General features: G+C 49.8%; 2 protein-coding genes across 2 annotated transcripts in view; both read left to right on the forward strand.

Annotated features, from left to right (window-relative positions):
• LOC123373708 (atypical kinase COQ8A, mitochondrial-like) overlaps positions 1-1,948 on the forward strand; it is a 16,281-nt gene extending 14,333 nt beyond the window's left edge. The window contains exon 16 of the mRNA XM_045022790.1: positions 380-1,948. Coding sequence (XP_044878725.1) covers positions 380-658 — 279 coding nt within the window. The 3' untranslated portion in view covers positions 659-1,948. The remainder of the gene's footprint in view (positions 1-379) is intronic.
• Positions 1,949-23,667: 21,719 nt separating this feature from the next.
• Positions 23,668-60,655, forward strand: EHD1 (EH domain containing 1). The gene is made up of 6 exons (XM_045024180.1): positions 23,668-23,798; positions 26,059-26,473; positions 31,470-31,567; positions 51,139-51,551; positions 56,483-56,647; positions 57,861-60,655. Exons 1-6 carry the CDS (start codon positions 23,738-23,740, stop codon positions 58,383-58,385), a joined length of 1,677 nt encoding a protein of 558 aa, XP_044880115.1. The 5' UTR covers positions 23,668-23,737; the 3' UTR covers positions 58,386-60,655.
• Positions 60,656-61,261: the final 606 nt, after the last annotated feature.

Here is a 61,261-nt window from a genome sequence, read left to right on the forward strand (position 1 = left end):
GCCCCCCGCCGCCGAAGACCCCAGGCCCCCGGAATCCTCTGGGCGGCCCTGGTCCTGCCAACCTCCCCATACCTCTGACCCTCAGCTCCCTCTGTCTCCCCTGCTACCTGACCCCACCCTATGTCTCCCAGGCCCTGCTCACTGCCTCAGTCCCTCTATGCCCCCCACCCTGTACTGTAACCCCCTCCATGCCCGCCTCAGTCCCGTCCACCATGTTTCCCTCCAGTCCCTGCCCACCCGCTCAGCCCTCTCTGTGCCCCTCAGGTCCTCTCACACTACTATGGCCCCTCATGTCCCCCAAGCTCCCAGCCTACCCCCCCATGCCCCTCCTGCCCCCAGGCATGCTGCCCTGGGCCTGTCCTATGCTCCTCTCCCCCAGGCAATGAAGGATGCCCATGTAGACGCCGTGATGATCCTGGGCGAGGCCTTTGCTTCTGATGGCCCCTTCGACTTTGGGGCCCAGAACACGACGCACCGGATCCACGCCCTCCTGCCCATCATGCTGCAACACCGCCTGACACCACCCCCCGAAGAAACCTACTCTCTCCACCGCAAGATGGCCGGTTCCTTCCTCATCTGTGCCCGGCTTGGTGCCCGCATCCCCTGCCGGCCCATCTTCCGCCAGGCCTACGCCCGCTACTGGGGCCGGGAGGGCTGAGACTGCAGAATGTGGGTGGCGTCCTGGTAGGGTGGGGGGCCCCAGCAGACATTTTGGGGTGTGGCACCCACAGGGGGGTCCTGGGAGCTTACGGATGCCATCGTGGAGAGTACATTGGGAGCCCCTGCGCCTTTGAATGATTGGAGTTTCAAGGAACCTTTCTGGGCTGGGCTAAAGGGATTTTTGAGGGAAACTTCATGAAATGATGGGAATTTCAAGGGAGCCCTCAGGTTCGTGACAGTTTCAAGGGGGCTCTCAGAGACTGGAGAATTTCAAAGGGGCCCTCATAGAAGGACGGGACTGGGAATTTCAAAGGACCCTTATGGGTAGGTTTCAGGTGAGTTTTGAGGGAACCCTCGTAGAATGAGAGGTGTTTCGAAGGAGCCCTCATGGAATGAGAGGAGTTTCAAGGGAGCCCCCAGGGATGTGAGAGTTTCAAGGGTCCTTTATTAGGAAGTCTTGTGTGAGTTTCAAGGGAGCTCTTACAGGATGATGAGATTTTTGAGGAAACCCTTAAGACAGGGAACGCCAAGCAGAGGGAGCCGGGAAGGGGGTGATTGGGTAATTGTCATGGACTTGAGGAAAGCTGTGGGGGTTCCCCTTTCCCACCCTGGTCATGCTGGTGAATTCTACACAGGTGAGCCCAAGGCCTGTTGCCCACTGTAACCCCTCCCCCCACCGTGAGCCTGCCCTCCATCCTCTGCACCCAACTGGGATCCCCCACCCAGAAACAGGCCCTGCGGCTCCATGGGGAACCCTCCACTTCCTGCTGGCATCAGAGGCGGAGCAAAGGAGTTGATGTCATGACACTCCCACAGCAGGGGAGAGACCACATCCGTCTCCCCATCTGCACGTATCTCCCCAGCCAGTGTAGCCCATTGCATTGTGGTGTATGCCTGTTTTCCCCTAGGGCCAGCACCCGGCATTACAGCCCATGCACACTACAGGGTGCGTGCACGTGTCCTCACCCAGAGCCTGCGCCAGGCATTACAGCCCATGCACTTTACTGTATGGATATCTTCCTCTAGGGGCAGCACCAGGCTGGGTGTTTGTGCATGTGTGCATTTCCAAGTAGGGGCTGAGACAGGCGTTGCAGCCCATGTACATTGCAGTGTGTGTATGTCTCCCCCTAGAGGCAGAGCCAGGCATTGTAGTCTAGGCACATTGCAGTGTGTGTGTCTCCCCCTAGGTGTAACTCTAGGTAATGCAGCACATGTGCATTGCAGTCTGGGTATCTTCCCAAAGAGGTAACTCTGAGGATTGTAATCCAAATGCAGCAACCAACATATCCCCAATAAAAAGAATGAAATGCTGAACGGGTGTGTTTCTGTGTGTGTGTGGCAAAGCCGTTGGGGGTGGGCAATGAATGGGACTTCACAATGGTGTCAAGAAAAGCTCCTGCCCAACAGCCCAGTGTGAGTGGCTCCCTGAACTGATTAAAGGCATGTCTCCCCCTGCAAAATGGGGAGGGGAAATTAGACCCGTGGATTCAAGGATGCACTTTGGCTATTACGGGGCCTTTTCTGATAGCCAAGTCTGGGAGATGCAGGTGGGGCAGGCTCTTCTGCTCTGCTTCCAATTGCTGCATGGGCCGAGCTATAGGTGGAGTGACCCCTGCTGGCCAAAGATTAATAGCAGAAGAGAGTCAATTCCAAGCACAGGGGAGACTTGTGCCCCAAAGGTGGGCAGTGGACCTATCCTAAGGGCAAAATGGGTTAGGCCGCAGCGGTTTTCAAAGTGTGGGTTGGGACCCCAAAGAGGGTTGCAATCCCATTTTAATGGGGTCACCAGGGCCGGGCCAGCGTTAGACTTGCTGGGGACATGAAGCCTGAGCTCTACCCCCACCCAGAGTTGTGGGGCTCTGTCTCCGCCCCCTCCCCCAGGGTCATGTAGTAATTTTGTTGCCAGAACCGCTGGGCTAGGATATGGAGCTGAGGGGCTATGTCTCTACGTTGCACTACTTGCAGTTAGCCTGTGGGGGGAGAGTGGCTCAGCCCCTTCCATTCATGTACCTTTGTTCCTGGTGGCAGGAGAAGGGGATGGAGCACTAGGGTACAAGGAATAAACTCCCAATCCCTCCCCTCAGCCACATGGGGAAGATCAAGGACAGGGCTCCTGCCATCTGACCACTAAGTGGCACCCTCATCCCTTTGGCTGATTCAGCCACCTTTGGGATGGGGTGCAGGGGCTGTTTATACCAGGAACTCTCCCCTGGTGCTGAGATGCAGCCACCTCTGGGGTGGGGTGGGGAATTGTTTAACAATGCTGCCCAATAGCTTAATGCAGAAGAATCCTGTATCTCACTGAAACAGCAGGGGGCATTTAGGGAGGGAGCATAGAGTGTCCCTGAATTAGTATTTGCCCCGGACACATGACATACAAGATCATTGATAATAATAGGAGATATACCTATCTCCTAGAACTGGAAAGGACCTTGAAAGGTCATCGAGTCCAGCCCCCTGCCTTCACTAGCAGGACCAAGTACTGTTTTTTGCCCCAGATCCCTAAGTGGCCCCCTCAAGGATTGAACTCACAACCCTGGGTTTAACAGGCCAATGCTCAAACCACTGAGAGGTGGCCAGAGCTGAATTTCACTTTGAGGCAGGGCCCTGGAGGGTTAAAGGACTGTATAGTTCCCACTATAGCCAAGGGCTCTGATCCCCAGGACTCTGGCTGCGAGGGTCTCCTCTTCCTAGGAAGTCCTGCGGGAGGCATTGGGAAGAAACCCTTTGTCTAGCAGAGACACCCCTCTCTTGGCCGAGCTGCGCTCACTCCAGCGACCTACATTTAAGAGCAAAATGCTGAGCGACGAACATAACTGACCATTTGGAAAGGAGGACACATGGAAAGTCAGGGCATCTATACATCCACACATCCATTGCTGTCCACTTCCCTCTCCATCCATCCCTGCACTCATCTATCTATCGGTCTGTATCCACACCAGCCGGCCAGACACATACCCTACAGCCAACCATCCCCTCCCCCCACCTACACCTCTCTCTCTCTCTCTCTCTGACTGTACACCTCTCTCTCTGACTGAGGTTCTTTCCAACACGCCCTGACTCTCAGTGCAGGGCTGAGGTTTGTGGCATAGGCCGGGATTCCTGGAAACTGATTCCCTTTGGGATGGGCTCATCACGCACTTTCCCCGCCCTGCCCCATTGTATCTCCAGGAAGTGGGGAGCTCACATGCACACACACACGCACACACTCCCCGCTCTGCCCTTGGCCCTGACACGCCACTCAAACCGAAAGTTCTCTCCCCTGCACCCCTGGGACCCGCCCTGCAGGCCAGTGAACTGCCTGGCTGCTTTCTGGAGATAAGGTGAGGGAAGGATCCCAGCCTGGGCCTCCCCACTGTCTGGGGCACATCCCAGAGACATGGTGGGGGCCCCAACTCCCCTGTGTAGGGTCAGAGCTGCAGGTGCCAGGGCAGGGGAGCCAAGAGTCAGTATCTGTGTAGTGCCCACACAGGGGTGTGTGAGTGCCCAGGGGTGTGTGAGCCCCTCTAGGGAGAGGAGGTTTGCACACATCCTGGGCTTGGGGAGGGGCTCTTCAATCATGATTCAGGGTGGTGGGATTTGGGTCCAGATGTTATTCTCAGAATGACTCCCAGCCCCCACCCACCTGTCCTAACCACTAGACCCCCACTCCCTTCCCAGAGCTGGGGATAGAACCCAGGAGTCCTAGTTCCTTCTGGGGTGTGTCCCTTGCCCCCTGAGCACGCCCCCGGCACAGGAGTGTTTATCTTTAACCTTTGCCAAGCACTATCTCTGAGCTTAATTGCCCCTCTAAGCATGGGAGGGGGAGGGAGCAGCACTTGCTTCCTTTGCCCGGTCTCTGACCCACCCCCAGATAAGAGGGTTGATGGGAATGGGGATATAACGATTAATCCTGGAGTTCTTACAGGGGTCAAAGCCAATGCAGGAGGAGGGCTGGGTGGGTTAGAGCTGGGGGCGCTGGGAGCCAGGACTCCTGGGCCCTATCCCAATGGTTCTCAAACTTCTGTCCTGGTGACCCCTTTCACACAGCAAGCCTCTGAGTGCGACCCCCCCACCCAAATTAAAAACACTTTTTTACATATTTAACACCATTATAAATGCTGAAGGCAAAGTGGGGTTTGGGGTAGAGGCTGACAGCTCGTGACCCCCAATGTAATAACCTCACGACCCCCTGGGGGGTCCCGACCCCCAGTATGAGAACTCCTGCTCTATCCCCAGCTCTGGGAGGGAAGGGGGGAATCTAGCAGGTGAAAGTGAGGGGGGCTGGGAGTCAGGTCACCTGGGTTCTCGCCCCAGCTCTGAGAGGGCAGTGGGGGCTGGGGTTAGAACCAAGAGGTCACGGACTGAGCTAATATTTTGACATTTAGCCCCCAGATGGGGTCCTACCAGGGCAGGCCAAATTTGGCCTTTGACTCCTCCAGGGCGGGCTGTTGGGACAGCCCCTCCTTGCTGTGGGGGAGGAGGGCTGGGCTGTGGCTGCCTGTACTTTGAATCCCGAGGTGCTTATCAAATATTTACAGCCAGGCTAATCATTAACTTCCTGGTGCTTTATGGGCCTGGCCTCCTGGTGAAAAGCTAGCCCAGCCCTGCCCGGCCCATCAGTCCCTCCAGCCCTGGCATGGTACGGGCGGGCGGGGGCGCAGCGAAGGGGAGACAGACAGACAGACAGACCCTAGGGAGATGCCCAGGTAAGACCCTTTCCAAGTTTTTTTTTCAATCCACCTGGTACCCTCCTCCATTTCTCTGAACCCAGCATTGATCTTTTAACCCCTTCGTTTCCAGGCAGGTTGATGTGCCTGCAGGGGCAGGGCAAGAGTCTCACCTGCCATGTTTTTTCCCTGACACGCTTGGAAGGACTCAGGGGCCATCTCCGTGGCACCCTGGAAGGTGCCCTTGAATGCTTTACCTGGCATGGAGATGCAGGCACCCATGGGCTGGGGCGCAGGGGCTGTTTACTACAGGGGTCTTTACTCAGCAGTGAGATGCACCTGCCTCTGCGGAGGGGTGTGGAGGTTGCTCATACAAGGATCCCTTGCCTGGCACTGAGATGCAGCCACCTCTAGGGTGGGGTACGGCTGCTGTTTAACAGCACACAGCAACACAACAATTTGGGATGGGCAGTGAAGGGGAATCTGGTCTCTCATTGACATGGCATGGGGGATAGAGGAAGGCCGGATGGAATCAGCCCAGCTGGGATGTGCCCATCACCAAGTCCTAGTGTAAAGTAGCTTGGGATCTCAACAAGCCACACAGGCTTCAGAGCGCTTGGCCTTCTGATGTCATTGCAACCCCCCAGTGCCACAGCAATAGGAAGGGACAGAGGCCCACGCTGGAGTCAGGACTCTCCTAGGTGTCTGAACAGGAAGTAGATATGGCTTTTCAGTCTGCTATTCTGAGAGTCAGGACTCCTGGGTTCTGTCCCTGAATTAGAGAGAAGAGGGGTCTAGGGGTTGTTGGGCATCAAGACTCCTTGGTTCCAGCCCTAGCCCTGGGAGGGGAGTGGGGTCTTGGGGTCAGAGCAGGCAGGCTGGGAGTCAGGACTCCTGGGCTCTATCCCCAGCTCTGGGAGGGGAATCTGGGGGGAATGGGGGGAGGGGGCTGCTGAATGTCAGGAATCCTGGGGTTTGCTGCCCCCTCTCTGCTGCCCCCATGTGAATTAATTTGTCTTATCAGAATCTCTGTGTTTCTTCCTCTATTTCCCTACCCAGCCTGGCCCATGTTCCTGTGTCCCCCTGTGTCCCCTCCCTGGCACTGGGTCCTGTCCCAACCGTCGCCCCAGGGTGCGGGATCCAGGCACAGTTTATGAAGGAGAAAGGTCTGATTTATTTCCTTGCTCCTGTCCACACTTCTGGCCCGGGGGGGGTTATTGGTTCATGGGGAATAAGACTAAACCACCCACCAACTGGGAGCTCCTCCCTAGAGATTGACTGGCATGGAAGCCCCCCACACCACTCCCTACAGCACAGCGCCCCCTAGTGCCGCACTTGGGCACTGACTGCGTGGGAGAGCGCCCCCACCCTGCTCCCTGCAGCACCAGGAGCTTTTTCTGTCTTGATCCCTGCTGAGATCCAATTAGGTCATTTGGGGCCTGGTACAATTAATAAAATCCTTAAATCTTTTTCAGAGTCCCCCCGTACATTTCCTTGAAACCCTGGATCTTTAGGCATCCAGCCCACAATCTGTCAGAGACCTTGGGTCCTACTGGATCAGAGTCCTTTTATTATGGCTCCTTATCAAGGAGCTGCCTTTAACAGCACTTGGCACCCCAGATGCCAAGGGGCGAAGTTCAGCTCCCGGCCTGGGTGCTGCAGGTAGTGCAGATCGTAAAGCAAGCAGGCTTCATTGCTTTATTGCCCCACACGCCTTATCACCCCAGCTTCCTTATTGCTGGGGAGCTGGGCTAACGATCCCGTGGATGGTGAACTTGTGACTCTGTGCCAGGTTCCGGGTGGCTCAGTAGGGGGATGTCTCCTCTCCCTGCCAATGCTCCAGTGCAGCACTAGGGGGCGCTTTGCAGCAGCGAACAGGATGAGAGGGGTCAGAGGGGGCGCTCTCCCCTTGCAGCCTGTACTGTGCTGCCCTCAATGTCCCAATGCCATGCTAGGGGTGGCTGTGCTGCAGTGAATGGGTTGGAGGGCCATTAGGGGGCACTCTCCCCTCTCAGTCAGTATTGATTTAACACAGTCTGGGCACATTGTCATTTGGGAAGCTCCATTCTGCATCCTTTATTCATTTTTCAGCAAATCTACTTCTCTTCCTGTCCTAAATGTATGTACAGCTGCATCTCAGCGCCGGGTGAGGGATCCCAGTAATCCGCCTTTGCATCCCACTGCAGACAGCTACATCTCAGCACCGCACAAGGGCTCCCTGAATAAACAATTTCCATTTAGCTGGTGTTACAGCTTCCACATTTCTGACCAGAAGTTTGAATCCACCAAAGAAAAGACTGTGAACCAGTCCCTGGGTTTGTACTGAGTCCAGTGCTTGCTGGGACAAGATTCTGGAGTACCGTGTAGGTACATATGTAGCGCAGACATGATCAAGGCTTGTGGCTGTGTATCTCACTAGCAAGTCACAATGTCTTGATTTAAATTACTCCTAGTAATTTAGCCCAGAGATGGCTGCATCTCAGTGCTGAGGAGCACTCTCTGGGATGCTTTGGGATGCTCTAGAAATATTCGTATGATTTATTATTAGGCTAATATCAGAAGGAGGGAGAAATAACCCAGGAAAGGAGAAAAGACAAAGCCGTATCTGCTCCTGTGTTTGTATGGCACGTCGCATGTCAGGGGCAATTCCTGGCTGGTCCCAAAGCACTTCCATGATAAACATGAAGATCAATCCATAAATAATACTAATAATTGGTACTGGTTTCCTTATTCCTTCAGGTGCCCAATTCAGGACCCCCTGTCCCTGGCAAGTGACAATCTCCTTCCCCACCTGAGTCCGGCACACAGCTATCACCTCCCACCAGCGATGGACTGTCCAAGCATCACCTGGAGAAATGCTTCCCCTCGAACTCGGATCCCGGAGTGCAGGAAGCCCCCATTGCACATGATCCACTGGGGCTGGAAGTGACCAACCCTGCAACACAAACCGCCTCCTGCCTAGTGGGAGACTGCCCCCTGCTGGAAGATGATGCCTATTGGATGTAACAGCAACTCCATGTGGAAGGTTTCATCCCTTTTCCAGTGGGGCTGCTGTTATTTTTGATAGGCTGTCAGGAGCATCGCATGGAGCAGGGGGCAGGAGGGAGGAACATCAGCTAGAGAGTGCTTGGGGTGGGGGGTAGGAGATGCTGGGTCGAGTCCCACCCCCACCCCCAGAGGGTGTATACTGGCTAGGGCCTCTAGGTACTACTGTAATACTCAGAAAAATGCACATACCATAATGGGGATCCTAAGCTCAGTTGGGGCCTCTGGGTGCTACCATAATACTATTAATAATGCACACATAATAGAACCCCAATCTCAATCAGGGCCTCTAGACACTACCATTCTACCACTAATAATATCACTCCAGAAGGAGACCCTGATGTGGGTTAGGTCCTCCTACTGTTACCATAATACTGCTAATAATGTGCATCTCACAATGGCATTGGGCCCTCTAGATACAACTTTTATACTACTACTAATGTGCACCCCCTAATGAGGCCCCGATCGCAGTTGGGGCCTCTAGGAGCTACCATAATATTACTAATAGTGGGCATGACATAATTTGTTCCCCCTCCAAATGGTACAGTAATACTGCTAATAATGCACAAGCTTTAATGAGGCCCAATCTCAGTAATACACTTAACACAAGCTGACAACAGCCAGTCCCATGCTGGGAATCAAGCTGGAGATTCAGAGAGCTTGGCCAGCTCTCCCTTGTCTGTTGTTCTAGACAGTGGGGCAGTGGGTGAGCAAAGACAGGAGGGGGGCTAGGGAGCCGGCTTTCCACCTGAAGCAGGGCTGGAAAGCGGCTCTGGGACACAGTGGCTTTAAGAGTGGATGGGGGCAGGGCAGATAGGGAGCAGCCCCCCAAGACCCAGTGCACAGGACTATGACCTATGAATTGACAGCCAGTCCTTCTGCCACCTCCTGGCTGTCAGTTCTGTAGGGCACAGGTATGTTCACCTCCATGACCTCGGCATGGTGATGGGCGGGTGTGCCGGGGAGCGAGGGGTTACGTGGGGCTGGGGTGGGGGAGATGGGGAAGACCTGAGAAAGGGAAATAAACTGGATTCCCAGCAAAGACGTGTGAGTCTCCTTATTGGCTCTACAATCTGTGAGGGAGGCTGGGGGGAGCTTTTCACCAGCATCTTCCGGGCACCACGGGGTTAATGGTATAGCAGGAGTCCCAGATACCAGACCCCTACCTCATTAGCTGCACACTCTGGGGGATGGGCAGGGGGAGCCAGGCTCTGAGACTCTGGGGGAACTCATAGGAACACAAGCATCAACCCCCATCCCAGGACCACAACTACTCACCCCAGCCTGGAACCCCTCCATCCTGAGGGCTGGTGCCAGGCTGAGGGGTGTGCCAGGAGCTATGGGTCAGGCCAGGCTTGGGGGGAGTGTGTGCCAGGAAGTACAGGTGAAGCCAGGCCTGGGAGGGGTGTGTGCTAGGAGGTCTGGGTCAGCCAAGGAAGGTAGGGGTGTGTGTGTGCACGTGTGCCAGGAGGTCTGGGTCAGGCCAGGCTGGGGGGGTGCCAGGAGGTATGGGTCAGGCTAGGCCTGGGGGGAAGGGTGTGCCAGGAGGTCTGGGTCAGGCTGGGGTATATGCCAGGAGGTTTGGATCATTCCAGGGGGAGAGGGGCAGGAGGTCTGGGTCAGACCAGGCTGGAAGGGGGTGTGTGCCAGGAGGTCTGGGTCAGGCCATGAGGTCTGGGTCAGGCCAGGCTGGGAGGGTATGTGTGCCAGGAGGTCTGGGTCAGGACATGAGGCCTGGGTCAGGCCAGGCTGGGAGGGGGTGTGTGCCAGGAGGTCTGGGTCAGGCTGGGGTGTGTGCCAGGAGGTTTGGATCATGCCAGGGGGGAGGGGCAGGAGGTCTGAGTCAGTCCAAGCTGGGGGTGTGTGCTAGCTACGGGTCAGGCCAGGCTGCTGCTTGGGGGGTTTCCAGTCCCCCCCGCCCCCAATCATGATAATCAGGTTCCCCCGCCAGTGAATAGAGTACACCAAGCCCTCCCTGCAGTAACCAACTGTCTCCACCAGGCGGCGCGCTAAACTCGCGTGTGTCCAAGGTCTCACAAGACGCTAGCAGCAGAGCTGAGGTTAGAAGAACCCAGGAGTCCTGACTCTCAGGTGCCCCTTCTCCCGCTCTGACTCACTAGGCCCCACTCCCCTCCCAGAGCTGGGAATAGAACCCAGGAATCCTGCTGTAAGCAGTGGGGAAGGCTCCCCCTCAGGTGACACAAAGGGGACATGTGGCCCCCACCCAGGCCGGAGTTTAGCTGGTGCTCCCTGGGGTAACGGGGTTCCCTGGCCAGCACCCCTCCCCCACGTGGTCAGTGGAGGCTGTCTGGGCTAGGCACGGGGAGGAGGATATGAGCTCATGGGGTGTTGGCTGCTCTCTCCTGCCAGCTGCTTTGCAGTGAGCTCAGCACTGGGCTATGACAGGCCATGGCCCCGGGGATGGGAGTGGGGAGGGGTTTCATATGATGGGAGGAAGGGGTTGGGGCTGGGGCTGCAGCTGCTCAGAGGCTAATACACGTGGCTTCCTCCTTTGGACTCCAGCCTTGCTAGGGAGTGGGGCCTAGTGGGATAGAGCTGTGGCTCTCAACCTTTCCAGGCTACTGTACCCCTTTCGGGAGTCTGATTTCTCTTGCGTACCCCAAGTTTCACCTGACTGAAAAACTACTTGCCTACAAACTCAGACGAAATACAAAAGTGTCCCAGCGCAGTTACTGAGAAATTGCTCACTCTCATTTGTACCATATAATTCTAAAATAAATCCATTGGGAATATAAATATTGTACTTACCTTTCAGTGTGTAGTATATAGAGCAGTATAAACAAGTCAGTGTCTGTATGAAATGTTAGTTTGCACTGACTTTGCCAGTGATTTTTGTGTAGCCTGTTGTAAAACTAGCAGGGGTGGCTCTAGGTATTTTGCCGCCCCAAGCACGGCCGGCAGGCTGCTTTCGGCGGCTTGCCTGCGGGAGGTCCCCGGTCCTGCGGATTCGGCGGCACGCCTGCGGGAGGTCCGCCGAAGCCGCGGGACCAGTGGACCCTCCACAGGCAAGCTGCCAATGGCAACCTGCCTGCCGCCCTCGCGGCGACTGGCAGAGCGCCCCCCAGGGCTTGCGGCCCCAGGCACGCGCTTGGCGTGCTGGTGCCTGGAGCCGCCCTTGAAAACTAGGCAAATATCTAGGTGAGTTGATGTACTCCACAGAAGACTTCTGTGTACCCCAGGGGTATACATACCCCTGGTTGAGAATCACTGGGTTAGAGCAGGGGGCTAGTAATCAGGATTCTTGGGTTCTATTGCCAGCTCTGGAAGAGGAGTGTGGTCTAATGGTTAGAGGGGGGGGGCGCTGAGAATCAGAGCTCCTGGGTTCTGTCCTCAGCTCTGGCAGAGGAGTGTAGTCTAATAGTTTGGGGAGGAGGGGGGAGGCTGTGAGTTAGAAACTAGGATTGCCAACTCTCCAGAAATTAAAGATTATGTCATGTGATGAAACCTCCAGGAATACATCCAACCAAAATTGGCAACTCTAGTCAGGATTCCAGGGTTCTCTTGCTAGGCTCATATGAGTATGACCATGAGACGTACTGGATGAGTAAATATATTTGTGTAAGTGTTTGCAGGACCAGGGAGGATTTGATCTAGCAGAACATATGGGAGTATCTAGAGGCCCTGACCAAAATCAGGGCCCCCATCAGGCCAGGCACCACACAGCCAAGATTGGGGCCCCTTGTGCCAGGCACTGTCCAGAAACACAATCTCTGCCATGAAGAGCTCACAGTCAGGGCTGCCTCCAGTTTTTTTGCTGCCCCAAGCGGCAAAGAGGGTGGGGGAGAAAAAGCTGATCGGTGGCAGTTCAATCGCGCCGCTTCATTCTTTGGCAGCAATTCGGCCACAGCTCAAAGAGGAAGAGAGGGTCTTGCCACCGAAGATCTGGACATGCCGCCCCTTTCCATTGGCTGCTTCCTTCGCTGGTGCCTGGAGCTGGCCCTGGTCACAGTCTAAGCAGACCAAGGCAGGATTATTCCACCCCATTTTACCTCTGGGGAAATGGAGGCACAGTGTCTGACCCAAGGTCACACAGGCAGTTTTTAGCAGAGATGAGACTAGAACCTAGCTTGTCTAGCTCCCCATCAAACACCATAACCACAAGCTCATCCTTTAATAGCCTGGGCATAGGGCTAATTGTTCCCACCTACTGTCCTCTGCCGGTGCTGACCATGGGATGAGAGCTGTCCTGAGACATCATCTGGAGCCAGGATTTTATGGAGGAAGCAGCCATTCTGCGGGGCAAACATCCCAGCCTTGTTTACAAGGTGTGACCAGCCAGATGGGCTAGGGAGAGGGGGCAGTAGAAGCAGGAGCAGAGCCAGTGAAACAGCTGAGAAGGAGTAGGTGTTGCAGTGGAGAAGGCTCTTGCACCTTGCTCTGTGCTAATACCCCCCTCAAACCCTTCTGCATTCACTGTAGTGTCCCTGTGCCCCAGGGCCCTTGATCTCCCTCTCCTCGCATATCAATACTTTCCACTTTCTCCATCGACTGCGGCGCAAGAGCCCCCTTCTATGGAGCTACAGCGCTCCATGCTGGGGGAGAAGGGCATGCAAGAGCTTCTTTCACTGCAGCCCCCACCCTCAATTTCTCTGGGATCTGGATTATTTAACTCCGAGAGGAGCTGTGAGTTTGGGGTTCTGCCAGCATCATGATAAGGGTTAGGGCTGGGTCCCTCCCGTTCCCAGAGAGGAAGCATATTAGCATGTTACATGAGCAGGGGAACATTTGCTGTCAGGGCCGCCCAGAGGGGGGGGCAAGAGGGGCAATTTGCCCCAGGCCCCGAGCCCCACAGGGGCCCCCACGAGAGTTTTTCGGGGCCCCTGGAGCGGGGTCCCTCACTCGCTCCGGGGGGCCCGGAAAACTCTTGCGGGGCCGGGCCCAGGAGCTTCTTCGCTCCCGGTCTTCGCCGGCGGGGGGTCCTTCTGCTCCAGGGCGGAAGGACCCCCCGCTGGTGAATTACCGCCGAAGACGGAGCGGGACCCGCCGCCGAAGTTCAGCTTGGTCTTCGGCGGTAATTCGGCGGCGGGGGGCCCTTCCCTTCCGGGACCCGCCGCCGAAGTGCCCCGCAGACCCGCGGCGGGGGCCCCCCTCCGCCGAATTACCGCCGAAGACCGGGCTGCACTTCGGCGGCGGGTCCCACTTCGGCGGTAATTCGGCGGCGGCAGGGTCCCCGCCACGGGTCTTTGGGGCACTTCGGCGGCGGGTCCCGGAATGGAAGGGCCCCCCGCTGCTGAAGACCCCGGGCCCCCGGAATCCTCTGGGCGGCCCTGTTTGCTGTTCGGGCAGGGAAGTTTCCTGGTTTTCAGAGCTTGTTAGGGAGTCTAAACTCCTGAGTTCTGCCCTCAGCTCTGGGAGAGGAAGCGTCAGAGCTCCTGAGCTCTATTCCCAGGTCATGGAGAACACTGCTCACCCCCTGCTGAGTGCATATGGCCTGCAGGATTCTGAGCAGATGTTGAGCAAATGTTGTAGGGGTCGGGACTCTGCCTAAGACCCTATGAATCTCTGAATCTCACTCCATGGCCATTTTCTAATTAGATGGAGTCTTCTGTCTCCCTCCGAGCTGGTACTTTCCCCTACAGGTGGGGACATTAACCCCAAAGTCAAAGCCAAATCCTAACACACTTGTTCCATGCTGCCTCCCTTCAGTTGGACACAGGGTCATCCTTCACTTCCTGTCTTAAACTGATGCTGCATGCAGCAGCCCCTGTCCCCCACCCCAGAGGCTGCTGCATCTCAGCATTAGGGGAGGGGCCTCTGTGTAAACAGCCCCCCACATTCCACCCCAAAGGTGGCTGCATCTCCTCACCAGGTGAGGGAATCCCTGGATACTCACCGTGGCCCACCCCCATGGCTGGGATCCCTTTATAAACAACGCCTACCCCACGCCAGGGGTGGATGTATCTCAGCCTCCACAAAGTTCGGCTGGATCCTTGAGGGGGCGGGAGAGGGGAATGACAGGGCATGAGAATTGCAAAAGCCTTTTGCAATCCCGGAGGGGTCAGTGAGAACCACAAACAGGGAGTGGTCAAGCCTGAATTCTTCGGCTGGTTGGAATGTGAGCCAGGAGGGTGCATGGCTGGGCAGGGTTTGAGGAATCCTTGCCATGATTCTCTCCCTGCGAGTCCTTGCTTTTTACTGCCTGCTTCCCCGCTCCTTCCCCAGCTCTGCCATGAGCTACAGTTTTCCTTTGCTTGGGAGCCCGGACAGCAAACTTTTAATAGCGGAAAAAATGAGGCACTGGCCCCTTCAGGGGAATCCGCAGCCTCTCTCCTCCTGTTCTCCCTTATTTGGAAGGACAACTGGGCTGATTTTGTTCTGGTTTCTTGGCTTGGGTTCTCAGAGGCATTTTTAGCCATCGGTATTTAATCCCCACGCAGCCCAATGGCATCCCCCATTCCCACAGCCAGCTGGAAGGGTCCTCTGGGACAAAGGCTGGTGCAATGAGATCTCTTTGGAGTAGGGCTTTGCAAAGAGCATTGCTTGCAAAGCTAGCCCTTTAATGTGGTTAGAGACATGGATATGGCTGGGCTGGATCAGACCCATGGGCCCATCCAGCCCAGTATCCTGTCTCCAACATTAGCCATCATCAGACGCTTTGAGGGGAGGTGCAAGAAAACTCTCTAATGCACAAGCATGGAGCAGCTGGCCCCATGGGCCAGCAGTCAGGTCAATTCTCTTTCCATTCCAAGGGACAGTAATAAATGTAACCCCAGGGTGGGCAGTGGAGTGGGGAGCCCCAGCACAGGATTGTTCTATATAGCTATCCCTCACGCCTCCCAAGAAGGGCAGGGTGGTCTAGCGGGTAGGGCTGAGGTTTGGGACACCTGTTTTCTATTCCTGGCTCTGCTGTGCGACCTTGAGCAACATTCCTTTTCTCTTTTCTATCCCCTCCTGCTGGTATTGTAAACTCTTTGGGGCAGGGACGGTCTCTCACTCTGTTTGTGTGTGCAGTGCCTGGCACAGTCGGGGCCCCGATCCTGGTCAGGGTCTGTGCAGTGCCTGGCACAGTGGAGGCCCCAATCTCCGACAAGGTCTGTGCAGTGCCTGGCACAGTGGAGGCCCCAATCTCCGACAAGGTCTGTGCAGTGCCTGGCACAATGGAGGCACCAATCTTCATCAGGGTATGTGCAGTGCCTGGCCTGACACTACTCCAGTCTCAGCTGAGACTTCTAGTTACTACTGACAGGTTTCAGAGGAGCAGCCATGTTAGTCTGCATTCGCAAAAAGAACAGGAGTACGTGTGGCACCTTGGAGACTGGGGCTACGTCTTCACTACCCGCCGTATTCGGCGGGTAGCAATCGATTTCTCGGGGATCGATATATCACGTCTCATCTAGACGCGATATATCGATCCCCGAATGAGCTCCTGTCGACTCCGGAACTCCACCAACCCGAAAGGCGGTAGTGGAGTCGACGTGGGGAGCCGTGGACGTCGATCCCGCGCCGTGAGGACGGTAGGTAATTCGATCTAAGATACTTCGACTTCAGCTACGTTATTCACGTAGCTGAAGTTGCATATCTTAGATCGATTTCCCCCCCTATAGTGTAGACCAGCCCTAACAAATTTATTTGAGCATAAGCTTTCATGGGCTAAAACCCACTTCATTAGCTACATGCAGTGGAAAATACAGTAGGAAGATATATATATACACAGAGAACATGAAACAATGGGTGTTACCATACACACTATAAAGGGTATGTCCAGACTACCCGCCGTATCGGCGGGTAGCAATCGATTTTTCGGGGATCGATATATCGTGTCTCATCTAGACGCGATATATCAATCCCTGAACGTGCGCCCGTCGACTCCGGAACTCCACCGGAGCGAGCGGCGGTAGCGGAGTCGATGGGGGAGCCGCGGACATCGATCCCGCGCCGTGAGGACCCGAGGTAAATCCGTCTAAGATACTTCGATTTCAGCTACGCTATTCACGTAGCTGAAGTTGCGTATCTTAGATCGATACCCACCCCTAGTGTAGACCAGCCCAAAGAGAGTGATCAGTTAAGGTGACAAGTATCAGAGGGGTAGCCGTGTTAGTCTGGTTCTGTAGAAGCAGCAAAACGTCTGTTAGTCTATAAGGTGCCACAGGATTCTTTGCTGCTTCTACAGTTAAGGTGAGCTATTACCAGCAGGAGAGAAAAAAAACTTTTTGTAGTGGTAATTAAAATGGCCCATTTCCAGCAGTTGACAAGAAGGTGTGAGGAACTGTAGGGGGGAAAAATAAACATGGGGAAATAGTTTTATTTTGTGTAATGACCCATCCACTCCCAGTCTTTATTCAAGCCTAATTTAATGGTGTCCAATTTGCAAATTAATTCCAATTCAACAGTCTCTCATTGGAATCTGTTTTTGAAGTTTTTTTGTTGTAATATTGCGACTTTTAGGTCTGTAATCGAGTGACCAGGGAGATTGAAGTGTTCTCCAACTGGTTTTTTGAATATTATAATTCCTAACATCTGATTTGTGTCCATTTATTCTTTTACATAGAGACTGTCTGGTTTGGCCAATGTACATGGCAGAGGGGCATTGCTGGCACATGATGGCATATACCACATTGGTAGATGTGCAGGTGAACGAGCCTCTGATAATGTGGCTGATGTGATTACGTCCTATCATGGTGTCCCCTGAATAGATTTGTGGACAGAGTTGGCAACAGGCTTTGTTGCAAGGAAAGGTTCTTGGGTTAGTGCTTTTGTTGTGTGGTGTGTGGTTGCTGGTGAATATTTGCTTCAGGTTTGGGGGCTGTCTTTAAGCAAGGACTGGCCTGTCTCCCAAGATCTGTGAGAGTGATGGACAGTCCTTCAGGATAGGTTGTAGATCCTTGATGATGCGCTGGAGAGGTTTTAGTTGGGGGCTGAAGGTGACGGCTAGTGGCATTCTGTTACTTTCTTTGTTGGTCCTGTCCTGTAGTAGGTGACTTCTGGGTACCCTTCTGGCTCTGTCAATATGTTTCTTCACTTCAGCAGCTGGGTATTGTAGTTGTAAGCAGGGGCGGCTCTAGGATTTGCGCCGCCCCAAGCAGGGCGGCACGCCGCGGGGGGCGCTCTGGCGGTTGCTGGTCCCGCGGCTCCGGTGGACCTCCCGCAGACATGCCTGCGGAGGGTCCGCTGGTCCCGCGGCTCCGGTGGACCTCCCGCAGATGTGTCTGCGGAGGGTCCGCTGGTCCCGCGGCTCCGGTGGACCTCCCGCAGGCACGTCTGCGGGAGGTCCACCGGAGCCGCGGGACCAGCGGACCCTCCGCAGGCATGCCTGCGGGAGATCCACGGGAGCCACCTGCCACCCTCCCGTGGGACGCCGCCCCAAGCGTGCGCTTGGCGCGCTGGGGTCTAGAGCCGGCCCTGGTTGTAAGAATGCTTGATAGAAATCTTGTAAGTGTTTGTCTCTGTCTGAGGGGTTGGAGCAAATGCGATTGTATCGTAGAGCTTGGCTGTAGACAATGGATTGTGTGGTGTGGTCTGGATGAAAGCTGGAGGCATGGTAAGTATGAAAGTATGGTAAGAAAGTATGAAAGTATGGTAAGAAAGCTGGTAAGTATAGCGGTCAGTAGTTTCCGGTATAGGGTGCTGTTTATGTGACCATCACTTATTAGTACTGTAGTGTCCAGGAAGTGGATCTCTTGTGTGGACTGGTCCAGGCTGAGGTTGATGGTGGGGTGGAAATTGTTGAAATCATAGTGGAATTCCTCAAGGGCTTCTTGACAGCTCTGGGGTCCCCCCACCTGCCCATGCAGCTCAGAGTTTCCGGGTCCCCCCACTGTCCACGGAAGCTGGGAAACTGTGGGGGTCCCCACTGCCCATGGTGACTGAGACCTGTGGGGCCTCCCATCATCCGCAGAGCTCCAGGGCCCCGCCAGCTCACAGCTCCATCCCTGCCACCCCGGGGCTGAAGCAGAATATGTCACAGAGGTCTCTGGAAGTCACGGAATCTGTGACCTCTGTGATGTAATCTTAGCCTTATTGATAGGCCTCTTCAAAAGGCTCCATATCTCTCCATCTGGAATAGACTGGCCTTGTCAAGGTTTCTCTGGCTTTTCAACCCAGAACAACAAAATGGCTGTTAGGATGTAAAATGGGAACTAGGCTATAAAAATGGAAGTCATTTCACAAAGCAGACTTCACAATGTGATCTCCCCCTGTCAGTCAGGATGCCTGGGTTCAGTTCCTGGCTGTACCCCAGACACTTATTTTGGGCCAGGGTTTCAAGGGTTTCAAGCCCTGATCTTTATGGAAAATATGCAAAGCCCTACTCCACAGAGATGGCCAATTTTTTTGGTGCCTAAAGGGGAACCCATAATTGTGCCGTGCCTCAGTTTTCCCTCTCTGCAAAATGGGGATAATGGTACATCCCTATTTCACAGTGAGGAGTGCAAGGATAAGTACACTAACAATGGCAAGGTGGTTAGATGCTACAGTCACAGGGTCATGTAAGTACATAAGAACGGCCATACTGGGTCAGACCAATGGTCCATCTAGCCCCATATCCTGTGACAGTGGCCAGTACCAGATGCTTCAGAGGGAATGAACAGAATGGGCAATTACAGAGTGATCCATCCCCAGTCATTCAGTCCCAGCTTCTGGCAGTCAGAGACTTAGGGACACAGGGTTGCATCCCTGACCATCTTGGCTAAGTAGCCATTGAAGGACCTATCCTCCATGAGATCAGGGCCGGCTCCACACACCAGCTCAGCAAGCAGGTGCTTGGGGTGGCCAAGGGGAAGAGGCGGCACGTCGGGCTCTAAGGCGGCAATTCGGTGACGGGTCCCTCGGTCCCTTTCGGAGGGAAGGACCTGCCGCCGAATTGCCGCCGAAGAAGAAAGTGGCGCGGTGGAGCTGCCGCCGATCGTGATCGCAGCTTTTTTTTTATTTTTGCCGCTTGGAGTGGCAAAAACCCTGGAGCCGGCCCTGCGTGAGATTATCAAATACTTTTTATAATCCAGTTATAGTTGTGATCTTCACAACCTCCCCGGCAATAAGTTCCTCAGGTTGACTGTGCGTTGTGTGAAGAAATACTTCCTTTGGTTTCTTTTAAACCTGCTGCCTATTAATTTCATTGGGTGACTTCCTTATTCACTTTCTCCATATCATTCATGATTTTGTTGATCTCTCTCATATCCCCCTCTTAGTCGCCTCTTTTCCAAGCTGAACAGTCCTAGTCTTTTTATTCTCCCCTCGTACAGAAGCTGCTCCATCCCCTTAATCATTTTTGTTTCCCTTCTCTGTACTTTTTCCAATTCTAATGCAGCTTTTTTGGGATGTGGTGATCTGAACTGCATGCAGTATTCAAGGTGTGGGCATCCTATGGATTTATATAGTGACATTATGATATTTGCTGCCTTATTATGGTTCCTAACATTCCGTTAGCCTTTTTGACTGCTGCACATTGAACAGATCTTTTCAGAGAACTATCCACAATCACTCCCAGATCTTTCTTGAATGGTAACAGCTAATTTAGAGCCCATCATTTTGTATGTATAGTTGGGATTATGTTTTCCAATGTGCATTACTTTGCATTTATCAACACTGAATTTCATCTGCCATTTTGTTGCCCAGTCACCCAGTTTTGTGAGATCCCTTTGTAGCTCTTTGGAGTCTGGCTGGGTCTTAACTCTCACGAGTAGTTTTGTATCAGCTGCAAATTTTGTGACCTTACTGTTTACCCTTTTTTTCCAGATCATTTATGAATATGTTGAACAGCACTGGTCCTAGTAAAGATCCTTAGGTGACATAACTATTTACCGCTCTCCAATTTGAAAACAGACCATTTATTCCCAATCTTTGTTTCCTATCTTTCAACCAGTTACTGATCTATGAGAGGACCTTCTCTTATCCCATGACTGCTTACTTTACTTAAGAGCCTTTGGTGAGGGACCTTGTTAAAAGCTTTCTGAAAGTCTGAGTACACTATATGCATTGGATCACCCTTGTTGACATGTTGTTGACCCCTTAAAGCATGCTAATAGATTGGTGAAGCACGGTTTCCCTTTAAAAAAGCCGTATTGATTCTTCCCCAACAAACAAATCCTGTTCATCTATGTGTCTGAAGTTAGGCTTACTGGCCTCTAATTGCTGGGATCACCTCTGGAGCCTTTTAAAAAAAAATTAAAAATTGGTTGTGATGGGTTGAGTCACAGAGACCCCCTTGGGACTGCCACCTAATGTGCTGAGACTACCTCTGAGCATGTTTTCCCTGGCAGCTTGGGACTTCAGTGACCTGCCTGGTTTGAGCCAGACATGCTAGCCTGCTGCAAACACAGACTCGGGTCTGAACCATGTCCCCCAAAAGCTGCAGGCTTAACTGAAAACAGCTTAAGAAGTGCTCCTGTCTCCAGCACCCAGACACCCAGTTCCCAATGGGATCCAAACCCCGAATAAATCCATTTTACTCTGTATAAAGCTTATACAGGGTAAACTCATAAATTGTTCACCCTCTATAACACTGATAGAGAGATATGCACAGCTGTTTGCTCCTCCAGGTATTAATTACTTGCTCTGGGTTAATTAATAAGTAAAAAGTGATTTTATTAAGTATAAAAAGTAGGATTTAAGTGGTTCTAAGTAATAACAGACAGAACAAAGTAAATTACAAAGCAAAATAAAACAAAAACACGCAAGTCTAAGCCTAATATAGTAGGAAACTGAATACAGATGAAATCTCACCCTCAGAGATATTCCAATAAGCTTCTTTCACAGACTAGACTCCTTTCTAGTCTGGGCCCAATCCTTTCCCCTGGTACAGTCCTTGTTCCAGCTCAGGTGGTAGCTAGGGGATTTCTCATGACTGCAGCCCCCTTTGTTCTGTTCCACCCCCTTTTATAGCTTTGGCACAAGGCAGGAGAATATTTTGTCTCTCTGGGTCCCCACCCCTCCTTCTAAATGGAAAAGCACCAGGTTTAAGATGGATTCCAGTACCAGGTGACATGGTCACATATCCTGTGAGACCCCCAAGCCTTCATTCTTCCCAGCCTGACTCACAGGAAGGCTTGCAAGTAAACAGAGCCATCTACAGTCAATTGTCCTGGTTAATGGGAGCCATCAAGATTCCAAACCACCATTAATGGTCACACTTTGCATAACTACAATAGGACCTCAGAGTTATATTTCATATTTCTAGTTTCAGATACAAGAATGATACATCCATACAAATAGGATGAACATACTCAGTAGATTATAAGCTTTGTAACAATATCTTACAAGAGACCTTGTGCATGAAGCATATTCCAGTTACATTATATTCACACTCATTAGCATATTTCATAAGATCATATGGAGTGCAACATCACACCCTCCTCCTGAACTTACTGCCAGAGACTTGGACACTGTCCATGGTGGAGGCAGTATACCTAAAATTCCTCTTTGGGCTCCCCTCTGGGGCAGACACTCCTGTGTCCCCAAAAAGGGAAGGTGACCCTGATCTAGCTGTGGGCTCACAGCTACCAGCTATGACAAACTCTTCTCTGGCCAGCAAAATCCACCTCCCTCCCCTTCACTCAGGTTGGGCTTGTTTTCAGGTACAGAGTCCTTGGGGTCTGTTCCCACTGCAGCAGTCACCAGGACCCCAACTTCCACCTCCAGGATACATGTCTCTGTGCACCTCTTCCACTTCATTACAGTCAGTTCATGCTTCTGGGAGTCAGTTTGTGCTTGTCTCTTGGCCTCAATTGCTTTGTCTTTTAAGTCCAGGGTTTGCTGGTGGGCAGCCTTTTCTTTTTCCAGGGCAGCCTTTTCCCGGGCAAATTGTGCATCAATTTCCATTTGTCTTCCCTTGAGACCATCACTCAATGACCTGGGATACCACAGAGAACCCCCTCCTGCCAGATTCATATTTGAGTTCCTTCAGAACTCTTGGGTGAATACCATCTGGTCCCCATGACTTATTACTGTTTAATTTATCAATTTGTTCCAAAACTTCCTCTACTGACACCTCAGTCTGGGACAGTTCCTCAGATTTGTCATCTAAAAAGAATGGCTCAGGTGTGGGAATCTCCCTCACATCTTCTGCAGTGAAGACTGATGCAAAGAATTCATTTAGTTTCTCCACAACAGCCTTGTCTTCTTTGAGTGCTCCTCTAGCGCTTTGATCATCCAGTGGCCCCACTGATGTACTTAAAAAATATTTAAGGCATCCTGCTTCTGATGTACTTAAAAAATTTTGTAGTTTGCTGTTTGGTTTTTATTCTTTTACTAGTTGCTCTTCAAATTCTTTTTTAGCCTGACTAATTATACTTTTACACTTGACTTGCCAGAGTTTACACTTCTTTCCATTTTTCTCAGTAGGCCTTAACTTCCAGTTTTTAAGGATGCCTTTTTGCTTGTAACTGCTTCTTTTACTTTGTTGTTTAGCCATGGTGGCACTTTTTTGGCCCTCTTTCTATGCTTTTTAATTTGGGGTTATACATTTGAGCCTCCATTATGGTGTTTTTAAAAAGTTTTCATGCAGTTTGCAGGCATTTCAATTTTGTGACGCTAACTTTTAATTTCTGTTGAACTGGCTTCCGCATTTTTGTGTAGTTGCCCTTTCTGAAGTTAAATGCTAGCGTGGGGTAACTATGTAGATGGTCCCCAGAAGACGAACTAAAGGCTTGATCCCACACACGTTGACAGATGATTCCCAGCGACTTGATGGGACTCTTTTCACTGGCTTAATGGGCATTGGATCACACCCTAAGTGAACTGCTTCCCCTTTGGAACAAGCAGTTCGCCAACACTTGGGGCCTTGCCAGGCTGTTTCTGAGAGGAGGAGGAAGGAGAGGATGTGAGGCGGGTTATGTTTTCTGGTGCAATCTTATTTATTTGCAAAGAATGTCCACACTGTCCTGTGTCCCTGATCACAGCAGGAACAACCAACCAGCAGTGTTCATGCTCAGTTTCCAAGCCTGCCTCTCCAGTCAGTCCTAGAAGATCTGTCTCTTTGCTGTCTCCCAAGGCTACGCTCACCTCTGCTCCTCTTGCTGTCTGCTGGCTCTCTGCCTCTCTCACATGGTCACAGACTCAGCTTGCCAAGCAATCCTCCAGCCCCTGCATTTGCAATCAGTCCCAGGGAAACCCTGCAGCCAACATGGCTTAGCCATGCTCATGCTTTTCCATGCAGCTGTTTGCCTTGGGTGGTTTCTGTTGTCTCCAGCTCTATTGCTCCTTGTGTTTTTCCCGAAAGAAGGATGGTTCACACAGCCAATGGCTTTAATCAGGCTGCCATTGATACCTGCCAGCATGAGTAGAATTGTCCGGGAGGAGGATCTGAAAGGAGCTGGGTGATGGGGCATAGCAGCAAGCCTTTACCTAACAGTGACTCATTCCAGAACTTTGCCGACTTCACCTGTGATGCAAGAGCCCACTGACAAAGCAAGGTTCCAGGTCGGTTGTTAATGACGCAGAGGAAGGTGAAAGGAGTGGCCAAAGGGGCTGAAATGGATGAGGGCAGCTCTGGTGAGGGTCGGGCCATCTCTCTTTGTGTATATATGTATATTTGGGGAGCTATAGACAGAGGCAGTGATAAAGGGGAAAATGTGTTTGTCCAGCACTGAGATTCTCCAGGAGGAGAAATGGCAGTGACTGGGCGGAGGGCATGATTCACTCCCAGATAGGAAACTCCTCAAACACTAGAATAGAAACATGAGCGTGATCCTCCCTCAAGCTCCTCAAATCTTTCTGTCCACCCATTGTCTCTTCCGTGTTTCCTAGAAACATCAGAACAGATCAGTCTAGGATTACTCCCTTCCCCACCACACTGAATCAAACCAATGGGCCCATCTAGCCTGATATCCCTCCTTCTTCCCACCTAAGATCACCCCACTGGGGGTAAGCTAGCCCAGTATTCCCGCACCCCTTTTCCCAGCAGTCCCAGATCAGACCCATGGATCAATCTAGCCATATATCTAGCCTGGTGTCAAGAAAACGGTATCAGGGGATTTGATGGGATGATGTGAGGCAGTTTGGGCGATGATTTGGAGTGGCAGCATCCAGCAGGATAGAATCAGAGGGCAACTGGGGGAATGGTGTCAAAAGATTGGGGGGACAGCGTCAGAGGATTTGGAGGGATGGTTTCTGGAGGATTTGGGGGATAAATTGGGTGGATTTGGATGACAGTGGCTGGAGGGCTGGTGTTGGGGGAATGGTATTCAGGAGGCTTGGGTGTTTAGGGGGGTAGTGTCAGGAAGTTGATGCGTCATTTCAGTGGACACTGTCGGAGTTGGGGTTTGATTTCAGTGAATGGTGTCAGTGGTTGGGGGGGTTGATTTCAGTGGCAGTGTTGGGGGTTGAGGAGTTGGTTTTGGTGGTCAGTGTTGGGGGGTTAATTTTAGTGATCAATGTTGGGGGTTATTTTGATGGGCACTGGGGAATAGGCAGGTTGATTTCAGTGGGTAGTATCAGGGAGTGTGGGGTTGACTATTTTGGACAATGTCATGGAGTTTGGGGGTTGATTTTGGTGGTCAGTGTCAGGTGTTTGATTTGGTGGTCAGTGTTGGGGAGCTGATTTAGGTGGGCATTGTCCAGGGATTGTGAATTGATTTCAGAAGGCAGTGTTGGGTTTGGCCCGTTGATTTCAGTGGCCAGTGTTAGGTGGTTATTTAGGTTAGGGTGACCAGATGTCCCATTTTATAGGGACAGTCCTGATGTTTGGGGATTTTTCTTATATGAGTGCCTATTACCCCCCACCTCCTGTCCTGATTTTTCACACTTGCTAGCTGGTCCCTCTAATTTAGGTGGACAGTGTCAGAGGCTTTGGGGTTGATAGAATTGCCAGTTTTGGTTGGAGGTTTCCTCACATGACATAATCTTAAATTAAAGATTAATCTTTAATTCCTGGAGATGCCAGGACAATCCTGGAGGGTTGGCAACCCTTAATTTTGGTGGGCACTGTCAGGGCTGGGGGTTGATTTTGATGGGGGAGTCAGAGGGTGGTGCGAGGAGATTTTGATTCAGTGACAATGGTATCCGAGACGCCCAGCGTGGGGGGAGTCCGGCCAACAGGGTGGCGAGGAAGCACAAGGTGAATATAGAAGCAGCAAAGAATCCTGTGGCACCTTATAGACTAACAGACGTTTTGCAGCATGAGCTTTCGTGGGTGAAAAGCTCATGCTGCAAAACGAATGCATCCACGAAATGCACCCACGAAAGCTCATGCTGCAAAACGTCTGTTAGTCTATAAGGTGCCACAGGATTCTTTGCTGCTTCTACAGAACCAGACTAACACGGCTACCCCTCTGATACTTGACAAGGTGAATATAGCTACCGCTCATTGTAACTGTGGCTTTGGTCAAACCCCAGAGGCCCCTGAACACCACATGATCCTACATCAGCCAATGGTTGAGGCTACTTTTGCCTCAGTAACTGTCATGGCGACTAGTGGGGGAAGGGGGCGGAGTTCCACCTCGGTAACTGTCATGGAGGGCAGCGAAAGGCAAAAGGCGGACGAGAGGGGCGGAAGTGACGCCATTACGATTGTGGAGCTGTGCCAAGGAGTGTTTGGGGGATGAGGGAGCGGGGCGGAAGCGGCCCAACGGACGGGCACCAATCAGCTTGTCAGGGGCGGGGCCGAGGGGCGGGGATCCGTATAAATGCAGGCTCTGAGGGGGGTGCTTCATTCAGTGGCAGGCGGCTGAGCACAGTGGTGGGCGTTGCTGGCTCGCTCCTCGTTGTCGCGCTCCCGTCCCCGCTTGTAACGCAGCCTTCCCCGCCCCTCCAGTCCCCGCAGCCATGTTCAGCTGGGTGAGCAAAGACGCGCGGCGGCGCAAGGAGCCGGAGCTGTTCCGCACGGTCTCGGAGGGGCTGAAGCAGCTCTACGCCACCAAGCTGCTGCCCTTGGAGGAGTATTACCGCTTCCACGACTTCCACTCCCCGGCGCTGGAGCCGGCCGACTGGGAGAACAAGCCCATGGTGCTGCTGGTGGGGCAGTACAGCACCGGCAAGACCACCTTCATCCGGCACCTCATCGAGCAGGACTTCCCGGGCATGCGCATCGGGCCCGAGCCCACCACCGACTCCTTCATCGCCGTCATGGGCGGCGAGACCGAGGGCGTCGTCCCTGGCAACGCCCTGGTGGTCGACCCGCGGCGGCCCTTCCGCAAGCTCAACTCCTTCGGCAACGCTTTTCTCAACAGGTGAGCGGGGGGAGGGGGGACACGGGGGCCTGCAGCGTCGCTCGCCGCCTTCCTTCCTTCCCCACGTGAAGGGGCGGGGCGGGGAGGCTGCGGCGCCCCTCAGCGCCTTTCTCCCTAGGTGAGGGCTGCGTGGCCACTCTTGGCACCGCAGCCTCCAGCTTAGCACCCTCATCAGGTGAGAGCCTGAGTATGGGGGGACCTGCAGTGCCCCACTCACCTGCAGCCCCCCCCAGCGCCGTACTCAATAGGTGAGTCTGGGCTGGTGGGTGGGCATGAGTGGCACTGCATGGCACCTCCAGTTTGAGCTTAGTACCATCTCCAAGAGGTGAGACCCTGGTGTGAAAGGATGTGGGGAGGGGTGGGGAGGAGAGACTGCCAACAATACTTGTCAGCCCCCAGACTTATGGCAACCTTCTTCATGCAGATCCCTGTACCGACTCCTACATAATACCCCTTCTCTAAAGCTAGAGTTGGGGCTTTCATCTGTTGAGGAACATGGTCACTGGGGTGGTACCTTGGTAGGTGGGGATGGGGAGCTGCCATTGTACAGTTAATGCTGAGCAGAACCTAACTGAGACCACCTAGGGCCTCCACCACCAGACTATTTATAGGGTCGTGACAGGCCCTAAACGTTTACAAATGGGTCCTGAGGCCAAAAGTTTGAGAACTGCAGCTCTAAGGCATAATTCTTGGATGCCTCACCCTATAAACTCTGCAGCCAAATTCTCTTAACTCCCTCCCTGCCCATAGGCAGTCTTCTGCCTCTGAATGGCCTCAGGCAGAAGGGGATTTTTGTGCAGAACAGCATAGTGATGCCTTCCCAGCAGTGTCTCAGATTTCGATAGCAATGTTATCTTGGCCACCTCTGACTGGTGTATGGAGGGGGCGCTGAATGAAATTGACTAGGAACTGACCCTAAACAAACATGGAACTGACTGGGTGTTTTCCCAAGCTGAAATGGGAGAAAGAAATTAATATTAAAGCAAGTTAATTTAAACTTCCCAGACTCCAATCCTCAAAACCAAAGATAGTAACTCTTAAGAAGGGGACATAGTTAATTTTAAAAGTCTCTTAACATGACAGCATCCCTTCATAACTCAAAGTCCAATACTCTGGTCCTGCAAGGGGGTTCAGGAGCTCCCTTGGAAGCAGAACTATTGCAGAGTACTCCTGCCATGTACTCCTGCTCCCAGGGCTTGCATGAAGTCTCTGTACCAGCTGGGAAGTCCCTTCTTGCTCAATACTGTTGGCACCTATAATAGCTGTTGGCAATGTAAAGGGGCCTGATTTAACTGAAACACCCACTTAGAGCTCTCCAAGCTCTTAAGGTAACATCCCTGTTTTACAGATGGAATAACTAAGAGGTGGGGTTGAAGTGACTCCGCCAACCCTGTCCACAGCTGGGGGTAAAACACAGGTCTCCCGATGTCTGCTGTAACTTTGAGCTTCTTGATGCTTTGTCACCCCAAAGCAAAAGCAATGAGTTACCAAGTCTAACTTCTCTCCAACTAAACCACTACCTATTTTAGGATGGGTTTCCCCTTGGGCTTCCCTGGTCTTGTGCAAAGGTGTGACATCCATAATACTGGGGGGCATGGAAATGTTCTGATGCCCTAAGGTGGGGGTCCCCAACCCCTGGGCCGCGGACCGGTACTGGTCCATGGCCTGTTAGAAACCGGGCCGTGAACTGACCCCTAGCACATCAAGTGGTGTGTCTCTGGCAGGGCCCCTGAGCCCCGCCCCCTCAGAGCCATGTAGTGAGGGGGCGGGGCTGCGAGCTCCGGGCTGAGCTGAGCTCAGCTGCCTCAGCTTGGTGTGGAGCTCGCAGCCCCGCCCCCTCACCACATGGCTCTGAGTGGGATGGGGCTGCCCTGCCGGAGGCACGCTGCAGCTGTTGGGCGAGGCACTGACCCTCCGGGTGAGGAGGGAGCTGGGGGTAAGAGGCTGGGGTTGGCTAAGGGGCAGGGAGTCCTGGGGACAGTCAGGGCACAGGGAGGGGACAGAGGTTGGGGGGGCGGTCAGAGGGCAGGGAATGGGGGGGGTTGGATTGTGGGTGTTCTGGGGGGGGTCTGTCAGGACTCAGCGGGGGTGGGATAGGGGTTGGGGCAGTCAGGGGACAAGGAGCAGGGGTGGGGTCCCAGGGTGGTGGGGGTCTCTGGGGGATGGTTTTGGGACAAGGAGCAGGATGGGTCGGGGATTCTGAGGGGGGGCAGTCAGGGGGCCAGGAAGTGGGTGGGGGTCAGATAGGGGGCAGGGCTCCCACTAATTCTGCATTATGGTCAGTTATATAATGAAATTATATATTACAATAGAAATAAAAGTACAAAAATAAATGTAATGCGCTTGAATCGTCCCAAAACCATCCCACAGGTCCACGGGAATTTTTTTCTACGAAACCGGTTCCTGGTGCCAAAAAGTTTGGGGACCGCTGCCCTAAGGGGCTGATTGAAGCCTAATGTTAGTGGACATTTCTTAGCATGTGGCTGCTTCTGTAGTTGAAAGGGGAGAGAGTGAGATTAAAATAGAAAATTGTGACAAAGTGAAACCCATAAGGAAGTGGGTAATTCAGGCATATCCAGCCACAGGTTCTCATAACCATCCAGAAATGGGTTCCCTGCCCTTGGTGATAGAAGATGATTTCATAGCTGACCACGAGGGTGTGATGCAGGAAGGCATGAATGAAACACTTGAAAGCCATACTAGTAGCATAGCATGCAGCTTGAACTCATGATCAGGGCCCCTCTCTATTCATGGCTGCTTCCTCTCTGCCCGGAAGGATGCCTTTTGGACAATTCTAGGTCAGGCTCTACTAGCTGTTTGTGGGCTGGCTTGTTTATAAACCAATTCTAGATGGCCTTTAAACACATCAGTGTTAAATGGGCCTCTGGAATGTTGGCCTCTGATCTCCCTGTTGGAGGAGAGTGAGGAGTGTTAATGCTTAACCCAAGTTGTCTCATCTTGATGGCCTAGTGTGTTGTGTACAGCAACTTTAATACACTATCCTTTTAATCTGTTAACTGTCCTAGCCAGTGGGTTCTTCAGCTGGCATATAACAAAGGTCTGTCTCTTGCATTCATCCTAAAGCTCCTTAAAGGAGCACTCTGGGATCTCTAGGCTCAATAAAGGAGTAACAGGTTTATCCTCATGTCCTTGTTTTTCTTCCCCCTACCCCCACTGCTGTGCTATAATCACTATGCTAAGGGTGTCTGTGTATGAGCAGCAAGGCATGCAGTTTGAAACTAGGATTTTTTTGGTGTATGGAAGAAAATGTAGAAATGTCCAGCTTTTAAAACTGCTCAATCTTTTCTGAAACACTAGGGCAGGGGTTGGCAACCTTTTGGAAGTGGTGTGCTGAGTCTTCATTTATTCACTCTAATTTAAGGTCTCGTGTGCCAGTAATACATTCTAATGTTTTTAGAAGGTCCTTTCTATAAGTCTAATATATAACTAAACTATCATATGTAAGTAAGGTTTCAAAATGTTTAAGAAGCTTCATTTAAAATTAAATTTAAAATGCAGAGCCTCCCGGACCGATAGCCAGGACCCAGGCAGTGTGAGTGCCTCTGAAAATCAGCTTGTGCGCATGTCATAGGTTGCCTACCCCTGCACTAGGGATTAAGGCTTACAATGAGTCTTGTGCAGGAGTTGAGAGATTTCCTGCCTCTTTATGAAATCCATGTCAGATCAGCAGGATTGCTTTGCTGTTGTAGTTGATCAAACTCTTCCTTGCTGCATAGCTAGCTGAAATCTCCTCCCAACAGAAAGGAGCTGCTGACTCCACTGAGCAACTAAAATTGCAGTGGACTCAACTTCTGAAATAAGAACAAGCTAAAGATCTTGCCAGTTCTGCCTGGTGGAAAAATAAATGAATTCCAGCAAATTCTCCGTCTTTTAGATGACTCATCTTCAAGAGAAAGATCTGATCAAAAGTTAGGAAACAGTGAATGGAAGCATTAAATTACTGATCATAGTATTGGCACAGTGGGAAGGTTAGGTGTGGAATTCTAAAATCTGTCACTCTTTCCTTTAAAAAATGTGCTGTTTTGGCATCAAGCTTGCCACTCTGTCAACAGTTGGAATGTATAAAGTGCACTAACCTGCAGTATTGACTGACATTTCCAGTTAGTATTCCTAATGACTCACATTGCTGCTTGCATCTAACATTTCACTATTGGGCTTAAAGGTTTCAGATACCAGAGGAACAGCTTAATTAAAAGTGACAAATTAGATGTTGGGCTGGTGTAGATCAGCTTCAATGGAGTTCTGATTTACACCAGCTGAAGAGCAAGTCTGTTGTCTTCATTGGGGTTTAATAGAAATGTCTCTAACAGCACTGCTCCAGTATGGCTCCCTTGTCCTTAACCTTATAGACTTTTTACATAGTGGCTTTATGCATATAAGGCTGAAGAGCAGGTGTGTTGCTCTGTAGATGATGCACTAATGTGACACTCCAGGTATAATTTAAAGAAAATTGATACATTGGTAGCTTAAAATTGGTCACAACTGCTAGTAAATCTGCCAAAGAAGCTACAGACTCTCTCCAGTTTCTTTCACATACTTGTAATGCAAGAGATGCACCTCCTTAAGGTAGCCACTTATAAGACAGTGAATCACAGAGGTGGAGTGACTTATAGATGCCCATTCTGCTAGTGTTGTACAAACATAATAAATGACAGCCCCTTCCCCAAAGAGCCTGCTGTCTAGCTTAGCATTCCTCCCATATATCTGAGGCTGGATTTATGCTCACCATACCCTGTTAGGTAAAACTCTCCTTGCCTTACAGATAGCCTTAAGGCAGTGTCTGCTGGGGGCAGCAGAGGGGAGGGAGACTTGCCCCGGTCACTTAAGGATTGCAATTGAATCCAGATAGCCTCAGACCCAGCCTACAGCCTTGACCACATGGCTGATCTTCTGTTTTTTTTCTTGCTTCTGATCTTTTACATACCACAGAAGGAAAGTGCCCAGCCTCTCTAATTGAATATCTCTTCTCATGTAGGTTCATGTGTGCCCAACTACCCAACCCTGTCCTGGATAGCATCAGTATCATTGACACACCTGGTATCCTCTCGGGAGAGAAGCAACGCATAAGCAGAGGTAATTGTTTGCTTTAAATGCATACCAGTGCCTACATTGTATGAGAATTTCCAGACTGGATCTGACAGACCAGTGGGACCATGGAGCCCTGAAGCATGAAACCAGAGATACCACATAATAGAAAAACAGACTAGCTTGAGCCAAACTTGACTATCCCTCCATTTTTTTGGTTTCTTAGAGATGTGGTCTGAAGTACATGTGTGCAAAGCATTTGGTACAACAGCAGCAGGTTACTGCTCCAAGCAAAGGCAGCTGGATTTGTTTCACCTTAAAGGCTAAATAGCTTGACATGCTTAAGTCATCCACTTAACCTTCCTGGTTCTCTGTCTACCAAGGCTTGAGATTTGCCCCCAGTGTCAACTCCTAGTATAGAAATGATTGGCATCACTGTAAATCATATTGCACTGGTGACTAAAACCCACTGCTAGTCTGGCTTTCTGGAGCTGTCTGGTGTCTTGGGAGCTGTGAATGTTCTCTGGTTTTTTGGGTTTGGAAGAGAATAGTGTCAGCAGAGGTGATCCCTCACTTGGAAAGTCTGTCCAAAGACTAACCTGAAGTAGGTCTGAGGAGCATTGTCTCAGCTTCACAGTTAAGTCTCAGCATCTGATGTCCTAATACAATGGTTCTGGAGTGGACAAGTCCAGTTCATCTTGGGAGGCTAGCATGGCACCTCCTGGATGTATGCAGGATCACTTGTTGGGTTGTCACTGCTTTAAGGCTGTTTAGAGGAAGAGCAGCATGGTCTAGTGGCTAGGGCATTTGACTTGGAGTTGAGAGGAGCGGTTCTATTCCTGGTTCTGCTGTGACCCAGGGCAAGTCACTTCCCCTCTCACCCTGTCTGTCCTATTTAGAATAGAGGCTCCCTTGCTGTGTGTGGGGCTAGTAATTTTAATAGATATGAAATAAGAGCTGGCTGTTGGGGGGGGTCAGTACTCCTGGGTTCTATTTCTAGACTGAGGAATGCAGTGTAATGGTTAGAGCTGGCAAGTTGGCGCTCCTGGGTTCTAGTCCCATCTCTGCCTTTGCTCTGGGGTAAGTAGCTTAATTAATGTGCCTCTTCCTGTAGCATAAAATGGGGATGACACCCTCCCACCTTAGTTAATTGTGAAGCATGCTGCTGAGTGCTTGACAAAGCACGTCAGATCATCTAAATGAGTTACTTAGCTGAGCCACCTCTCAAAATGAGTGTATGTGGTCTGTTTCCTTTCCTCTCCACTGTACTGGAAGTAGGGACAATGGCTGGCTGAGTTTGCATGTTCATGCTCATATCAGAAAAGCTGCACCTGTTCAACTAAATCTAATTAAACTGATGTAAACCTCAGATGTGTTTAGCCCTTGCTTAATCTTGTAACTCCTCTTACAAGCAGAACCAGTGTAAAGCAAGTGTTGAACAAGCTTGAGTTCAAATCCCTAATGTGGATGCAGCAGTGTAAGCTAGGGGCATGTATTCACTGTGGAGATCTTAGGTGTCAAGCACCCAGGATAGTTAAGGCCAATTGGCTTGCAGCATGGCTGCTGACATACTTGCACTACTGTCTTTGCAGCTGTTGCATTCCCCAGATCATTAGGATTTGTGATGGCACATCCCATGGTGCTTTGTATAACAGTCTATGCTACTTTGTTTTTGTGAATTGTGAGAATTCATCTGTCCTAGGCACATAGAGGGAATTGTGGGAACGCATTGGAGGACTAATAGTACTTGAGTGATTTAGCCTGTCCTCACTGCAGGGTGGCTTACCAGCCCGAGTGAAGGCAGAACCTGGACTCTAACCCCCAGCCAGGCCAGCTGAAAGTCCCTGTAAACCTGGGTGAGAGGGTTTTGTATATGATGGGAGTAGGGTGCTAGGGGCAACACATGGCTAAGAGCTTGGGCTAACTCTGCAGCAATATATACCCAAAATAGATGAGACCTCATTCAAGGTGTTCCCATGATACTCTTGTGGTGATGGACAAGATGAGATGGCATATAGTTATGCTTGAAGGTGTTTGATCTATAGACATTGCAGAGGTGCTTGAAGCTGTGGCTGTGTTAAATATGGCAGTGGCTTCATGTTCTCTCCTCCCCCCCCCCCATTTTCCCCTAAAATCAATAGTTTTACCCATTGATGCCTACAACATTCCCTGAAATGTTAGAATTAGATGTACTGATCAAAAGTGATCATGTTGCATCCAGACCAACACATACGATGGAGTTGAACGTAGGGCCTCACTAGTTCAGCAAACCAGCCCTCTGGATGATAGGACAGGGACAATAGTGACCTACAGATTTGGGTGGAAAACCTGAGGCACAGGGTGGAAGTGATTTGTGTAAGATAGTATCAGAGGGGTAGCCGTGTTAGTCTGGTTCTGTAGAAGCAGCAAAGAATCCTGTGGCACCTTATAGACTAACAGACGTTTTTGCAGCATGAGCTTTCGTGGGTGAATACCCACTTCTTCGGATGCCTTTCTTGTGTAAGATAGGTGAGCAGCAGGGATGGGGAATAGAATCCTGGTTTCCTGATCATCAAATAACTCCCGGTCTAAACCACTAGACCTACTGGCTATAGACAGGAGAACCCAGGAGTCCTGGCTCCCCATTCTGTGCTCTGGTGAGTTACCTTTCTTCCAGCCTGACAAGTGACACTTCAGCTCTCACTTGACTGACTCCCATTCTAGTATTCTTCAGCTTAATGCTTTTACCACACTGGCTACACTACAGATTCAGTGGACAGTTTTCCAGATATTACTGCTTGATATGTGCAGTGATGCCTCAGAAATGTCTTCCTCAGCTGTAGCCTGCAGCACCTGTTGGTGCCATGAGACCTCTGGAATGCTAAAGCCAAGTGGCTTCTGAGCCTGGAAGCTAGCTTCCTGTAGAATGAGCTCAAGGTGGTGGAATTTGGGATGATCCTTAGTTCCTGGGGGATTTTGATAGCCACTTTCAGACTGGCTTCCTGAGAGCTGTCTCCTGCATAGATGAGCTTAAGGTAGAAGCCTGAAGCAGCATTGTCAACCCTAGTCCCCATCCCAGAGCTGCTGGCCCCTTTAAGTGCCTGGAGTGCCTTGGGAGAAACAGCAATATCTTGACCTTTGTCTGAGAACCCAGTGTAAAGAGGGCAGGACAGGCTGACTTCTGATTGCCCTAGTTATAAGTAGGCTTGGCAGAACTTAATTTTTAGCACTTTCCCACAACTGGATTTAAATAGGAAATCATGGAGGGTAGGGGTCAGACAGTTTAATGCCATGTTGAGATTCAAAATACAATCTTTAACAATTAAAACAACTGTCAACATCATATGTCAGAGTATAGAGTAAATATCCCTCCAGCTAAATTCCTTTGCCACCTCTTCTTTGATGGCAACTTTTGAGCACTAATCTGTTGGCATGCATAGCTCCTAGAAGTCGCAGTTGATTGGGGCAGGGGCCATCTTCGTGTGTGCACAGGGCCTGGTACAATAAGACTGCAAAGTGAGAAGGAGTATTTAGCCCCATTTTATGGAGGAGCAGGGGGAGAACTGAGTCAGTAGTGACTTGCCCAAGTCTGCAGAGTTGGGACTAGTGCTCAGATCTTGTGAATACCAGCCCACTTCCAAAACCACAAGACTAGCCTTCCTTTCCTTCTAGAGCAGAGGTCCCCAAACTGTCATGGAGGATTCAGGGGTGTATGGCAGGGCCTGGCCCTGTCCCACCCACAGCCTTGGGCTGACTGCAGCCCAGCTGCAGCTCCACACCTGGCCCTGGTCTCAGACCCACCTCCACCTGTGGCTCCAGCCTTGGCCCCCTTACCTCTGTCCACTGCCCCATTCCTGGCCTCACCGCAGCGGTTTGGGGATCACTGTTCTAGAGGCAAATGCTCTGTACTGACCTAGCTCTTCTGGCTCCCAAGCAGCATAAATATTTACCTCTAGCCTTGCTGGTTCACAACTTCTGACTCAAAATCTCAGGCCTTTTATTGGTCTATTGGCCTAGTGCTGGTTATGATCCAGGTCTGACTCTAGCAAGTGCCTGACCTTGACCTAGTGTTTCAGTTTCTTTCTATTGGGTTCTCAATGTTTCTGCCAGAGGATTTCACTCCTCTTCTGTACCCCACACGGCTTCAAAGCACTCCACTGACTACTCCCTAGCGGAGAAACTGGGCTTGTCACTTCTGTGCAGAGGCTTCCCTTCCGTGTCCATCTCTCAGCTTGTTCAGATCTCTGCAGAGTCTTGTAACTTAGTTTGGCTCTTCCTGAGTATCAAAATCCTGGCATTCGATTGCACTGCTCCAGAAGCTCCTGCTGTATTTGTGGCTTCTTGGTTATGGCAAAGGCCGGAAGGAAAATGTCTTGCTTATTAATCACATCAGCCTTTCCAAACTGATATTTTTTCCAGTGACTAGTAATGCCTGCAGGAAACTGCTTTCAAAGATAAGGCTCTTGCTGCCTCTAGTCAGAAAGAAACCAGGATGTAACACTAAACAAAGCACCATGAATTGTGGAACAATTCTACCCCCTCCCCCCTTACAAACAAATTCTGTGGTTTGTAAAGTAAGAGTTTAGCTGTATCTTATTCCTGTAGTGAGACTTTTGAGCCACTTTAGAGGGATAGGCAGGTCACTTCAGTCCCCAGAACATCTTGTAGGAAAACAAGGTCTGAAATTCCTTTTTTTTAAATTTCTAAACTTTCATTGGGACATACTCTGCAGTGTCTGGTCTTGTGCTAGTGCTTCAGGTTTGGCTTGCATGGGGGAAGCCTGTGCTAATGATGCAGGTACATAGTTGTGATTCTCCATGGCTGACATTTCATGCCTCCAAGCCTGGCTGCTAGGTGGCCTATTTATCTTCATCTGTTCCCTTTGTAGAGACAGTTGCACTTAGTATAAATTCCTACATGTAAGGATGGTGTGTATGCAGTCCAAGCAATGACTGAGGGTATGAGAGGCTGGAATGGTGCTTTCAGGTGGTGCAAAGAATCCTGATTTAGCTGACTGGCTAGCCTGTGCTCACATGTGCTAGAGTCTGTCTTTGATCACCAGATTTGATGTAGGAAAGGAATTTCCCCTAGGTCAGATTATCGTGGACCTTGAGGTATTTTGGCCTTCTGCAGCAAGGGGGTCTGGGTCACCTGCTGAGATCACCTAATCATGTCTCAGCTAATTCCCTGTTGTCACAGGGCCTCAGGCATTGGTGGGCCTTGGGCTATATACACTATAGCTTGTGGGTATGTCACTCAGGAGTGTGAATAAGCCACCCCTCCACCCCTGTACTACTTAAATTACACTGATCTAAGCACTGGTGTAGGCAGTGTTGCAGCATAACTATCACTGCTCATCAAGGGGCTGGAGTAATTATGTTGGGGTGGAGAGCACTCTCCCATCAGCTTAGAGCAGGGATCCGCAACCTTTTAGAAGTGGTGTGCCGAATCTTCATTTATTCACTCTAATTTAACATTTCATGTGCCAGTAATGCATTTTAATGTTTTTAGAAGGTCTTAGTCTATAATATATAACTAAACTATTGTATGTAAAGTAAGGTTTTTAAAAGTTTAAGAAGCTTCATATTAAATTAAAATGCAGAGTCCCCTGGACTGGTGGTCAGGACCTAGGCAGTGTGAGTGCCACTGAAAATCAGCTCATGTGCTGCCTTTGGCACATGTGCCATAGGTTGCCTACTCCTGGCTTACAGCTGTGCCACTGCAGATGCTCTAAGTTCTGTAGTGTGGCCATAGTCTTGTCTTGGGAGACTTCTGTCCCAAACACAGAACATGAGGACTGAAATGTTTTAGTTTAACTGAAGTCATCAGGCTCAACATAAGGGTATTTGGGTGAAGTTTAATGGCCTGTGATATAGTGTGACCTCTTGTGTATGAGCTATTCTAATGGTCCCTTGTCTTAAAATAAGGTGATCTGACCAAGGATGGCCCCAGAAACAGTCACTATTAATGCTGAGTTTTGTCAGCTGATTAGAACTGTTCATTGTGTTGCTGTAGAGCAGGGGTAGGCAACCTATGGCACAGGTGCCGAAGGCAGCACATGAGCTGATTTTCAGTGGCACTCTCACTGCCCAGGCCCTGGCCACCAGTCCAGGGGGCTCTGCGTTTTAATTTTAAATAAAGCTTCTTAAACATTTTAAAAACCTTATTTACTTTACTTACAACAATAGTTCAGTTATATATTATAGACTTATAGAAAGAGACCTTGTAAAAACCTTAACATGTATTACTGGGACGCAAAACCTAAAGTTAGAGTGAATAAATGAAGATTTGGCACATAATTTCTGAAAGGTTGCTGGACCCCTGCTCTGAGGAATACTCATTGGAGGAGCCATCTGCTACATGGAAAATAGCCTTTATCCAGTCTAAATCCTCCCCAGTGTTCAGATCTTATCCAATTAGCATTCCTTCTGTTGGAGGAGTCTGGAATCTTAGCTGCATGAAAGATGCCAGATTAGGTGCTCTTGAGACTTCAGTCCTGTTGGCAGGCATTTCAGAAAGGCCTGCCACAATGGTTTAAGGACCTTTCTTCATAAGCAGGAGTGGTAACTTCATCTGTGCCCTATGTTGTCCCTGTGGTTAAAGTGCTGGACAGGGGGCAAAGTACTTGGCTTCAATTTCCAGACTCCCTGTGGCCTTGGGGAAAACTGCTTTATCTCTATACTTATAAAGCCAGAGAGAACAATCTTTACTTTCCAGGGAAGGTGGACTAGGGAGGGATCAGGTTCCAAGGTTATGAAGGGGCAGACATGGGTGGACTTGCTGACACAACCAGCAGTTCTGTTGGTGACTTGGACACACACCTTGTTCATGGGCACAGACCCACCAGCTCCTATCACCTCAGATGCTAGTGATTTCCCATAATCTTGTCTAGGGATTAAACCCACATTCTAGAGTGAGTGGCCCTGCATCCCTTCCACTCCATGTGGTCTGAAGCAAATGAATGCCCTTGGATAGTCTGCCTGTAAAGAGCTTTGAGTAGTGCTAGACTGCTGTGCAGAAGGGCTGGCTTGATCTACTTCTACCTGATGCTGCTAACACTTTCTTGTGAAGGTCTGCCAAGTTTTCAGTGGCAGAACTGAGACTGGAAGTTGTAGAGTTGTAATTTACTCAACTCAGCAGGGGAATTTAGAATCAGGAGTCCTGGCTTCCCCAGTCTCTGACCATACTGCTAAGGCATAAGTGCATATCAGAGCATCTCAAGAATGCACAGGTCAGCTGGGAACTTGCTGTTTAGAACAGCTTTTAACACAGCTTGCTTAACTCTTTCTGTTCCTGATTTACATAACTGTTCTGCACAGTATTGCCTTCCATTGTGAGTCTTGCTGAGTCACAGGAAATCTGGAGTCTGCTACATGCAAACTTCTATTCTGTGTTGTAAGAGCATTGCTCAAATCAAAACCAAATCCAGTCCACAACTGTGGAGTAGGAAGGGGCTGGTGAACATATGAGGGCTGTCTTTTGCAGCTACAGAGGTGCTGTGGGGATTTAAGTTCTGTGCATGGCTGAATGTTCCAACACTTCAAATGATCTTGAGTTGGCTGAGATTTTAGACAATGCCTAAGATGAGATTTTAAATAGCTGAATTTGGCTGCCCTCTGCAACTCATGGCTTGCTGCATAAACTGTAGTCTTCTACCTCTGACTTGTAGCAGTGAATTCTGGGGCCTCTAATGCACCAGTACGGTAGCTGGCAGCACCATTTAACCAGCAGTCCCTACTCTATTAACAACATATTGACTGCTTTGTAAGGGGAAAAGCTAGTTGAACAAGGGCTTCCCAACAACACCAAGGGAGAGGCATTTTGTGTAGGCTGGCCCTGAGAAGATCCATCAGTGACTTTTTTAAGTGTGGGAAGGGGTGTGTGTGGCATGGGGGTGGTGCTGTGTAGCTGTCAGCTCAAGATGCTACAGCCAATTACACTCCACTTGGTTTTGCCTTTGGGAGCAAATCAAAGGCACCTCTAGGCCAGTAGCCACCAACTGTTCAATCGCAATTGACTGGTCAATCATAGAGGATCTCCCAGTCAATTGCAGTCTCCAGCAGTGCAGTGTGGCTGCCACTAAGGCAGGCTCCCTGACTACCCCAGTCCCACACCACTCCCAGAAGTGCCCAGTGCAGCCCTTGGAGTGGAGGCAGGGCAAGGGTCTCCCTCTGCTCCTGCCAGAAAGCATCACCCCCGCAGCTTCCATTGGCCAGGAGAACTGCAGGGGTGGTCCTTGCAGAGGGGCAGTGTGTGGAGCCATATGCCCACTGGCACCCTCCCCTTGGGCCAGAGGGGCGTGTTGGTCCCTTCCAGGAGCAGCATGGGGCCAGGGTAGGCAGGGAGCCTGTCTTAACGGCAGCCACACTGCAGTACCTATGGGGGCTGCCAGAGGTAAGGGCTGCCTGGTAGGAGCCACACCCCAGCCCTGACCCCCTCCCAGAACCCTGCACCTCCTTCTGCACCCAAACACCCTCCTAGAGCTTGCATCCCTCACCCCCCTTCTGCACCACACCACAACCCCAACCCCAGGCTCAGCCCAGAGCCCCCTCCCATATGCCAAACCCCTTGGACCCAGCCCAGAGCCCACATGCCCTCCCAACCCCCCTACCCAGCTTGGTGAAAGTGGGTGAGGATGAGGGAGAGCAAGCAACGGGGGGAGGATGGAGTGAGAGGGGCAGAGCCTCAGAAGGGGTGGGATGGATCCTGGATTGCCCATAGATTCAGAAAGTGATCTTGGGCATAAAAAGGTTGATCACTGCTGTAGCCTCTAAATGACTAACTCAGTTGCTGACAAGCTCTGGAGTCTAGGATCTGTTGCACAAACATAGCTACCTCTTCCCCTTGTAACATTCCACCATTCACCACTGAAACTAGCTTTGCCAGTGTAACTTCAAGGCCCTGCCCCCAGATAAGGCAGTTACTTCAGCCTCTGATAAAAATGTGCTGCATTTCAGAGTAACATTTGTGGGGGAAGCACTGGATGTGAGAAATCAAGCAGAACCACCCACTGACTTGAGATGAGCCTCCCAAGTGACCAATTGCTGCATGCAAAACCCACATTGTAACACTTTATTAAACTACATTGCAAAGTGGCAACAGTAACTTATTACAATGCAAAGTGCACTGCAACTTGTTTACTACATGATGTAGTCTTCCTGTCCTGTATAACCTCAGTAATGTGAGTCAAGGCAGATAGGTGGGGAGAGCCAACCTGCACGATGCACCCTGTACTCACCAGAATATGCCAAAATCTTAACTGGTTCCCTATAAAAAGTTCTGATTTAAGGGGGGAAGCAGGGGAGGGGCCAGGGTGGGGGGGAGACATAGTTATGGGGCCAGGGGCCCCTGCAGGGCTGGGGGAAAATTGCCCCATTGCCCCTGTGGCCCTGGAGCTCGCAGCCCCCCCCTTTACCTTGCCAGCAGCTCAAAGCAGCAGGACAAATCAGGAGCTCAGCTGAGCTGCCCAGCTGCTGGCCTCACTGCAGGGTGTGGGGGGACACCCTTGTGGGGCTAGGGACCTGGGCCAAATTGCCCCACTTGCCCCCCCAGAGCTCACAGCCCCCTTATGTTGCCAGCAGCTCAGAGCTCAGCTGAGCTGCCCAGCTGCTGGACATGCTGCAGTTCTGCAGGGTGGGGGAAGCAGGAGAGAGCCCAGGGGAGACATCCTCGTGGGGCTGGGGGCCCCTGCAGGACCTGGCCCCGGGGCAAGTTGCCCCACTTGCTCTCCCCTCTGCCCCAGAGCTCACAGCCCCCCCTTACCTTGGCAGCCGCTCAAAGCAGCAGAACGAAGCTGGAGCTCAGCTGAGCTGCCCAGCTGGCAGCGGCTGGCCATACTGCAGCTCTGGGGGGGAGCAGGGAATCCTGGGAGCTCAGGTGGGGGACAGGATGGTCCCGCAGGCCACATCCGGCCCATGGACCAGAGTTGTTCTCCTACCTGCCTGGCTCTTTAACAGCCAGTTCTCCACTGGCATCTAATTTTAGCAACTGGTTCTAGCGAACGGGTGCAAACCAGCTGCAGCTCACTACCGGGTAATTCTGAGTGCTTTCCTCTGTGGGGAAATGTCAGGTCAAGATTGCGACAGCACTGTGTATTGTACCTGTCAGGTGTGGTTCAGCAGCCAGGGATAGTAAGGGAGCACACAACTGTCTTAAATTCAAAGACAGGCCTCTTAAAGGGCTGCATTCTTTCTGCCTTGCTTTAAAGGAGCATAATGCCTTATCCATGTTCTGTGCAGGTTAAACCTCCAGATGTCCCATAAGAGGGGGGTGTACTCTCAAGCTTATGTTGCCGAAGGTCCTAGTATAGTGAATTTGGCAGAGCTCGTGATAAAACTGAAGTGTCCTGACTTGATTTCCCCTGTCCTTACCACTAGCCATGCTGCCATAACTTCAGCAACCCTTGGTTTTTATATTGGCCTTAATGTGTATCGTACTTTAAGATAATCAGACTAACATGGCTACCTCTCTGATACTATCGTACTTTGTGGTAAATAAGATTACCCCGAACTTCTAAAACCAATTGGTCATTCAAAACATGATGGCTTGTAGTCAAGAAAAATCTAGCTTATTTCACAATATAACTTCTGGGACATAAGTGGCAGGCCCAAGCACTAGGAAAGTAGGCTGGGGCTTCAAGTAATCCTGAGATTAAGACAGATCTGTTTTGTCATCTGGCTTGGGGCTTTAGTAGTCCTACTTTCAAACTCTCCCTTCTGACCATGAGACTTTTTTAAGGAGTGTTGTGTAATATGGTTCTGGGAGCCAAGTCTTTAAGAAATGACATCTTGTGAGTTGGCAGTGCCCATACAATGCAGGTCTTTGCCTTTTGGGGTTCCTCCAGAGGAACTGGCAGCTGTTGGTATATTGGTTTGTTTGTAATGTTGTCTCTTAGACAGAATTCCCCTTTGGCTTCTCAGAACTACACGGTCGGTTACTTCCCGTTTTCAGTTCATTGTCAGTAAATTGAACTCATGTTGCCAGTTTGAGTACATAGTTCATCAGCAGAGCAATGGACTTGAGTACTTACAATCCAATCCTGTGTACACAGCCAGATGTAGGAGGCGGAGGCAACTGGGATTCTCCCATGACATAAGGGATTCCATTCTGCTGTGCAACTAAAAACTTGAGAAGCTTGTCTTTGAATCTGGGGAGATAACATAGTCCCAGCTGCCTTGCTCTAGTCACTGGAGTTCACTCCTGGGTCCTTTTCCTAGTGCTGCCAGTGATCTTTGCTGTAACAAGTGCCTTCCCCTTGTGTCTGTTTCCCCTCTACCCTCTTATGCTGCAAGCTCTAAGTCAGGGGGTGTCTAGGCACAATGAGGTCTTGATCTCAGCTGGTGCAGGCCCTTTAGGCACTATTGCAGTAAAACTGACTCTGGAGTACATCACATCACTCTCTTCTTGATACCACGTATCTGGAGCCTTTGTATTTGAAGTGCTCTAGAAGGGCAAGAAGTGTAAATGCTGTAGGATGCTTACCAGTGCCACCTCTTAAGTTTAGTCTGAGTTCTTGAGCTTAGGGCAGGCAATATAACCTAGTGGGCAGGCACACTGGATTAGGACTCCAACTTGGGTTCTGTTCCTAGCTCTGCCCCTGGCCTAGTGTGAGACCTGGAGAAGTCATATCCCTTTTCCCCCTCATTTCCCTATTTGAGAATAATGCTCCTTTGTAAAGTGAGGCCTGTGGATGAAGAGGGGGAAATCAGATAGTGTCCAACATAGTTTGCATAGCAATGGGGCTGCTGCTTAGAATGATTGAGGGACTCTCCTTACTAGTGAATACTGTTGAGTCCCTCTGAAAGCTCCAGAAACTACCCATCTCTTTGCCACAATCACCCTAGCTAAAGGACTTTATTCTCAGGAGACTGAGATTTGAGTCACTTTATAAAACGTATGCTAGCATTTAGCTGAATGCTAGGAATTCTCAGAATGCATTTAGTCTCTGCTTCAAGAGTGAAGTCAGTATCACTTCTCCATACTACCCTGGAGAGGAAGGATGGATGGTAAGAACATAAGAACGGCTGTACCAGGTCAGACCAAAGGCCCATCTAGCCCAGTATCTACCAACAGTGACCAATGCCAGGTGCTCCAGACTGAGTGAACCTAACAGGCAATGATCAAGTGATCTGTCTCCTGCCATCCATCTCCATGCTCTGACGAACAGAGGCTAGGGACACCATTCTTACCCATCCTAGTTAATAGCCATTTATGGACTTAGCCACCATGAATTTATCCAGTCCCCTTTTAAACATTGTTATAGACCTAGTCTTCACAACCTCCTCAGGTAAGAAGTTCCACAAGTTGACTGTGCGCTGTGTGAAGAACTTCCTTTTATTTGTTTTAAACCTGCTTCCTATTTCATTTGGTGACCCCTAGTTCTTGTATTATGGGAATAAGTAAATAACTTTTCCTTATCCACTTTCTCAATATCACTCATGATTTTATATACCTCTATCATATCCCCCCTTAGTCTTCTTTTCCAAGCTAAAGAGTCCTAGCCTCTTTAATCTTTCCTCATATGGGACCCTCTCCAAACCCCTAATCATTTTATTTGCCCTTTTCTGAACCTTTTCTAGTGCTAGAATATCTTTTTTGAGGTGAGACGACCACATCTGTACACAGTATTCGAGATGTGGGCATACCATGGATTTATATAAGGGCAATAATATATTCTCAGTCTTATTCTCTATCCCCTTTTTAATGATTCCTAACATCCTGTTTGCTTTTTTGACCGCCTCTGCACACTGCATGGACATCTTCAGAGAACTATCCACAATGACTCCAAGATCTTTTTCCTGACTCGTTGTAGCTAAATTAGCCCCCATCATGTTGGTATGTATAGTTGAGGTTATTTTTTCCAATGTGCATTACTTTACATTTATCCACATTAAATTTAATTTGCCATTTTGTTGCCCAATCACTTAAGTTTTGTGAGATCTTTAAGTTCTTCAATCTGCTTTGGTCTTAACTATCTTGAGTAGTTTAGTATCGTCTGCAATCTTTGCCACCTCACTGTTTACCCCTTTCTCCAGATCATTTATGAATAAATTGAACAGGATTGGTCCGAGGACTGACCCTTGGGGAACACCACTAGTTACCCCTCTCCATTCTGAGAATTTACCATTAATTCCTACCCTTTGTTCCCTGTCCTTTAACCAGTTCTCAGTCCATGAAAGGACCTTCCCTTTTATCCCATGACAGCTTAATTTACGTAAGAGCCTTTGAGGGACCTTGTCAAAGGCTTTCTAAAAATCTAAGTACACTATGTCCACCGGATCCCCTTGTCCACATGTTTGACCCCTTCAAAGAACTCTGGTAAGACACAATTTCCCTTTACAGAAACTATATTGACTATTGCTCAACAGTTTGTTTTTCTGTGTGACAATTTTATTAACTATTGTTTCGACTAATTTGCCTGGTACCGACGTTAGACTTACTGGTCTGTAATTGCCGGGATCACCCCTAGAGCCCTTTTTAAATATTGGCGTTACATTAGCTAACTTCCAGTCATTGGGTACCGAAGCCAATTTAAAGGACAGGTTATAAACATTAGTTAATAGTTCCGCAACTTCACATTTGAGTTCTTTCAGAACTCTTGGGTGAATGCCATCTGGTCCCGGTGACTTGTTAATGTTGAGTTTAGCAATTAATTCCAAAACCTCCTGTAGTGACACTTCAATCTGTAACAGTTCCTCAGTTTTGTCACCTACAAAAGCCAGCTCAGGTTTAAGAATCTCCCTAACATCCTCAGCCATGAAGACTGAAGCAAAGAATCCATTTAGTTTCTCCGCAATGACTTTATCGTCTTTAAGCGCTCCTTTTGTATTTCGATCGTCAAGGGGCCCCACTGGTGTTTTAGCAGGCTTCCTGCTTCTGATGTACTTAAACATTTTGTTATTACCTTTAGAATTTATGGCTAGCTGTTCTTCAAACTCCTCTTTGGCTTTTCTTATTGACAGTGTTTGTGCTCCTTTCTATTTGCCTCACTAGGATTTGACTTCTCCTTTTTAAAGGAAGTCTTTTTATCTCACTGCTTCTTTTACATGGTTGTTAAGCCACGGTGGCTTTTTTAGTTTTTACTGTTTTTCTTAATTTGGGGTATACTTTGAAGTTGGGCCTCTATGGTGCCTTTAAAAAGGGCCCATGCAACTTGCAGGGATTTCACTTTAGTCCCTGTACCTTTTAACTTTTGTTTAACTACCCCCTCATTTTTGTATAGTTCCCCCTTTTGAAATTAAATGCCACAGTGTTGGGCTGTTGAGGTTTTCTTCTCACCACAGGGATGTTGAATGCTATTGTATTATGGTCACTATTTCCAAGTGGTCCTGCTATAGTTACCTCTTGGACCAGCTCCTGCACTCCACTCAGGATTAAATCTAGAGTTGCCTCTCCCCTTGTGGGTTCCCGTACCAGCTGCTCCATGAAGCAGTCATTTAAAGTATCGAAATTTTATCTCTGCATTTCATCCTGAAGTGAAATGTTCCCAGTCAATATGGGGATAATTGAAATCCCCCACTATTATTGGGTTCTTAATTTTGATAGCCACTCTAATTTCCCTTAGCATTTCATCATCACTATTACTGTCCTGGTCAGGTGGTCGATAATAGATCCCTAATGTTATATTTTTACTAGAGCATGAAATTTCTATCAGATTCTATGGAACATGTGGATTCGCTTAAGATTTTTACTTCATTTGAATCTACACTTTCTTTCACATATAGTGCCACTCCTCCCCCTGCACGATATATTTTGTACCCTGGAATGATTGTGTCCCATTGATTGCTCTCAGTCCACCAGGTTTCTGTGATGCCTATTATATCAATATCGTCCTTTATCACAAGGCACTCTAGTTCACCCATCTTATTATGTAGACTTCTAGCATTTGTGTACAAGCACTTTAAAAACTTGTCCCTGTTTGTTAGTCTGCCTTTTTCTGATGTGCAGATTCTTTTTTATGTGACTGTTTATCATCTGATCCAGCCCTTACATTATCCTCTTCCGTCCTCTGCTCCTGACTATAACCTGGAGATTCTCTATCATCAGACTCTCCCCTAAGAAGTCTGTGTCCAATCCACATGCTCCTCTGCAGCAGTCAGCTTTCCCCCATCTCCTAGTTTAAAAACTGCTCTACAACCTTTTTAATGTTTAGTGCCAGCAGTCTGGTTCCACTTTGGTTTAGGTGGAGCCCATCTCTCCTGTATAGGCTCCTCCCATCCCAGAAGTTTCCCCAGTTCCTAATGAACGTGAACCCCTCCTCTCTACACCATCGTCTCATTCACGCATTGAGACTCTGAAGCTCTGCCTGCCTACCTGGCCCTGCACGTGGAACTGGGAGCATTTCTGAGAATGCCACCATAGAGGTCCTGGATTTGTCTCTTCCCTAGCAGCCTAAATTTGGCTTCCAGGACATCTCTCCTACCCTTCCCTATGTCATTGGTACCTACATGTACCACAACCACCGGCTCCTCCCCAGCACTACACAAGTATCTCTAGATGCCTCGAGAGATCCGCAACCTTCGCACCAGGCAGGCAAGTCACCATGCGGTTCTCCTGGTCATCACAAACCCAGCTATCTACGTTTCTAATAATCGAATCTCCCATTACTAACACCTGCCTTTTCCTAGAAACTGGAGTTCCCTCCCCCGGAGAGGCAACCTCAGTGCAAGAGGCAACCCCAGCACCATCTGGAAGGAGGGTCCCAACTACAGGAAGGTTTCCCTCTGCTCCTATTGACTGCTCTGCTTCCCTGGGCCATTCTTCCTCCTCAACAGCGTAGGGGCTGTCTGAGCGGAGGTGGGACAATTCTACAGTGTCCTGGAAAGCCTCATCAACATGCCTCTCTTAGCGCCTCCCGTTCCACTACCCTGGCCTCCAAAGTCTGTACATGGTCTCTGAGGGCCAGGAGCTCCTTGCACCAACTGCACACATACACCACCCGCCCATAGGGCAGGTAATCATACATGCTACACTCAGTGCAATAAACTGGATAGCCCCCACTCTGCTGCTGGGCTTCTGCCTGCATTTGTCTCCTAGTTAATGGAAGGGTGGCTTACAGAACGAGGTTTTGGAATGTGGTTTGGCTTATAGGTTTTAAGGGGACTACAGGGAAAGGGTTAGGGCCAACAAGGGACTCCCACTCCCCTTCAAAACTCCCTGGTCGCAAAGCTCCCTGGTCGCTTGTGCATGGCTTTATAAAGCCCTGGCCTGAGTGAATGCCCCACCCACTGATTAAGGCTTAGCCAATTACCAGAGGCTTCGAGCTTTCAAACCTTCCTTTGAAGCTCATGGCCTCCAACTGCCAGCCACAGCACACAGTCCTTCAAACAACCAAACAGACTGACAAACACAAGCTCAGCACACAGCAAGTAACCCCCAAACACAAACACACACTACAGACAGTCACTTACCCCACAGATGCTGTATTTGCTCCTCCTTCACCTGGAGAACTCCCTTGCAAAACTCCCTGTTAGCAGCCCCTGTTAGCAAAGCTGGTGTAGTGTGCGTAGGGAGCTATCTTAGCACTTGGGAGTTGAACCCAGGTCTCCTAGCTCAGACAACTTCCCATGTGACCTTGGGCAAGTCCTTCAGTCTCTGCCACCATCTGTACAATAGGGATGATAGTACTGCTCTGCCTCAAGAGGAGAGGCTATAAAGGCATTGGAGATTGAGGCCTTTAAATATGGGAAGGGGAGTGATGACTGAAGTGACTCTTTATTGAATGAGTGGCTAAAGGTTAGCTCTCTGTGTAGAGGATCTTACATCTGTTTTACAGTAACTCTTAGATACTGTGGTGTGTGTGTAGCAGTGGCTTTCAATATGTGATCCACAGATTGAGGGGTCCATGAAAGACTTAAACTGAAAACTGAGTAGAATTCAGCAATATATACACAACAGATTTCCAAATGGGTCTACCTCCTTTTAAAATTTTGTAGGGGTCCACAAACTAAGACTGTAAACCACTGAGAGATAGCACCTAGTGTGCAGAGTCGCTTACTAAGTCTAAATAGACAGAGGGAGCTGAGGCACAGGGGAAAGGACTTGACCAAAGTAACATGAAGGCTGTAGAAGAGTTTAGGAATCAAACCTGAGGGTCCCAGTCCAATGTCTTAACCCCAACCACCAATTCTGTCATGTAGAGAGATTCTGCTGGCTGATCTGGAGTCTGCCTAGTGTGCAATTACACCTTTTTAGTGAAAGGTTTAAATGCAGGGATCCTGATGTCTCTCCAAATGCACAAATACAGGATGTTACAGTTGCCAACTTTCACATTGTAAATCAAGCTAATCCCATTTGAAAATAAGCCAATCCCTAAGAACCCCAACACTCTGACTAGATCCCACAGTGTGCAGTCTGGACTGTGGTGGGACTGCTGTGCACCCCTAACTCTCACCCCTCCTTGCCCAGAGCCTATTTAAAAAAAAGCAGCAGCAAGCAACTCACAAGCCAATTAAGACAAAAAAGCCCATTTTCTGGTTTTTTTTGGTGGGGGTTTGACATGTCTGGAAGAGAGCTGACATGTTGAAAGTCAGCATGAATAGTTCTTCCTGCAGTGCTGACAGTGACATCTGATTGTTTTGTAAAAGGGTACAGTGGCAACATGGCTGCCATGCAGCCAGGCTCAAGCTGTGACTTGGGCCTAGCTAGATTATAAGCTCTCCCAGGAGGCTCTTACTGTATTGTACCTAGCACAAAGGTGCTGTGATCGTAGTTAGGGCCTAGGGGCCCTAGGTAGGTGGCACTTTCCCTGAGTTATAAGTAGATGTGGGTGAATTTTTTGGTCAAACTCTTCAGTGAAAATGCAAATTCAATAACATGCTTCACAAATTCATAAGACAGGGTGGGTGAGGTAATCTTCTATTGGTCCAACCTCTGAGAAGCTTTCATGGCAGTTTTGCTGTATTTAAAAAAAAAAATCTGACTAACACTGTTTTGAACAAAACACTTCAATGTCCTTTCTCAGTTTCCTTGAAGCTTATTAAAATTCAAGACCTGTAAATGGTCAAATTCAAAACACTTAGTTCAACCCAGAACAAGTCTTTCAAAATTGCCAATGGACCAAAAAGTCCTTGTCCAGCTCTAGTTATCACCCTGAGGTGCAGTTCATAAGCTCTGTGGCAGTAGATACAATTTCCCAGATGAGATGGAGCAAAGCTTAGCTGGCTCTCAAATGGGAGACGATCCTTTTGTGAAGACAATTGTCAGGTGTTAAGTTTGTTCTAGCAAGATCCTAACTTCAGTAACTACATCAGCCTTTACAAAAATCCCTCCCTTGCAGTGTGTGGGATATATCTGCATAGTGTTGCTGGGTGCTGTTCAGTTGGCTTCACTCCAGAGGTGGCAGCACTTTGAGCTAAGCAATTCTTGTGTAACTTGCATATCTGCTTGGGGCATCCTGTGTTCACATGGCACTGCACTGCTGGAAGCGAGATTTCTTAGACTGGAGTGCATCCACTACTGCAGGTAGCAGCCATACAGCACTGTCTCCTGCATTACTAGAGGTTAAAGTAGCAGGCCATGCTCCTACTACAGAAAGTCTGATTGCAGACTCACTCGCATGGGGTTTGCAGTTCCAGGAGGGTTCTCCGGAATGTGGAGAATGCTCAGTCATTCCTGTGGTACCCACTATTTCTGCTGACACTAACAGCCTAGTGGCCAAAGCACAGGCCTGGGACTTGGGAGACCTGTAATGTGTAGGAGCCTCATCATGGACCAGATCCTGTCAACACAGTTCCTGCTCCAAAGAGCTTTATTCCTAGGTTGGCCACTGGCCTGCTGGTTGATCCTGGGAGAAGACATTTTCCTCCCTTCCAGGTCAGATTTGCAGAAATGGGGGGAGGGGTGGACCTTGACCCATGCTGCAGAAGGCAACCTCTGCCTGTGCATCTGCTGATATCACTAGGTTTCTCACTGCAGCAATTCCCTGCCATTGCAGGGGCCTCTGGCATTGACAGCCCTTTGGTTTCTCTTGTTTTCTAACTGGGGCTCACAACAGGTTCATCTCCTGAGGGATGAAATGCTTTGGTTTAACTCAATTGTTCGGTTTGGTATCGGGGTATCTGGTGAAACTGAATGGCCTGATAGACAGGAGGCCAGATGAGATGATCTGAATCTCATTACCCCTGGTTTAAAGATAAGGGACTCTTTCTGAAGATCTTTGAGATCTAAGCTTGGAAAAATAGTGTGTGGAAAGCTCAGCACCAACACTTCGCCTATCTAATCCTGTGGCATGTGCTGGGGTTCTAGAATATTCAGTTTCCCAGATGTGTAGTATAGCTTGCACTGACTGGTAGTTCATCTGATCCTGTTATGCTAGGTGGTGGGCACAATTCAGTCCCTGATCCAAAGTGTGCAGTTTGATAGATTACTTTGATTGGAAGTTCTCGGAGGCAGTCAGTTTGTGTAGTGCATAGCACAACTTCTGTTCCGTGCCTGGTGTTGGGGCTCCTAGGTGCTACCCCAACACAAATGAGTAAAACAAAGATGAGAGGAAACTGAGGCATGAGGGCAATGATTTGTCAGGGTCAGTGACAGGGCTGGGAGTGTAGACCTAAGGTTTCCAGAGTCCCAAGTTGATGCTCTCCTCTCTAGCTGCTGCCTTAGCTGCAATCCTTGTGTATAAACATCCCTCTCTCTCACAGGCTATGACTTTGCTGCGGTACTGGAGTGGTTCGCAGAGCGTGTGGACCGTATTATCCTCCTCTTCGATGCTCACAAGCTGGACATCTCAGACGAGTTTTCAGAGGTGATCAAGGCCCTGAAGAACCATGAGGACAAGATCCGGGTGGTGCTGAACAAAGCTGACCAGATTGAGACACAACAGCTGATGCGGGTCTACGGTGCCCTCATGTGGTCACTGGGGAAGATCATAAACACCCCAGAAGTGGTGCGGGTCTACATTGGCTCCTTCTGGTCCCAGCCACTCCTCATCCCTGAGAACAGGAAGCTCTTTGAAGCAGAAGAGCAGGATCTCTTCAAAGATATCCAGTCCCTGCCCAGGAATGCTGCACTCCGCAAGCTCAATGACCTCATCAAGAGAGCCAGGCTAGCTAAGGTATGGTGTCCCAAGCATTCCCTCTAGTGAGCCACAGACAGTGCTACATGGGTGGGATTTGGTCTAGATGAAGCCTTCTCTGACCAAGGGTGGTACTTGACTAGCATTAATATAGCATTTCAGAGTTCCCCTGACCAAGTGCAGGGATGTGCCTGTTGTGCCAGGTGTCTGCAGGCACCTCTCCCCCTAGATTGAGATCAGAGTCCTTAGCAAAGATGGGGGAGGGGGAGACATTACACTATTCACTGCAAAGCCCTGATGAGACAATACCTGCCCCAGAGAGCTCAGCCTGAATATCCACAGGGTGGGAAGAGACATCAAGCAGGGTAGAGGCTCATTCAAGGTTGCACAGTAGATCTGGGGATAGCAACCACCTGTGCTGTCTCCAGCTCCTTGCTCTAACCCACTAGACCACATGTCCCCACCCAGAGCTGGAAGAGAACCTAGGAGTCCTGACTCCCAATCCATGTTTCCACTGCTTTAGTGTGTCAATACAACACCCTAATGTAGATGCTGCACTGGTGCAGCAAGTATCTGGCATTTAGTGCAAGCGCCTAGTGCGATAACAGCCATGGCTCCAATCCAAGAGTAGGTGAGGCATAGCTTGTACTGCCTGCTAACCTGCAGTGGTTTGTTCTCACCACTCCATTCAAACTAATGGCACTCTAGTCCCAGAAGTATGGGTTTTGTGATGAGATAGAATAGGGATCTTCTAGATTCTATTCCTGGCTCTGCTACAGCCTACTAACTGACAGCTGCATTTTACAGCAGGGAAACCCCTCAGATTAACATTCCTTGCTGGAGAGTCTTGCGTCAGTTCTGGGAAAGAAATTATGGAAATTTCTCTGCCATGCTGAGGAAATTCCACCTTAAACCCCAGTGGCCTTAAACTCTTTACCTTGCAATGGACTCTGCACTGTTCTGGGCATTATCTCTTTAAGGCATCACTCTTGCAGATAAGGTATTTGCTCACAAGCCTAGCTAGAGAAGTGCAGCTCTTTATGGGAACACAGCTGTTTTTTATGTCTGTTTTCAGTTTCTCTTTGAACTAGCTGGAAGGAGCTGTAAAAATCTTGATTGCTTCAGAGAAATCACAGGGCTCAGCATTGACATGGGTCAGAAATAGCTCCTGAACCCAGAGCTGGCATTAGGCTTCTCAAAGATCCAAACTGCTGCTTGATTTCAGCACAATCCACGTTAGAAGGAACAAATCTATCTAGCTGGCCAGGCCTTCTAAAATCAGTGCAATTTCAAACCCTAACTCTGATTAGTCTAACGGATCAAATTCTTGTTCTGTGTCCATGACTGTAGTACTTTAAGTTACAGCATGCTTTAAGTCATCAGATGTGTAGGAACATAAATGGATGGGACCACCTGGGTCATGGCATCCAGTCTCTGCTATTGTGGGCAGCTGTAGTCACATCCTGGTCAAACTGATCCAGCTCCAAACTAGTTAGGTTGTCTTCCTACTGGGAGGCTGTTCCAGAATCTCCTTATTTCCAGCCTCAGTGGATTCCTGGTCAGTTTGTTTTGTTGTGCCAATATTGTTTTTGAGCTTCTATAGTTCTCTTCCCTCCCTGGGGTTTACCACCAAATCTATTTATAGAGCAATCGGATCCCCTCTTAGCCTTTGTTTTTCCTTATCCCCCAAGACTAAACAAGCACAGCTCTTTCAGTCTCCTTGTAAGATTGGCTCTTCATTCCCCTGATCAGCCTAAGAGCCCTCCTCTGCATCTGGTCCAGTTTGGCTTCATCTTGGATACTAGTTTGTAATAACTCTCCCTGTAGAGTTAGTTAATTCAAGTGGCCAGGTGAGATGCCCAGCACACACCTGTTCAGACACCGACTCAGACATTTCACTTAGATTGCCACTTCCCCAGTACTGTCAGACTCGCCAGTTGGGTGGGGGGAACAGCTTTACACTGAATGTCTAATCCTGTCATGCCAGGCTGCACCCCTCAAAGCAAGTCTATGTACACTAGCCACCTGAAATGATGCTTTGGGATGCAGTGTGGGCTAAGGTACCAAGTGGTAGTCGAAGACTTGGGTTAAATGCCTAGCTCTGCCACTGACCTTGTGGGAGGGGAAGAGACTTCCCAGCTTAGTCCACTTGGCTTAAAAGCAGTTCGAGGGGCTGTCTGGCATGTGACTAACTTGCAAGTTGGTCCCTCCCTTCCCCCAACTTGACTCTTGGAGTATAAAAAGACTGAATTCTGATCCAAATAGCACTGGTTTGATAGTAAGACTGCCCCAGGCAGGATAGCCTTTCCATGACAAACTCCGTCCTTGTCCTGCCACACAACCACTGCAGGCATAAAAGCCACCAGTGCAGCAACATGTGGGGGAGGGGGAGAATATCTTACCATTAAATGAGCTGTGCATACAAAGGGCAAGAATCTGGTTTCACCTGACAAGCAGTCCAACCCTTCCAAGGTCCTCGTGATCCCAGCATGCCTTGCAGATGGAAGAAGGCTTTGAAATAACTGCTGCTCTAAAAGCAGAGAAGTTCGAACAGATTTCAAAAATGAATCCAGGAAATCTGCTAAGCCAGCAAGACTTGCTCAGGCACAACTCTTCAGAGACTAAAGCAGGTCCTACACTCAAAGCACTCCAGGAACACCAGTCTGCTGCAGTGGCAAAGCACTGCTAGTGTGCATGCAGCTATACTGGCAAAACTGCTCTTGTTGGTATGGCTCATTCCAGCCCTCCTGAGCAAAATGGACTACACTAGGAACACTGCTTGGCACTAGGTTGGTGTGAGCTGCACCTATGCTGCTAATGAGGTGGCATGTCAGCATAGCTGTGTAGAACAGGTGTGATTTGCCAGCATAGCTACAGTGGCAGCAGTCAGTAGACCTGGGCCAAGAGGTGACTTCTCACTGTCTAAGGCCCTACATGAGGAAGAAATTTCTGATAGCAGGTGGCTCCTCAATCAAGCAAAAGGCAGAATGAGATGAAGCAAGACATTCAAACTGGCAAGGTGCAAATGTTTCCCAGTGAGGGTGACTGACTGTTGCAAGAACTGTCCAAGGAATGTGGTGGATTCTCCATTAAGTGGGGTCTTAATGGACTGCATGTTGCTCCAAAACAGATGCTATAGCTTCAAACAAAGTATGGGCTCCATATAGCTAGGTGAAGTTCTCACACTACTTTAGTGCCTTACAATCCTAAATATACCTGTGGTATCCTGGAGCCAGTATCCCCATTTTATAGGTTGGAAAACTGAATCAGAGCAGTAAAGTGGCTTGTCCAAGGTCAGACTCAATGCAGGTCTCAAGTCCTAGGCTAGTGCCCTAACTACTAAACCATCCTTTCTGTCTGGCCTTTTACGCAAGAGGCTGAGCTAGATCAAGGGTCTTCAGGCCTTAATAGCTGATGGCTTGGGCTCCATAGGCTATCATCACCCATTCAGACTCCAGTCTTAAGATAAAACTATCAGTGCCTCAGGAACTGAAGTCTCAGTGACAGTCAATGGGGTTTAAGGAACTAAAGTCACCTAGATGCTCTTGAAACTTGATCCCTAGGCTAGTGCTAGTTAAGCCCACTTGGCATTCCATGGGGGATGAATTACTAGGTCTAACTTGGCACTTGGGAGACCTGGGTTCAAGTCTGGCTCTGATCTTGATGCCCAGAGGGAAGAGACTTGCCCAGTTCCCCACCTGTACTTCAGTAGTGAGGATAAAATCCATTGTGATGCTCAAATGCCCATATCTAAATAGATACAGAGGATTTATGGGAAATATTGAGCAAGAGGCTGGGAAGCAAAGCCACTCCCACTGCAGGTCAGGAGTGAGGGGCACCAGCAGTCTGTGGCTAAGCTTCCCCACAGGCTGGGTCCTGAGGCAGTGGTTCCTGGTGGGCATGTAAGAACAGCTATACTGTGTCAGACCAAAGGTCCATCTAGCCCAGTAGCCTGTCTTCAACAGTGGCCAATGCCACATGCCCCAGGGAAAATGAACAGAACAGGTAATCAAGTGATCCATTCCCTGTCACCCATTCCCAGCTTCTGGCAAACAGAGGCTAGTGACACCATCCCTGCCTATCCTGGCTAATAGGTCCATCAATTGCTATCTTCCATGAACATATTTAGTCTTTTTTTGTAAGATACATATGCAAGTAACAAACAATTCTAGGTTTGGCCACAATATAAATACTAATGATTTTGTGGGGGGAAGAAGCATGCTACAAACCCTCCCTGTGTTAAAATAATGGAAGCTCCCCACCCCACAAGGGCCTGCATGACTGGGCCCAACAATCGGAGCTTTGCTTTTTAACACAGTAAAGGAAGGGGACATGTAAAGCCTTATGGTAGTGACTAAGGATCTTATTGTATCTACTGATACTGGCAAGAGTTTGACAAGAGAATCCTCCAAACATTTTCTACCTCAGTGAGACATTTTACATTCCCCAAGTAAAATACTCCCCCCCTTTACTCAAAAAAAACAAACAAAAACACAAACAACCCTCCAGTCATCTCCAAAATTCCTCACGCTTTCCAACTGAACTCTAGATCCATCAAGTTTCCTTCCCCAGCACCTGATGGAGGTTCTGTTAAGTGATTCTGTTCCTGGCTCTGCTCCTGCCCTGCTGGGTGACCCTTCCCCACCCCTGTACCTCAGTTTCCCCTTGCTAAAGTGAGAATAAAGCTACTTGCCCCATGTATGGGACTACCTTTTGAGATTGACTCATGGGTTTTGTAGAGTGACTAGGGCATCTCACTGGGAGTCGAACTCATAGGCTCTATTCCTGGCACTGAGGGGAGTGTGGTCAAGTGGGTTAAAGCAGCAGTGAGGCTGGGAGCAAGGATACCTGGATTCTACTTCCTGCTCTGGGAAGGAATGGTGGGGGGGGGGGGGTCTGTATTGGGGCAGAGGAAGTGGGAACATTGACAGCATAATCAGGCATTCTAGCTCATCTCTTCCTTTCCCTAGGTCCATGCCTACATAATCTCCTCTCTGAAGAAGGAGATGCCCAATGTCTTTGGGAAGGAGAGCAGAAAGAAGGAGCTGCTGAACAACCTGGGCGAGATCTACTTGAAGATTGAGCGGGAGCATCAGATCTCACCTGGGGACTTCCCCAATCTGCGCAAGATGCAGGTGTGAAGTCATGCTGTGGGCGTGGGGGCTGAAATGCAGTTTACACTGGGCCTTGAGCCATCCTGATTGTTCATCAGACATCTAGGCTCAGTCACTGCACCTGATGTTAGCTATGGTCAACTTCTTGCTTGCCCCAGAGACTCCTGTTTGCTGGTGGCCTTATCTGGCTAGCCTCTGGCATGGAAATGAATCCCATTAGTGGGGGGGCCCCCCACTATGGGTGATTAGGACCATCCCTGTCTTACCTGGTCCTCCTGCTGCACAGGTGATCTTGTGATTCCAGCTCAGAGTTGGGCCAAGACTTCATGTTTGAGGCAAGAGAGATTCCCTCCATGCCACTGTTAAATCCAGCATGGCACTGATACAAGGCAGTGGCTGGGCTTCTCCAGTAGCCTGGAGGGAAAGGGCTCTTGCCCTCCAGGACTGGGGCTCCTGAGAGCAGGGCTAATCTGAAAGGAAATGTATTCTCATGGGAAGAGCAGGGGGTGCTGGGAGCCAAAACTCCTGAGTTCTGTCCCCAGTGCTAGGAAGAATGGGGTCTAGTGGGTTAGAGCAAGAGGTGCTGGGATTTGGGATTCCCTGCATCTAAAATACTTCCTGGAACCACAGGCTAATCTGTCTGGGATGACTTAAATCCTACTCCCTAAGGAAGGTGAACAGGCCTCCATGCAGGTCACACCATGGGCTGTTCTGGGGCAGACTGAAACAAGCTGCCAGCTATCCACAAATGTGGAGAATCCCTGGCTTCTTGCTTAGGAATAAGGTTTCTTTCCCCATATACCCTTAACAATAACTTCCCATTCCCCATGGTTCAGTGTGCCACTTGGAAGCTGTCTTCCATTCCAGAGGCAGTTGCAGACAGTGCTTCACACACCACTTGTAAAGTCTAAGGCCTGGGTGTCTGGAATGAGGGTTGTATCCAAGGGCTGGGGGAGTGGTCCAGGAGGGGACAGATGGATTGAGTGGGTGCAGCTCAAGGTGGGCACTGGGGATGGGTTAGGGATGGCCTTGTTTAGGGGCATAGGGGGATTTTGGATGGGAGTGTATTTCAGCCTGATTCGGGGATAGATGGGATTGGGGACAGCTGGGCATGGCTGGACAGGGGCAGGGAAATGTGGGCATGGAGTTGCTGGGTATTGGGTAGGATAGGGGAGCAGGCTGCTCCCAAGTGCCAAAGCCCACCCTGAATGCTGATCTCTGCCATCTTTCCCAGGAGCTCCTGCTGAGCCAAGACTTCAGCAAGTTCCAGCTCCTGAAGCCCAAGCTGCTGGACGCAGTGGACGACATGCTGGCCAATGACATTGCCCGGCTCATGGTGATGGTGCGGCAGGAAGAGTCTCAGATGCCCACCCAGGCAGTGAAGGGCGGGGCCTTTGAGGGCACTATGAATGGGCCCTTTGGCCATGGCTATGGGGAGGGGGCTGGCGAGGGCATTGATGACATTGAGTGGGTGGTAGGAAAGGACAAGCCCAGCTATGATGAGATCTTCTACACCCTCTCACCTGTCAATGGTAAGATCACAGGTGCCAGTGCCAAGAAGGAGATGGTGAAATCCAAGTTGCCCAACACTGTCCTGGGCAAGATCTGGAAACTGGCTGACGTGGACAAAGATGGATTCTTAGATGACGAGGAGTTTGCCCTGGCCAACCACTTGATCAAGGTGAAGCTAGAAGGGCATGAGCTGCCTGCAGAACTGCCCCCCCATCTTGTGCCCCCCTCCAAACGCAGACATGAATGACTCCCCAGCATCCTTTAAATGGGGGAGGGGGGATGGGCAGCCAGATGCCTGGATTTCAACTTCTAACTCTGCTAAAGATCCACAACCCCTGAGAGCTGGTGGACAATTTGAATTTTGCTTCAGAGGGCACTGAACTTGCACCTTCCTTCCAAATGCCCCATCTATGGGAGTGATAAGACCTGAATGAAACCCTCATACATGTCGTATTGTGCACAAGAATGATATTTTAATATATTCAAGGCCACATTTTTGTTCCCCTTCTGTCATTTGCGTTGCTGCTCCAGGAGCTGCTGATGCAACTGGTTTGTCTTCCTAAGGTGGTGAATGAAGGGCTCTGTGTGGCAGGGCAGCATGGCTGAGCTGCAAACATCAGTTCAATCCCCCTGCCTGGGAGAACTGCTCACAATGGAATAAGCTTTACCCTTGTGCTGGGATGGCACAACTGTTCCCCCAGGTGTCTGATTTTTTTTTTTCTGGGGGAGCAGGCACTGTAACTTCCCATAGTGGTGAAGCAGTTCTAATTCTCTTTGGAATGTGGTCCAAACACTTCAGTTCTCAGCTGACTTCCCCCATGTACAGAGCAGTTTTTATGCTAATGACCCAGGTGGTTGGTTTTAAGATGAAGTTGGGTCATTTCTCCAGGGCTTCCTGATCTTCCCCATACAAAAATGTTCACAAGTAAATGAGTGTTAATTACTCTTGGCTCTAGCTAACTTAAAATTGGAGAGGGGTTCTTAAAGGAACATGGACAGACCTCTCTTTGGTGGGGGAACCCTGGTGCTGCTTGTTGTGCCTTTCACTCCTGGTCTCCTCTTACAAAAGACAGCAAGTCTCATACTTGTTTTGAATCCCCCTCAGAGCCCTCACTTCCTTTTAGACACCTCCTTCACTAACCTGGCTTCTTGTCAATTTCACAATTAACATCTCAGTTCTGGGAAGCGTGACTTTCTCAAACAGGAAGACAGTCTATTCCAGAGGCTGCCTCTCTTCCTTAAAATGCCACAGGTCTGATACCTCACCTCACTGTCTCATTGGTTGCTCCAGTGCAGACTACTCCCTCTGGCTTTGCCCTCTAAGTGATGTGCAAGGTATTGCCTAATCTGAGCCTGTTAATCCTCACCCTGTCACTGACACACTTTGCACTGCATCACATGGTCAGGTGTTCACTTCTAACTCTTGTCTGTCTAGAAACATTCATCCTGGGAAGCCTTGGAATTAAACTCAATGTGGGTTAAAGACAGTTACTCTGGTAGCATGCTTCAGTCTGATGCTAGTGACAATTACTAAACTCAGCCTGTCTTTGTCAACCTCCAGGGCTAGATCTGGAACTGTTAGGAAAGAACGTGTTGGGGAAAGGGTGGCCATGTTCCTGTTTCACTGCTGCACAGGCTGTGATGGCAGTTCCTTAAGGTGCCTGAGTTTTTTGGCCTTCTGTCAACTTCAGGGCCCTGCCAGCAGCCCTCAAACAACTCAACTGCTTGCAATTTTAACCATTCTCTGTACCAACATTGAGGACCTAGCCCAGAGACTGCAGCCTTTAGGAGCACCTACAGTTAGGTGCACTGAATCCTTTTGGGATTGGGCACCCAATTTAGGCTGTTCTCAAACCTTCAAGAGGCAGAGCTTCCTGTGAAGCAATGTTAGCACAGTGCTGGGAGAGGCCTAAAGGGTTTGCCACAGAATCATCCTGCCAGGCTGGGAGATGGGGATGGTTAAAGTGGAACGCTCATGTGCCTTATTCTTGCGAATGTTGGAGTGGAGGCAACATGCATAGGTGGGTTTCTCTTGGTGCTTTCACAGGCAAGCAGTTAAACATGCTTTTCCCCAGTGTTCCTTATCAGCTGCTTAACAGCCTGGCTCTGCTCAGTATGTACTTGGTTTGTGGGCTGACTCCATTGATGGCGAATCAAAATCTTTTTGGTATCATGCTGCCAGGGGAGGAGGAAGGGGGTCTAGTATTTCTGGCTGAGTCCATGTGATAGTCAAGAGACAAGCTCTGATACTTCAGGTAATTGGCTAGAATGTTCCCAGCTTCCTGGGCTTCTCCCTGTGGACTCCTGTGCCAAAGGAGTGTCAGACTTAAGGACTGTGCTCCAGCATCTGTTAACTATGTATATTTACCTCCTGTACAATGAAGCAGTTCTCAGTGGGGGGGCTAGGGGAGGCCCTCCCCCAGGCCTGTGCATCAGAAGAGGGAAGTGCGCTCTGTTTAAGCCTGTCTAAATCTTTTTGAAACATTAAAATGTATTGGCAAGTTCTGCAGCTCCTGAGTCTGCGTCCTGTCCTGGGAAATGCTAGGGGAGGTGGCTTCTGAGCTTTGTTGAAGGGAATGCGCCACATCATAACAGATGGACCTGTGCTGCAAGAGCTTCTACCAACATGGGGCTCCTGCAGGAGTATCTCCTGAGCTGGGGAACTGCTCTTCAGTGCAGGCCCAAAACACCAGCCTAAACTTGACCGTGGACCCACATGTAGGAGGTGGCCCTAACATTGCATAGTTTCTGGTGGTGGAGGGAGAGGTGGCCTGTGTATTGCTCCCTGAAAAGAGAAATGGGGTCAGCTGCTGCTTAGTTTACCAGGTAGAAAGTTACTATCAAAGGGGTAAGGGGAGAAGGGACTCCACTAAAGTCAATGGCAGAGCTGGGAATAGAACTCGTATGTCCAGTCTGATACCCTAACTGCTGAGATGCTGCTTGCAGTCTAGAGGAGGAGGATTAGTCCCCTTCATCCACTTTACAGATGGGGAAACTAAGCCCGAGGGAAGCTGGGATTTTGAACCAAGATATCTGGCCTGCCAGTCCAGGGCATTTAACCACAAGGCTACCTTGCCTCTCCCTAGTGCAATGTACCCCATGGGGAAATGCTTATTTCTCCTT

This window comes from Mauremys mutica, chromosome 7 (genome assembly GCF_020497125.1).
Source record: "Mauremys mutica isolate MM-2020 ecotype Southern chromosome 7, ASM2049712v1, whole genome shotgun sequence".
Classification (NCBI taxonomy): domain Eukaryota; kingdom Metazoa; phylum Chordata; order Testudines; family Geoemydidae; genus Mauremys; species Mauremys mutica.

What these genes read in the sequence shown, in the direction of transcription:
- EHD1 (XM_045024180.1), top strand. Translation starts at nt 23,738, where the DNA reads ATGACGCAGAGGAAGGTGAAAGGAGTGGCCAAAGGGGCTGAAATGGAT. An exon ending in GGCAACGCTTTTCTCAACAG is followed by an intron (nt 26,474 to 31,469) that starts GTGAGCGGGGGG and finishes CTTCTCATGTAG; the next exon opens with GTTCATGTGTGCCCAACTAC. An exon ending in AGAGAGCCAGGCTAGCTAAG is followed by an intron (nt 51,552 to 56,482) that starts GTATGGTGTCCC and finishes TCCTTTCCCTAG; the next exon opens with GTCCATGCCTACATAATCTC.